General features: G+C 39.5%; 1 protein-coding gene across 1 annotated transcript; it reads left to right on the forward strand.

Annotated features, from left to right (window-relative positions):
- Window positions 1-25647: 25647 nt before the first annotated feature.
- Window positions 25648-32084, forward strand: LOC127128173 (membrane-anchored ubiquitin-fold protein 4). Its single transcript, XM_051057415.1, has 3 exons — window positions 25648-26124; window positions 29933-30103; window positions 31611-32084. Exons 1-3 carry the CDS (start codon window positions 25995-25997, stop codon window positions 31661-31663), a joined length of 354 nt encoding a protein of 117 aa, XP_050913372.1. The 5' UTR covers window positions 25648-25994; the 3' UTR covers window positions 31664-32084.
- Window positions 32085-72089: the final 40005 nt, after the last annotated feature.

Consider the following 72089-nt stretch of genomic DNA (forward strand, 5'->3'; position numbering starts at 1 on the left):
TCCCAGCGGTGCCATTTGTGATTTTATTTTCTTTTCCAGGGCATTTTTGCATGTACATGGTTCGAATCTAGCCTATTGCATTGTGCCAATTTCATTTTCATTTCATTTTATTTCATGATTTTCATTTTATTTCAATATTTTCATCCAACTTTGAAAAAATCATAACAATTAGAAAGTTAATCCAAATCACTTCCAATTTTTTGCTACATGTTAATATGGATGTCTATTATTTTGTGATGCTGATTTCATGATTTTATCATTTCTGGAATTTTAATTGTGTTGGCTCCTTTGGACATGTATGCAAATGTGACATGCTTCATTCATTCTATTGTGAAATGCTCATACATTGGCCAATTGATTTGAAATTTGGTATGCTAATTCCCAACATGTTGCATGATTTTTGAGGCTTGGTTGTGCATTTTTATCATTTTCCATCTCTATTTTAGGCACACGAATGTATGGTGTGACAATGTGTGTCACACAATTTGATGTCATACTTGTTCATTTTCATATACATGTCAATTGATCTCTTCTGATTCCAATTTTTTGCATGATGCTTGTGTTTGACATGTTGTGTGCACATAAAAAGTTTCATGATTGTTTGATTCATTTCTGTTTTAATATGGAATTTTCATTCTTGATGACCAATTGTGCGCTTTGTAATTGCCTTTGCCATATCTTGCTCATGTAATGACTTTGCTTGATGCTTTAGACTTGGTCCTTTTTAGGACATGTTCTCACTTGTTTAAATGAGCTTTATGTTGAATATTGGTTGCTGTTTTGACTTTTTGCTTTGCCTTTGACCCTAGTCTTTGCACTAGTGGTTGGTACTCACCATTTGAGCTTTGCATTTCAGGTTCAAGCAATTAATCTTAATGGATGATGTGATCTCCTTGCTTGAGATGCAATTTACTTTGTTTAACTAACCTTTGTTGTGTTATAGGTCCTTGGGTGGTGAACTCACTTGATTGATTGCCTTTTAGGACTTGCTTTGTGCACATTGGTTGTAACATTGTTGTTATCTGTTGGTTGTTTGTCTGAATATCCTACTAATGGTTTAGCTTTTCATACAGGTACCTTAGCCGCTTAAGCTCATTACTTGAGCTTTGCTTTGCTTGTGGTTGGTTTACCACTTAGGTAACCTCTCTAACTCCATGTAGTCTGGAAGCCCTGTCGTTTCTGTTTGGCAGGCATTTGGCTGAAGTCCTCCTTAAGAGGCAATGTCTGTGATTGTTTATGTTTGTGCCATGTGCTTCAAGTCCTCCTAAGTGAAGAGGCAATTGGCAGATAGAAGGGATTTGCAATCAATCCCCTGCTATTCAGTTGAGTCTTTCATCTTGCTCGCACTACGTGCTGATGCATTTGAATAAATACCCAAAATCTTGTATAGAGTCAGTCATGTGGAATAGAGTTCCTCATTCTGGACTCCCACACCTTCTTTGATTCAAGCTCACCCAGGCCGGGTTAAGAGCTATGAGGTCTAACCCTCATCTCCCATTTCATCTGCTCACCCTGACGATCAATGTCAGTGGTTAAGAGTCTCAACACCCATAACAGTATTGGCTTGTTTGTCAAGGTTGATATAACCCCTTGACTAAATCCCAACCTTGTATGAGCCTCTTGGTTGTGTATAGCGTGTGATAATTGATTGCTTGTTTGCTTATTTGTGCATATTTCATATGTTTGCTTTGCATGCATCTTTGTTTCTTTTGTGGAGTCAGATGTAAGACCATTGATTGGCTATCTGTTTCCTGTTTCTTTTGGGGAGCTGGATATAAGACCATAGATTGGCACTCCATTTCCTATATTGTTTTGTTTGAGGAGTCAGGTATAAGACCATTGATTGGCCATCTATTTCCTGTGTTTGTTCCTTTGTGGAGTTGGATGTAAGACCATTGATTGGCTATCTGTTTCCTATGTTGCTTTGTGGAGTTGGACGTAAGACCATTTATTGGCACTCCGTTTCCCATCTCTTTTTGAAGTTGGACGTAAGACCATTTATTGGCAATCCATTTCCAGTTTTGTTGCTCCTTTGAGCTTGCTTATTTGTCTTGCTTATTGCTTTGTGTTGCCTAATTCCAAAGGAACTTCCTTGGATCACTTTTATGATCTGGAGAAAGCAACTCCTATTTGTGGCTTTGTCCCTTAACCCTTTTGTGCTTAACCTTGAACCATGTTTTTCATCCTTAACCCAAACCAGAAAACTTTTGTGCAAACATTTTCACTCGTTTTCAAAACTAGAAACCTAGGCCTTAGGCCTTTGATTTTCAAACTTCATTTTCACAATACTTCTTCTGAATTGAACATTAATGTCATCTTTGACTATCTTTGTGAATACTTCTAATTGATTAATTTCACCCACTTTATTGCTTTTTGTGGCCCTTGTCCACTTCTTAATCAAGTTTTCATACATTAGCCATAGATCTGAATTATCTTAGTGGTTGATGTAAATCTCACCTTTGTCCTTAGTGATTGAATTGTAAGACTTCCATGCATATTATAGGGCATAATCCCTCACTAGCATGTCGAAGTTGTTCTCACATGGTGGATTGTTGGTTCAGGTCGAGTTTTCTCCCTTTGATAATGAAAGACCTTAGGGCTTTTGTTTAAAATCAACCCACTCACTTTTTGGAAATCTTTTAGCCGAACTACGGCGTTTTGATCCTTATCTTTCATGAAAAGGTACGTAAGCAATGGGTTCATCCATCCAAACACAAAAATAACTAACTTGTACATTCTTCTCTCATCTCTTCAATCAATGTTTGCACAATAAATATTTCATAAACAATAATAATACAACATTTGTGAAAAAAGGTTCCCTAGGAGTACCTAGGATGTTGTGGGTGCCTAACACCTTCCCACAACATAATTACCCCCTTACCCAGATCTCTGACCTTTTATTAGTTTTCTTTGTAAAACTTCTTAGGCTTTTGTTCGCTTTCTAGCCATTCCTTTGGATAAATAGAAGTGCGGTGGCGACTCTATCTTGTATGATTTACCTTGGATCTAGTTAATATTTCCAATGGTGACAAATACACCGCTACACCTAGGAGTACCTAGGACACTTTGGGTGTTAACATCTTCCCTTTGTGTAACCAACCCCCTTACCTGTAATCTATGGCATTTTATGAAAACTTCTTATCTTTGGGTTTTTTTCGTACTTTTCCCTTTTCCTTTGGAAACAATAAAAGTGCAGTGGCGACTCTGGTTTTATTGACGTCAAGTTTATCCATAACTTGATGGTCATGAATTTACCACTACACATCTTCCCACTCTATATTTTATTAAACATCATTTACACCTAAAACATATGAACACAAAAAAGGGCTCCCTAGGAGTACCTAGGACACTTTGGGTGTTAACACCTTCCCTCTGTGTAACCAACTCCCTTACCTGTAATCTGTGGCATTTTATTAGTTTTGATTTGAAAACTTCTTATCTTTAGGTTTTATTAGTACTTTTCCCTTTTCCTTTGGAAACAATAAAAGCGCGGTGACAACTCTGGTTTTACTGATGTCGAGATTATCCATAACTTGATGGTCATGAATTTACCGCTACAAAAATTAAGTGGTAACTCTGCTTGGGAGTAGTCCTCAATGGGTTTAGCCTACTTTTTTATGTGTATATATATGTATATTTAATGTTTGTTTGTATACATTGTTTGAATGATATAATCTGTCTGTTGTGCTTGGTGATCTCTATGAGGTGAGATAAGTTCTAACCCGAACTTGAGTGCAATTAAAATAAGAGGATGGTATAGTCATGTTTGACTTGTGCGGAGTAGTCCTTAACGAGTTGGCTTGAAACCTATCTACTCAGTAGAGACCTCTTTAGAGTTACTGATGTCACACAAGTAATTTGTGGATAGACATTACTTTCTCTAAATCTGGGGTCTGAGAAGCTAAGGACCATAGAACATTTAACCCAACTTGGCCTTTTCAGGACGTAGTGCGGAGACTGTTACACGATACTATACTCAGACGAGTTTCTCTTGAGAATATTATGGGTTGATGAGTCAGTCATCCTGACCTATAATATCGGATAGATGGAATCAAGACTCTGGGAAATTATTAGAACATGATCTACATCTTTTTATCCTTAGTACACTCCTTTGGGATGATTCTTAACCCAACTCCATGATCGTGACTCGCAACAAACCCTTTGATTCTTGGTTGATTCGATCAGTTATCATCAATATCAATGGAACTTGAGTGTTGATAAGGTGAAAGCCATAATCCACCAAAATGTATGATTGGTCTTGATGATGACTTGATCCATCCCTTGACATTTGTTTGTGTTTACCTTGTGTATGATCCCTTGTGTGTGATTGTTGCATTCATGGATACATGCGCATCATAACATTCATCACAGAAGAAAAAAAATTATTCAAGGAAATTAAGGTCTTATTTGCAAATATTTTCAGACCATGGATTGTGGACGAAGGAATACTAAGAAGTACAATTTCATATGTCCTAATTTGAAAGAGCTAAGGAAGTTGTCATCCTTTGTATTAGATCCCTTGGACTTCAAGCAACGTCATGTGAATCTTTTGTTTGTAATATCTACTGATATGGTTGAAGGACTTCTGGGTGTTTTGGTGCAGTTTTATGACCCTCTCTATCACTGCTTCACTTTTCCCGACTATCAGCTTGTGCCCATGTTGGAGGAGTATGCTCATCTCTTGGGTATACCCGTACCCGGTAAGGTACCTTTCAGTGGATTGGTGGAGATTCCCAGATCTCATGTCATAGCTGAAGCTCTTCATCTTAAGAAATATGAGATAGATGCTCACTTGGTGAAGAAATGGGGTATTCTTGGGTTAAATTTTGAGTTCCTCATTGGTAGAGCTACTGTCTTTGCTCAAGCCGGTAGCATGGATGCTTTTGAAGCTATCTTTGTATTGCTCGTCTATGGTTTAGTTATGTTCCCTAGCATTGATGGTTTCATTATTATTAACGCCATTAGAATATTCTTGATTGGTAATTCTAAAGGTGGTGGGACAATTGTGTGTTGTGTTCCTCTTCTATACAAGTCGTTTATTTCGCACTTGCCTCAAAAGCCTGCTTTCATGGAGAACCAACAATGTCTACGGTGGTCTCATAGACTTATGTCTATCACTAATGATGATATTGTTTGGTACGAATCTGCATTGGATAACTTGGACATTATTGACAGTTGTGGTGAGTTCTCTAACGTATCTCTCATTGGTACGCAAGGAGGAATCAATTATAACCCTGCTTCGACCCGTCATCAACTTGGGTTCCCTTTGAGAGATAAGCCCAATAACATTCAGTTAGAGGGTCTATTCTATCAGTAGGTTAAAGATTCCCAACTTTTGAAGAAAAGGATAGTGCATGCTTGGCATAATGTGCATAGGAAAGGAAGATTCGAGCTTGGTCCATGCAACTATGTAGCTTTAGAAGCTTACACTATTTGGCTGAAGATATCATACGCTTGTGAAATACCTATGTCTTTGGTTGTGGTTGAGCCATCAAGTCTCCCTAACTAGGATGTAGAGGAGTTGGAAGACGCGCTTGCCAAGATGAAACAAGAGAAAGACATGTAGGAAGAACGGTTCCCTGCTTTGAGCCAAAAGCATGAGGAGTTGTAGCTTGAGTCGAAAGACAAAGATGCACTAATTGAGATTCTTGAGGAACGTACAGTGAAGAGACAGAGAGAGTCAGAGGATTTATTTTCCTATAGCATGCCTCTGTCTTCCGGTGCTTAGAAGAAGATTGTTGATCAGCTTGTCTTCGAGAAGGCTCAGACGAAGACGTCCTTTGAGTCCAAGATTCTACGCATCGGAAGGAAGTATGCTCCCATATCCAGATCATCGGATGCAGTTGCTAAGGACCCCTAGGATGACATTTTCCTTTTCTCTTGTATTTGTATTTTTTATTTCTAAAATTATACTCAATATAATCGTTCCAAAATTTTATGAATAAAAAGAGATTTTACGGTCAATTGAATTATTATTATTATTGATTATTATTATATTTGCAAATAAGACTTCAGATGTTCATTGAAATTAAAATCAATAAAAAAACATTGCATTTCATGCATCATTTGCATAACAGGTTTCTCCCGCCAGGTGTCTTATCAGTTCTTCTTCTGTGTATCAGCCAAGCTGACTCACCACTATAATACTAGAGCTAACTGATTGAGAAGAATGGAACATCTAGAGCAAGAAAACAGAGAGCTGAAGGATGAGATCTCCATACTTACGGCGCTGATGCAATATGTGATAGCCGTCAGAACCAACCGTCTCCGCCTTCTACAACTCCTCCTCCTTAGAGGACTGTTATCTAAGAGATTGCTTCGCCATTTGTACCTGTTACTGCTGCCAGCCAGTCTGTTCCTACTATGCCTGCTGGGTTCCCTTGGGGAATGCCACCGAACTTTGCACTTGAAGGGTATGCGCCTACTTTTGCTTTTCTACTGACATCCATCCTGGTCCTGTCAGTGCCTCTTCCTATTGTTCATACTCTTCCTCGTGCCGAGGAAACCATTTACCACTCTGAGCCGTCTGAAGGCCCAGATGTTTATGAGAAGATGGATGAGATGAAGGATCAGTTTCTTGAGATACGCAAGGAATTGAAGATTCTAAGAGGGAAGGATTTATTTAGCAAGAGTGTTGTTGAACTGTGCTTAGTTCCCAATGTCAAAATTCTGGTGAAATTCAAGGTCCCAGACTTTGAAAAATACAAAGGGAATACCTGTCCGTTAAGCCATCTTGTTATGTATGCCAGGAAGATGTCTACTCAAACTGATAACTACCAGCTGCTTATTCACTACTTACAGGATAGTCTGACGGGAGCTGCCCTCATATGGTACATGGGCCTGGACAGTGCTAGCATTCGTACTTGCAACGACTTGGGTGAGGCCTTTGTCAAGCAGTACAAGTATAACGTTAATATGGCGCCAAATAGAGATCAGTTGAGGTCTATGTATCAGAAGGACAAGGAGACATTTAAAGAATATGCCCAGAGATGGAGGGAGTTAGCTGCTCAGATTAGCCCGCCTTTAGAAGAAAAGGAGATGACTAAGATTTTCTTGAAGACGCTGAGTTCATTTTACTATGAACGAATGATTGCAAGTGCCCCCAATGATTTTACTAAGATGGTAAACATGGGGATGAAATTAGAGGAAAAAGTCTGGGAAGGGCATCTGTCCAAAGACGAAGCGTCAACAAGTAAGTAGTATGGTGGTAGCTTCTCCAAGAAGAAGGAAGGAGAGACTAATGCAGTATCAGCAAGGAGGCTGAGGAAGCCTCATGTGAGGAAGAGCTCCCAATACCGTCAACATCAGCATCAGGTATCATCAGTGATTCCAATTTTTTCCAACAATTCAACCAATCAATCAGTTCCAATTCAACAACAACTTCAATAATAACCGCAACAACGAACCAACAACAGCAACAACAATCATCAGCAAAATATTGAGAGGAAAAAGGTCTCTTTTGACCCTATTCCTATGATATACGTAGAGCCATATCCATCCTTGGTAATCAAGAATCTTATCCAGCCAAGGAACCCTCCTCAAATTCCTGAGCCACTACCATGATGGTTCAAACCTGATATTCATTGTCCTTTTCACCATGGAGCTCCTTTTCATGATATTGAGAATTGTTATCCGCTGAAATATGAAGTTCAGAAGCTTGTCAAGAGTGGTATGGTGTCCTTTGAGGACAGAGCGCCGAATGTGAAAGTCAACTCGTTGCCTGCTCATGGTAACGCCTCAGTGAACATAGTGGATGGTTATCCTGGGAATTTTAGAGTATATGATGTGTGCCGTATCCGTAGGTTTTGGTGGAGATCCACAAGGATTTGTGCGAGGTGAGCCATTGTGAACATGACCAGGATGGTCGTGTCATTTGTAGTGTGAATCCACGTGATTGTGTAATTGTCAAAAGAGATATTCAGAGATTGATGGATGAGAATGTTATCCAGGTTCAGCAGTCAGGGTATATGGGTAATGATGTGAATGTGGTAGTGCTAGTATTCAATACCCCTGAGCGGGTAGTTATTCAATATGATAGTAGCAACAACAATAATGTCAATAGATCAGTATCGCCATTGGCTATACAGTTAACGGGCCTCGTCGCCTCATCCCCTGCTCATCCGATAAAGTTGTGCCATACTAGTATAATGCCACCATGATAGAGAATGGTCAAGAGGTTCCTCTTCCAGTTGCAGACTCAATGGTGAGTATTGCAGATATAGCAAAGGTGAGCCGTAGTGGTCATGTGTTCAGTCTAGTGTTTCCAAAGACTGTAGAAGATGTTTCTGTAGGGAAGAAGGCAAAGGTTCCTACAGTTGATTCAGCTAGTGCTCTAACATGTCAGTCTGGTGAATCCAGCAAGTTGAAAACTAATGATGATGATGATGAGGTGTTGCGCTTGATCAAGAGAAGTGAATTTAATATTATGGAGCAGCTACTTCAAACATCGTCCAAAATCTCTATGATGTCATTGCTGATGAATTCTGAAGCACACAGAGAAGCATTGCAAGAGTCAGGATACTTATGGGCCTTTCCCAGTAAGTAACACTTCTGCAAGTGCCTTTTGATAAAGGATTCCCCCAGCAAGCTCACTCACTGTGAGTCTTACAAAGAACACATCCAGTAAACCAATCATCTTGAATGATCATTATCGACCAGTGAGCAGGTGTTCATCTCTCACATCCCCAGTTTAGAAACCTATCCCGCACATGGGATAAGTTCCATCGAATATACAAGGTTCCACCAGGGTTTCATCAAACAACGACCGAAAGATCGTCAGAGTCCTACCAAAATTCCAAAACGATCGGATGATCATAGGAATTGCAACGATCGGAGGATCATCAGAGTCTGACCAAAATTCTGTAAAATGATCGGATGATCATAGGAATCATAACGGATGGAGGATCGTCAGAGTCCTATCAAAATTCCATAAAATGATCAGATGATCATAGGAATTATAACGACCGATGGATCGTCAGAGTCCTACTTGATTCCCGTAAAATGATCGGATGATCATAGGAATCGTATAAAATTTTCACCCTGATGGGTTGAAACTAATCAACAGGGTATCACCAGGGTTCCATAAAGGGTATCATCAGGGTTTCATCGAAGGTTGGTTTGGATACCAATAGAGCATCAAAGGTTGTTTAATCCTTGCTCATCCTCATAATCTACTAACTTCGTGATCAAAATTATGGTCCCTACCTGTATTTAGTCATCTCATCCTCGAGAAGATGAAGGCTCATCATCATCATCCTCTCAGTTTGAAGCCGATTAAATAGAGACAGATGTCGTACCCCAAATTTTTACCATTATTCTTTTCATTTTCGGCTAACTTAGGATTTAGATCACTAACATATCCATAGCCCATTAAAGTCATCTGATCAACCTCAATGACCTAAAAAGTCAAATGGAGATCCCATTTGACTTTTATTCTCCCTTAAGGAGTTTGATATTATATTAGGACTTAGTTGCTATATTTGAACCTTTAGGGTATTATTAAAAAAAATTACTAGTTAGGATAACATATTTTTCTTTCTAGGATATCATTTAATTTTTATATAGTTTTATTTAAATAATTTTAGGAGGATATTTGAACTAAATTATTAAAGACATATTTAAAATGGGTCTATTATCATTTAGTGGCTATAAGTATTATTAAGAAGTAAATTATAATTTATTATTAAAATTAAACATTTAAATTGAATTATTAGTTTATTAATTATTATTATCTAATAATTAAATTATATTATTATTGAATGTTGTTATCAAAATTGTCTTTTATTATTTAATAGTTAAATAACTAGGAGTTTAATTAGTAGCCATAAACTAATTACTATTTAGCTATTAATTTATTTTTGTGTAGATTATTGTTTAATGTAGATCCAAATTATTAGAGATATTTATTTTTATGTATCTGGTCAACCTTGTCACCAGATTAAGTCAAAGCCCAAATCCAGAAAGAAATCTTAAGGTGTGCGTAATCTGAAATCGAATAGGATCAAATTAGTGACTGTCATTTCAATCAAAACTTTCTAATTATAAGATACATCATAAGTACGAATTTACAAGTGGAATAGGACCAAATACATCAGATCCTGAGAAATCCCTAAATCTTAACTATTTCCTAAATAAAATTACTATCAAATCTCAAATCAAATCAAATTACAATAACAGTTAGATTCAAAACTTCCTATTACAAACAATCTAATTAAATCACTAAGACCTAAGTTAATCTATAAATACGAAGCTGAAATCAGAATCAATGGAAAAAGAGAAAATTCCTAATAGAATCATTGCTTTTGCAAATCCTAAAACCTTCGCTGAGAGCTCTGATCTTAGAAGTAATTAGGGTTTCACATCGAAACCCCAATTTACTCGAGCTGGGCCACCATAATCACCAGAAATACCTCACACAAGAGAGAAGAAGAAGAAGTTAGAAAGGAGAAGGAGAAGAAGAAGTCAAAGCGTAAAGAGATCAGAGAAGGAGCTTTTACCTTGACCAAAGAACATCACCTCTTCATAGGTTGGTTCTCTGTTTCACTAAATCGTAAATTTATATTATATTTGCAGGCTTGTTTACTGTGATTTTTTTTAACTTAGGGATTTTTGGTAAAGGGTTTGGGTTTGGGTTAAAGGGGGTTTAGAGTTTTTTGAATTTGATTGTTTGGTTTACTATTTGAATGCATGATTAGGGTTTCATAGGTTTTGATCTAGAGTTTATAAGGGTTTTAATATGGATTTGAGTAATGTAAGGTTGGTTTTGGGTTAGATTAGATTAGGGTTAGGGATTGGGTTAGATTATAAGGTTTTGAGGCATTCTCTGAAGCAGTTGAGTCAGCAGATTCTGGATGTTGGCGTTGGCTGTGTCCTGTTGATCCAATCTGGCTCGGACTTCCTTCTGCTCTTTCTGAAGCTCCTCAAGGGTCTTGAGAACCAGAGGGGCAAAAGTAGAGGACTCCCCCTAAGTCAGAGCATTCTGTTCTTCAGCGGCTTTAGCTTCAGCTTCAGCAGCAGCCTTTGCTTCCGCTTCAGCAGCAGCAGCAGCATCAGCTAGAGCTTTGGCTTCAGCTTCCCGTACCCTTTGAAGTTCTTCTTGTCTTGCTCTTTCTTCTTCTTTCCTTCTGGCTTCTTCCTCAGCTTCTCTGGCTAAGCGCTCCTGTAGTCTTGCCTCAGCGTCTCTGATAAAGTCGTTTCTGACTTGCTCAGAGATGTGCTTCAGCTTAAAGGCCTCAGATGTCATCCAACCAATGACTATGTTCCAGTGTGTCCTAACATAGTCAGGATCATCACTGATGCCAGAGTTGATGGTCAGAGACTTGACCTTTTCAACTGATGCTCCTGCAAACAGCATAATTGCTTCCTCTAAGGTTGGCAGAGAGTGTTCTGGTTCAGATGGTTGAGGTGGAGAGTTTGGAGGGCTTAGGTTGAGAGTTGGAGGTTCAGCGGAAGTGTTTGGAGGGGTAATGTCAGAGGTATTGGGGTCAGAGGGTTGAACGTCAGATGAAGTGAAGTTTGGTTGTTCTGTGGGTGGTGAGGTTACTTCAGGTTCAGGTGGAGGTTGTTGTGGTTGTTGTGAATCACGGTTTAGAGTCTGAAGTTGGGCTAGAGTGGGAGAAGCGGGGTCAGAGGGTTCTGTGTTAGAAGAAATGACGAAGTAGGGAGGTGATTCATGGGTTGAGGATGAGGAAGTGGTTTGATTCATTTGTTCAGCTTCAGATATGGGTAAGGAGGTATTGGCAAGGTTGAATTTTGGTAGTGGTTGAGATGTTCTGGTTGTTGAAGGAGGGGTTTCAGATGTGGTGTAGAGGGGTGTTGGTAGAGGAATAGAAGAAGCAAGTTGCTGTACAGAAGGAGCAGGAGAGGCAGACTTACCAGAAGACTCTTGCAGAGGTGCTGGAGGTCTTGATTCAGAGGATTCTCCTAGCTTCGCTTTCTTCGCCTTCGATGTCTTCTCATATGGACCTCTTTTAAACCTCACGAAGTCTGGAGCTGAATCTGGCAGTTCGCTCAATCTGAATTCTGAGATGTCCACTCCTTCATCCTTTAGACGTTGGAGATAGTGGAGAATTGCTTCTTTGGGTTCTTCCTTGTAGAACATACAGAGACCACTGGGAATTTTCCTCTGATCTTTTAAGGCTTCCCATGAGGTGTCCAGAGTAGGTTTAACATTGACCTTCTCCAGAATCCCCATGCTCTTTAGATTCCTAGAGTTTAGAGGCCTTCCAGTTTCTATTGCCATGTCTTCCATGAGCCTGTGTTTTACCAGATGGTCCACGAGACCATTTTCTATCAGTACATCTGAGATAAGTCTTCCCAGAGGAATGTAAGTTCTTGGCTTCATATGATTTCTGGTTTCACGTACAGAATCTCTGAGGTATTTGAATAGAAGTGCAGGGAGGCATAACTTCAGACCTTTGTGAATGCAGTACAGAATGCATTTCTGGTCGGTGTTGATGTAATCTGATGAATTTGACGCTGGGCGATGATGGATTGTACCCAGAATGATTTTGAGCCACACTCGGAGGTTCTGATGCAGTTCCTTGTTCTTTGAGGGGTTGCCTTCTGCGTTGAGTTTGAAGATCGTTGGGTTGATTTCTTGAGCTATGTATTTGGCCCTGGGATTGCTGTTGTAAATTCTTCTTCCTCCAGCTTTCTCCATGTTCAGCAAGGCAGCTATTGACTTTTCAGTTATCACAATCTTTACTCCTAAAACGTAGGAAATGATGAAATGATCGTCAGCATCAGCAAACCTCCAGAATTCCTTAATGAGATTTGGGTAAACTGGACCGTAGAGGCGTTGAAAGTAGTTTCCCCAACCTTGTTTGCGAAGTTCTTCAGTGAGGTCTACGCCATTTCTTCTCATGTTCTCAAAATCCACTAGGGATTCACACAGCACATCCAGTTTTTCAAAAGGTGTTGCAAGGTTAACATGGGGCTCACGGTCAAGAATGTGAGGCTCCTTGTATACTGGTGTTGTAGTTACGCCTGTAACGGTTGGAGTAGGGTTGCTGGTGCTTTGAGCTGGGTTGCTAGAATCCATTTGCTGGGAGAAGTTGAATACAGATTGTTGTTGAGTATCCACGGTGTTGATGAAGAACTGAGATGAAGATGAACTGTTTGCAGAAATGCCTTGAGAGAGAACTGGGGTTAAAAAAAAGTGAGTGAGAGTGAAATGTGTGCAAAGTGAGAAAAGAGTGTTTAAATACCCAAAAGGGCGCATGCAAAACGACACAGAATTCAGAGTTTTAGCATATAAACCAAGTTAGCACGCTTAGAGGGAGAAATGATTATGGCTCATTAATGATGTCTAATCCCAACAGTTCGCACACAACTCGAGGAGATCTCAAGAGTCTGTTCCTTGATTACTGCTGGACAGCTGTCTAGAAGTTCCAAGGTTAGACGCAAGTCACTCCACGTGTTTTTGATTTATCTGATCTTCAGGAATACCAAACGAATGGTTCATGGAGATTTCTAACTTAGATAGCTTCTTAACTAGGTAGAAGTATCAGGGTTAGAGGCAGAATCTATTTGTTTATGTCAGAGTCTCATTTTACAACTTCAGAGGCACATTTTATTCAGGGCAGTTTTGAATGTTCAGATTTTCTAAGATAAAGAGGAATCTATCTTCAGCTAAAGGCTTAGTAAAGATATCAGCCCATTGATGATCTGTATCAATGAACTTCAATGTTACTATCCCTTTCTGAACATAGTCTCTGATAAAATGATGTTTTTTTCAATGTGCTTAGCTCTGAAGTGTAAAATGGGATTCTTACTTAGACAAATGGCAGCAGTATTATCACAAAAGATAGGAATGTTACTCTCGAAGATTTGCAGATCTTCTAACTGATTCTTCATCCAGAGCATCTGAGTCGTGCACAGTGATGCTGAGATATATTCTGCTTCTGCAGTGGACAGAGCGATAGTTGATTGCCTTTTGCTTGCCCAGGATATTAGATTGTTTCCCAGGAGCTGACAATTTCCAGATGTGCTTTTTCGTTCCAATCTATCTCCTGCGTAATCTGCATCACAGTAACCAGAAAGTCTATACTCTGATGTTTTCTCATACATCAGGCCCAGGTTAGGAGTTCCTTTCAGATATTTGAGAATTCTCTTAACTGCAGTTAAGTGAGTTTCTCTAGGATCTGATTGGAATCTGGAACAGAGACAGACACTGAAGAGAATATCAGGTCGAGTAACAGTCAAATAGAGAAGGGAGCCTATCATACCACGATAGAGCTTCTGACAAACCTTTTTACTGACTTCTTCCTTTTCAAGAATGCATATTGGATACATGGGAGTCTTTGTAGAGTTGCATTCAGCCATGTCAAATTTCTTCAGAACATCTTTTATGTATTTACTTTGATGAACGTACGTGACTTCTGAAGTTTGGTTAATTTGAATTCTCAGAAAGAACTTTAGTTCTTGCATTAAGCTCATTTCAAATTCTGCCTGCATTAACTCAAAGAATTCTTGACACACAGAGGCGTTAGCTGAACCAAAAATGATATCATCAACGTATATCTGGCATATCATGAGATCATTGTTAAGGTTTTTACAGAAGAGTGTGGAGTCAACTCTCCCTCTGATAAAATTGTGTTCCAGAAGAAAGTTACTTAAACGTTCATACCAAGCTCTAGGAGCTTGTTTAAGTCCATATAAAGATTTTTTAAGTTTAAAAACATGTTCTGGATAATTTGGATTTTCAAAACTTGGAGGTTGGTTGACATACACTTCTTCTGATATATAACCATTAAGGAATGCGCTCTAGACATCCATTTGATATAATTTAATAGAATGGTTTATAGCGAAAGATGCAAGAAGACGAATAGATTCTAACCTTGCGACTGGAGCAAAGGTTTCATTGTAGTCAATACCTTCTTGTTGACTGTTACCTTGAGCTACCAGTCGAGCTTTGTTTCTGACGACTTCTCCTTTCTCGTTCAGCTTGTTTTTGAATACCCATCTGGTTCCGATAACGTGAGTGCCTCTGGGCTTGGGAACAAGATCCTAGACATCATTCTTTGTGAATTGATCTAACTCTTCTTGCATGGCTAGAACCCAGTCGTTATCTTGAAGTGCTTCATCACAGGACGTAGGCTCGATCAGAGACACTAGTCCCAGAGGAGTCTCTTCAGAGGTCTTGAAGGTATATCTGGTTCTGACAGGTTCGTCCTTGTTGCCCAGAATTAATTCTTCAGATATGTTAAGGCGACTTTTAGCTTTCTTTGGGATTAGTGGAAGATTAATTTCCTCAGGGTTTTGAATGGCAGTTGCTTCTAGAGCCTTGTCAGATCCTGCAAGAGTGATTTCTAAATCTGCAAAATTCTCAACCAGCTTTGACTTTTCAGGGTCAAGCTTATCGTCAAATCTGACATGAATTGATTCCTCCACAGTTTTGGTTTCTGTATTGTATACTCTGTAGCCTTTAGAGCGTTCTGAGTATCCTAACATAATTCCTTTCTGTGCTTTGGAATCAAACTTGTTCAGATGTTCTTTAGTGTTTAAAATAAAACAGGAGCATCCAAAAGGATGAAAATATGAAATGTTTGGTTTTCTTCCTTTACACAGTTCATAGGGAGTCTTTTCCAGAATAGGTCTTATGGAGATTCTATTCTGAATATAACACGCTGTATTTACAGCTTCGGCCCAAAAGTGCTTAGCCACATTCGTTTCATTGATCATGGTTCTGGCCATCTCTTGGAGTGTCCTATTCTTCCTCTCTACAACTCCATTTTGTTGTGGAGTTCTAGGGCAGGAGAAATCATGGGATATTCCATTAGAGTCAAATAATTCCTCAAAAAAATTGTTTTCAAATTCACCACCATGATCACTTCTGACTCTGACAATTTTAGAGTCAAATTCTGTTTGCACTTTGGAGCAGAAACTGGTGAATACAGAGTGAGACTCACTCTTGTGTTTTAGGAATTTAACCCATGTCCAGCGACTGAAATCATCAACAATGACTAGTCCATACTTCTTTCCATTGACTGATGCTGTTTTCACAGGACCAAATAAATCAATGTGAAGAAGTTCCAGAGGCTTAGAGGTAGTAACAATATTTTTCTTTTCAAAAGATGTTTTTGAAAATTTTCCTTTCTAACATGCTTCACATAGAGCATCTGAAGAGAACTTCAGCTTTGGTAGGCCTCTGACTAACTCGAGTTTATTTAGCTGAGATAGTTTTCTCATGCTAATGTGGCCCAAGCGTCTATGCCATACCCATTGCTCTTCGTGAATAGACATCAGGCATTGCACGTTTTGTTCTTTTAAATCAGAAAGATTAATTTTATAGATATTGTTTTTCCTCTTGCCAGTGAATAGGACAAAACCATTGTTTTGATTTATGGCTTTACATGTTTTTTGATAAAAGATTACATCATAACCGTTATCACTTAATTGACTGATTGATAACAGGTTATGCATTAATCCTTCTACATATAAAACATTAGATATAGAGGGAAGAGTACCATTACCAATAGTTCCGGAGCCTCTGATCCTTCCTTTCTGATCACCTCCGAAACCAACGTATCCAACATCTTTAAGTTCCAGGCTTTGGAACATAGACCTTCTTCCCGTCATGTGTCGTGATCATCCAGAGTCCAGGTACCATGACTGGTGTTTGAACTTTGCTGCATAGGATATCTGCAACATAAACAATCTTATCTTTTGGTACCCAGAGTCTCTTGGGTCCTTTATGATTAGTTTTCCCAGAGTTTCTGATTACCTTGGGTTTTCTAGCATTATCAAATTTTTGTTCTTGTGTGTGTGTATAGTGATATGAAAAAGGGGATTTAGGTTGGTCACTAGTAGAAGTTTTATCTTCCTTAGGATCATACCCAATTCCTCTTCTATTGTTCTGACTGACTCCATAAATCATGGATGCCATAACACTCCTTCCTATCCCATTTTTCAGAAACTTTTGAAATGCCTTTTCATATTTATAAATTATCGTGTTTGAAGTTTGTGGAGCTTGAGATAACGCTTCTTCCAGTTTTGAACAATTTTTCTTTGCAGCATTTCTTTCTAAGGTTAAAATTTTGTTTTCATCTTTTAGTTTTGAAATAGTTATCTCAAGTTTGTCACACTCTTCAAACTTATCTTCAAGGCAATCTTTTACAGCTTTAAATTTTTGTTTCAGTTTCTGATATGAGCTAAGAGTTTCAGACAAGCATGATTCTAAGTCAGATCTAGAGAGTTCAGAAAATACCTCTTCTGATTCAGTTTCTTCATCTGAGGTGTTATTGGATGTGGTAGCCATGAACGCTACATTGGCCTGTTCATCAGAGTCAGATTCTGATGAGTCAGACTCGCTATCATCCCAGGTAGCCATTAATCCCTTTTTGGTTCTGAGGGAATTTTTCTTGAAGCTCTCTTTTCTGGAACTGTCTTTCTTTAACTTGGGGCATTCATTCCTGTAGTGACCTGTTTCTTTACATTCATAACAAATAACATCTTTGTTAGTTTTACCTTTAGACGTTGATTCTGATCGATCCCCTCTGGGTCTTGGTCTCCTGAAGTTATTATTCCTCTTCTTCCAGAGTTGTTTAATTCTTCTGGTTAGGAGGGACAATTCTTCTTCATCATCAGAATCTTCCTGTTCAGAGTCATCAGCATCTTCTGTTTCGGCCTGGAATGCTTTGTTTCTGTCAGATTTGCGTCTTTCAGATCTGGACTTTAATGCTACAGACTTGTTCTTCTTCTGAGGCTCATATTCCTCTAGTTCTATCTCATGGCTTCTAAGGGAACTGACAAGCTCTTCAAGACTGATGTTGTTCAGATCCTTTGACAGCTTCAGAGCAGTGACCATGGGTCTCCACTTCTTGGGCAAGCATTTGACTATCTTTTTGACGTGGTCTGCAGTTGTGTATCCTTTGTCTAGAACTTTGAGACCTGCAATAAGAGTTTGGAATCTAGAGAACATTACCTCTATGGCTTCGTCATCCTCCATTTTGAAGGCTTCATACTTCTGGATTAGAGCCAGAGCCTTTGTTTCTTTGACCTGAGAGTTTCCTTCATGAGTCATCTTTAGAGAGTCAAGTATATCTTTAGCTGTTTCCCTGTTGGTGATTTTTTCATACTCATTATAGGATATGGCATTGAGAAGTATCGTTCTGGCTTTGTGATGATTCTTGTATTCGCGTTTCTGATCATCTGTCATCTTACTTCTGGGAACTTCAACTCCAGCATTAGTTACAGGAGGTTTGTATCCATCTGTGACAATGTCCCAGAGATCAGCGTCATAGCCTAGAAAGAAACTTTCAATTCTATCTTTCCAGTAATCGAATTTCTCTCCATCAAAGACAGGAGGCTTAGCATTGTAACTGTCTCTTTCGTTTGTCTGGGCCATAGTTTTTCTCGTTCTGGATCTCTCTACACGGTTAAGTGTTTGATTGGAAAATCAATAACAGAGCCGAAGCTCTGATACCAATTGAAGGTGAGAAAAACAAGAAAGGGGGGGTTTGAATTGTTTTGGAAAGTAAGCGCTTTTTGCAAAATAAAATCACACAGGATTTTATACTGGTTTGCTTATAACACAAAGCTACTCCAGTCCACCCGGCCAAGGTGATTTCGCCTTCAACAAGGACTTAATCCACTAATCTTGAAAGATTCTTACAACCAATGTCTAAGAGAAAGATCTCTTAGTCCTCTCAAGTATACAGACTGCGCAGAGTCACTTGAGGAATTAAAACAATTGAGATAAAAACATAATTTGTAATCTAGAGTGCTTCTAGGATAAAGCAAGTATTACAGCAATTAGAGCAGATAAGAAGTTTCACGTTATGAGCAAAAGCTCGTGAATGATTAGAGAGAGAGTAGAGTAATTCTGTGTGTTCAGGTGTTTCTCTCAATGAGGTTCGCCGTTCTTTATATAGAGGTGAAAAACGACCGTTTGTAGTGATGGCAGATATTTAGTCTTGATGAGAGTTTAATGCCATAACTTCGTTGTTTCTTGCCAGAACAAGTTTGTCTCCGTGAATAACTTCTTTCCAAATATAGTTTCTTTCCATTTGAAGTTGAAGTTACCGTTACTCTTTCTGGATAAGGAAATCCATTATCAGAGTCTGCGTTACTCTGTTAATCTGAGATCTTGAGATGAGGCTTCAGAGCTTCTGATAGTCCTGATCTTTTAGATTTTCAGTGTTGTCTTTGGATGACGTTGAGACTTCTGGAATTCTGATATACCGTTGCTCAGAGTCAGAACTTCTAGAGCGCGCTTCTTCTTCAGATGCTTCTGATATTCTGATATGCTGTTTTGCTCAGAGTCAGAACTTCTAGAGCGCGTTTCTACTTCAGATGCTTCTGATCTTCTGGTAATTTGTATCTGATTTGATTCTGTATCTGATGACGCGATCAGATTCCTTTCTTCTTGTTTAGAGTCTTGCACACTTAGAAACTTTTCGTTAGAGTGCCATTTTTGGTTTCATCCTTTGTTATCATCAAAATCCTGGAATCTGTTGTAGAACTATTTTTGTTCTTACAAGAGCATGATCGTTTTTATGGTATTATATGTAGATGACATATTACTCATTGAAAACGATGTCCCTACCCTACAACAAGTAAAGTCTTGGTTGGGGAAATGCTTTTCTATGAAGGACCTAGGTGAAGCAGCCTATATATTAGGAATAAGAATCTATAGAGATAGATCATAAAAACTGCTTGGCCTAAGTCAGAGTATATGCATAGACAAAGTGTTGAGACGTTTTAATATGCATGATTCCAAGAAAGGATTCATGCCTATGCAACATAACATGTGTCTATTAAAAACACAATCCCCTTCAACTTAGGAAGAAAGGGATCACATGAATAAGATTCCATATGCATCTGCAATAGGATCTATCATGTATGCCATGTTATGTACTCGACCAGATGTATCGTATGCTTTAAGTGCAACGAGTAGGTACCAATCTAATCCTGGTGATGCTCATTGGGTAGCTGTCAAGAATATCCTTAAGTATTTGAGAAGGACTAAAGACTCATTCTTGATTATCGCAACCTGAAAAATGGAATGCGAAAAAAAAAACAATCGGCGAAGAAAGACAGGAGAGTCGCCACCGTGCGTTATTTATCCCAAAGGAGGGAAAGGAAACGCTCGAAGTAAACCTGGGAAAAGGAAAGGACAAGACAGGGTCTCGCAACCAAATCTTGGGTTCGGGAGTCGATTATGCGAAGGGAAGGTATTAGCACCCCTACGCATCCGTAGTACTATACGGGATCCACTTTTGTAGTTCTTGTCTAAAGGGTGTGGGTTTATCTAATGTGTTATTTACTAAAAAAAAGGGTCAAAAGAAAATGACTCGCACAGATGTCGCATCCACTGCATACGTATCTCATCTGAATATGAGAATCAGAGTCTTCGTAGCTCGGCTACCTAGGGGTTAAGGGTAATTGTGCTCGCTAAGACATCGCGTCTTATGCCTACGTATCTCATCTGAAATGAGAATCAGATCAAGCCGTAGTTCGGCTAACTGCGGGGTTATGGATTGGGTTTTGGACGAACGACGTTACTACGCAATCTACCAGATGCTCGACCTTTGGAGACTTACTCGCCTGTAGTAGAAGGAGTTAACGTGTTCTTAGGAGAAGAAAAATCAATGAGTTGGTAGGGTTAGGGATGCTCATGCAAAAGGGAAATCCTAGACGAAGGAACCTGCATAAAGTAAACACACAAAACATTGCCTCCTATCGAGGTCTTCCAGCTAAGAAAGCGGTAAAAATACGGGAAAATGTAAAAGTACCACACGGATAAAGATCCGAAGTAACAGTAATTAACGGAACAAGGAAACCCTGAGATCCTCCCAAGCTAACACCATCAAAGAAAGTGAGTCAGTACAGGTAATCGAAATGAAACCTCCAGGCGGTATCCCACAAATAAAGTGGAACACCAGGCAAACCATCTCTGCAAGAGTCATATGAGCCCTCACAAAACAAAACTCAACAAACAGGTTAGAGAAACAAAATAGGATAACCAAGAGTTGCCCCCAAATCAAAATGTAACCACATGAATCATGCCATTAAAATTCACAAAAAGCTCACAAAAAGCAACCAAGGGTAGGAGGCCTAAACCTCTTGTCAAACACATGCATCAAAAGGGTATCAAATTCACCCATAATACCTCATACATTTAGAGCATTCAAATTAAAGGCATAAAGATGATGGATATAGGGCAAACCTGATTGGAGAGATCGGTTGAAATCAAATGGCACGGCTGGATTTGCAAATCAATGTTAGGGTTTGCTTGAGCTAAAAGTGTGTGAGTCATAATGAACCTTTCAGAGTTGCCTAGAGGTTGCTGCAGATTAATTCTCACTCTCTCTGTCTAGGTTTCTCTTCAGGTTTTGTCCAAGGAAACCTCAGAGTGTTTTGCTTCTCTTCCTTTTTCTGTCTGTTCTCCCTTTTTTATAACCTGATTTTCATGGCTTTGTGGGCTCAAATGAGAGAGGTCCAAGTCTGAGATTTTTTCTTTTATTTATTTATTTATTTATTTATTTTATTTATTTATTTAATTTTTTTTTTGTTTTTGTTTTTGTTTTTTTTTTGTTTTCCGTTTTTTTTTGTTTTTTTTTTGTTTTGTTTTTTTGTTTTTTTTTGTTTTGTATAACACGTGGGCTTCGCCTAGCGAGCATGACAACTCATGAACAAACCTCTGCTCCTTCAAGATTAACGTTTTGACTGACGAATAGACCCCTGTTGGAAGTAACTCAAGTCTTTCCCTTGTGTTGACTGATCATCTAAATAGAACCCACAAAGTGTCCTGGATGATGTTCAAGCTTCTTGGAGCTAATCCCGATTGACATGATGAAATGCAATGTATCTAATGTTAAATGACCTAAAAATGAATGCGTGAATAAGGAGGGCAAATTTTGGGGTGTTACATTGATATATGGAGGTCAGGAAGAACTGGCTATAATTGGATACACCGATGCTAGCTTCCAGACAAATAAGGATGACTTTAGATCACAGTCTGCTTATGTGTTTTGCTTAAACGATGGCGCTGTGAGCTGGAAAAGTTCAAAGCAAGATACAGTTGCTGATTCTACAGCCGAGACCGAGTATATTGTTGCCTCAAGTGCAGCAAAGGAAGCTGTTTAGATCAAAAAGTTCATTAGTGAACTTGGCATGGTTCCTAACATTGTGGATCCTATTGATCTCTATTGTGATAACAATGGTGCTATCGCACAAGCTAAGGAACCTAGATCTCACCAATGATCCAAACACATACTTAGGCGTTATCGCCTCATTCGAGAGATAATAAATAGAGGAGATGTGAAAATATGCAGAGTACATACACTTGACAATATTGCTGACCCACTGACAAAGCCTCTTGCGCAGCAGAAGCATGATGTCCATACTAGATCTATGGGCATTAGGGGTATGTCTGATTGACTCTAGTGCTAGTGGGAGATTGTTGGTGTAAGCCCTAGAGGCCAATACTTTTGGTACTTGTATCGAATTATTTATTAATAATAAAAGGCTTTTTCTTTATTATGTTTGTTTAATAAAGTCCCTAGAATAGTTAGTCCGTTTAATTTATCAAGTGTGACTTAATCATGAGATCACATTAAACATAAGGACACTATTCTTAAAGTATTTGTAGTCGAGCTTTATTGTGAAGTGGGATAACATTAAAGCATAAAGACTATTATGTATATAGACTGATGATCACATCTCATGGATCATGGATAAGGAGTTATCAATTCTTAAACATAGGTGTGAATATTAAGAGTAATATTTATACTGGATTGATCCGCTATGAGAATACTGTATAGAATGTTATGTAAAGTGTCATAAGTTATTCTCATGGTGATAATGGTGTATACCACCCTTTGACCTGAAACCACTATGGACCCTAGATGTAGAGTCGAGTGCCTTGTTGCTGATCAAACGTTATCCGTAACTGGATGACCATAAAGAAAGTTGATGGGTACTCCACGAAGCATGCTAAGGGACATGAGTGACCTAGATGGAATTTGCCCATCCTGCATAACAGGATAAATGTCTATAGGCCCAATATTGAACTGGACAAGGATGACACAGTCTATGCCTTGTGTTCAATATAGACATAAGGGCAAAATGGTAATTATACACATAAGTATTATCACAGAAGGATTTGTCAGATCACATGACATTTTCGTGTCTTGGGTAGCAGTGATGTGTTGCTAGATACCGCTCACTATTTATCATGTTAAATGCGTGATTTAATATAATTGCCAATGCCGTGAAAACCTATAGGGTCACACACAAAAGGACGGATTGATGAGAGATAAAGTAACTAAGGAACATCGTAAGGTATGGTGCACTTAAGTGAATTGTAGAACATTGTAAGGTACGGTGTACTTAAGTAAAATACGAAATATGGTAAGGTACCACGCGCTTAAGTGATTTTGGCATATTATAAGATATGGGCCACATACACTTAAGTGGGCTTTTTAGCTTGCAGCCCACACAAGTGGTTCTATAAATAGAACCCTTGTGCAGAAGCATTTGAGTAGTTGTAATTTTCGTTTCTCTCTCTCTCTCTCACTCAAAGCCTTCATTCGTAGCAGCTAGCACTGAGATTGAAGGAATCCGTTCGTGTTGACTGAGTAAAGGTGTTGTCATCATTCAACGTTTGTGATCGCTCTGTAGATCTGCATTAAAGGTTTCAATCGTCACAAGAGGTAACGATCTATCACTGATCATGCCCATTCGTAAGGATCACTAAAGGAGAAAATTTTAAATATCATTGCGTTTTGGATCGCTATTCTCCTTCAAAAACAACCAACAAATCTGTATTTTCTACCATGAACTACGAAACTCTGATATTCTCATTGCACTATGAGAATACGTAGGCACGAGGGTCTGAATCCTTGGCGAGCACACTGATTTAAAACTTATTTTCCCCTATCACAAGTAACTTTCAGATAGCAACGTCCATCCACGCAAAGAACAATGAAAGCGGTTCCCGTTGAGTACAACGGATATGAGGGTGCTAATATCTTTTCCTTGCATAATCGACTCCCGAATCTACTCTTGGTTGTGAAGACCATTTTTAGAAGTTTTATCGATATTTTCCCTTTCCTTGGAATAAATAAAGTTCGGTGGCGATTCTATATTTTTCGCGACGCGACATGGATGCCAAATAAAATGTAGAAAAAAAATTAGATTATAAAATGGGTAATGTTAAAAATAAATTTATTAGTTTAGTGGCAATGCGTCTTATGGTGTAAGGTGATCAAAGAGATTTTGACATTGAATGATATAGTGTCTAAGACATCTCTTGTAAGTTATACCATGAGCAATTATAATCTATGATCGTCATAGACACACTTTTAATATAAAGGAAACACATGACCATAACAAAGGGAGGTCGAATGGAGACTATCAGGTCCAACTGAATAGAGGTTGGTGTGACTGTGACAAGTTTCAAGCCTTCCGTATGCCTTTCTCCCATGTCATTGGGACATGTTCATATACTCGCTATGACGCTTTCGATGTTTACAAAATTATAAATATTTTCAATGTGTACAACAATAGCTTCCCGGTGGTAGCATTGGAAAATTATTGGCCTACATATCAAGGGAACATGATTTGGCAGAACGAAAAATATGCGCCGGAAGAAAAAGGGTCGCCCCAACAGAGCGAATTAGAACAAAAATGAATATAGCTGATAAAATGGTAAGATTATGTGGTATATGCCGTCAACCCAGACACAATCGGACAAATTATTCCAATGTTGGAGCAAGTTCTACATGATCATTTATTTTTTCTTTAAATTTTTGTAACCTTAACATTTATAATATATATAGCAACTTTTGGTTACAACAAAAATAACATAAACTCCCATAAACACCCCTAAAACAAATAATTTTCGCAAACGCACAATACATGACATAACATACCAATATAAATACGCCCAAAACAACACAAACAACATATAAAAAAGACTTAACACCACAACATGTCTAAGAGATTACAACAATCAAAACAATGTTAGTTGCTGCATACATCATATCCCAAACATCATTGTCATCTTTAACTCGCACCCACATACACTGCGTGACATTATTGTCATATGCAATTGAGATATACGAAACAAACCTCTCGATAGTTCTAATTATTTTCCCATTATTAATCTCTCAATCTAACCAACTTTTCAATCTCCTTTCAAGATGCTCGAAATTTTGGATGTTCCAAAAAAGCATTTTCATTGGAGGTTTCATTGCCGAATAACATACATAACAATCATGATAGAACTAATTAAAAAAGTAAAAGAAGAATTTGAAATTAGATGTGAAGTGAATGAAGTAAATGGTACGAGACATCTCTATTTATACTAAGAAAATTTCATAATATATACTCGTGCCAGATGAATTCACGCCACCTTTGATAAATTATACAGTAACGTCAATTAAATTGACTATATCATATACAATCATCAATTTAAATAGTCTTCATTAAAAAAATTAAGTATTATTGTCGATTGGTCTAGCAAGACCACTTTTGTTCCAATTTTTTTGTTTGAATCTTTTTTAAACCTTATTATTTTGGAAATAAAATTTTAAAAGTGAATTATTTGGATAAAAAATAAAAAATAAATTAAATTTATAAATAATTTCTTAAAGAAAAAATCAATAAATAAAATAGAAAAAAAAGAAAAAGAGAAAGCTTCAAGATCGGAAGATAGATAGGGTTTGTCTGAGTGATGTATCAAATTATAATTTTTATCTTTTTATTAGATTCTCTCACAATTTTCTTACACCTTTAGATTCTCTCTCCCACTCCCTAAATATCTCTCTCATTTCAATTTCAATTCCAATTCCAATTCAACTCTCTCTCTCTCTCTAAAATCACCATGTATAGTTACGAAGAAAACAAAACCAACACTTTCAATTGATCATTCACCACCAAAAACCACCGCAAAACGCTACTAATTGCTCTGAAACAGTGCTATTCTGAGATTGTTAATTTGATTGATTGATTTCGTTTCTTAGTTGTAATTATTGCGATTCGAGATGCCGGAAGAAGAATTGGTGGAGCTCAAGTTCCGTTTATACGATGGATCGGATATTGGACCGTTTCGTTATTCACCAACTTCAACTGTATCTATGCTCAAGGAAAGGATTTTTGCTGAATGGCCTAAAGGTTAATTGATTAAGCACTTTTGATTTTTTTATTTTCGATTTTGTTAATCCGTGCTTTGTTTTGGTTTGATCTTTGTTTAGTGTTTGTTTGGTGTTTGTTTTTAATTTTTGATATTTTGATTGTAATTTCAACTATTAGGACTTTGAGTTCTTTGGCTTGAATGAAGTCAATGATTTAGCTCTTTTGGTGTGAGGTTTCATTGCATTTTTTTCTCATAATAGCTGCATTTTTGTTGTTGTGCAAGTTGTTTTGAGAAAATAAAAGTGATTGCATGTAAACCTGCACTCTGGAGCTTCTTTGTAGCACCGACTCCTTTCGAAGAAAAAAAAGTAAAAAAAGTGTGTATGTGATAGTGTCGGTGTTCAAAACCGCCACAAATGATACTTTTAATTAATTTATTTTTTTAAATCATTATCGGTGTCAACGTGTCGGTTTCGGTGTCGTGTTTCCGGTGTCTGTGCTTCATACCTATGTAGTACAGACAACTCTGAGAAAAGTGTGTCTCTGTCAGTAACCGAAACCGCTATTTGTGAATAGGTTAAATTTCTTTATTTTTTAAAATTATTACCGACTATTGGTATCGTGTTTCCGGTGTCCGTCTTTCATCTGCATCCATCGATGTTGTGTTTGAATTGAATTGTTGGTGCTATTTAGCCGAATTAGGGTTTTCTTATTAAATTTATTTTTATTGTGTTTGATGCTCTTTTTGTGAAGGTGATAATGGATTCTATTTTGAGGATAATGTTTTTTTATGTTTGTTTGTACCCAAATGGGGCAAGTGGTGTGTTAATTTATTTTTGTTTTGCAGTTCTATATATGTACTTTGTTAGAAGTTGGATAAATTTGCTTTGAATAAAAATGCTTTTGGCTTCAATTGGGTGGTTGAATTAGGTGAAGCATAAGATTCTTTTCTTTGATTGGATAAGAAAAATAGTGAATGTGATGTCATAGGTTTAGTTTTCTGGGTGTGTTTTTTTGTTTCTTGTCTTGTTTTTAAAGAGAAGAAAGTTCTGCCTTTTTTGTTTGGAAACACTAATAAATGTTAATATCTGTTGGATCAGTAAGGGGAACTACTTGGTAGATTTTATCTAGAAAAGTCTCAATGGTGTTTTTTTGGCAACCTGCATTTTTAGGTATGTGAATTACAGTTTTGGGAGTTGGATATGCAAAATAAATACAAAAGAAAATGGTGTTCGTAGGTTCGTGTATACATAGTAATTGTTTGGGCGAGCATTTTGGTTATTGTGATTTGAATCAACTTGATTGTGTTAATTGATTTGGTTCAAATTGAGTTTGAAGTGAAGTCATTTATGTGCGAGTGTTTTTACTCTGAAAGCTTGAGATGTTAAGATATTGTCTACAATTCTATTGGCTAAAAAGGGAAAATGTGTATATGCTACATTTTGCTATAAATAAATGATTTGGTTTGGTTGGTAATGGTTATAGAGGTCATTGAGAGGCTTTTATTTGTCATCACTATCTTGTGGTTATTGTGGTCATGCAATTGACTATTTTGGCTCTTTCATTTTAGGTGGCTATGTTTTTAAGCTCAGATAGCATTGCATAATGTTATAGTGGATAGCGGGATAGCCGCCATTAAAAAAGACAAAAAAGTCAATACTCAAAGTAAACATAAATATTTAAAAATAGAAAATACACAAAATTAAAGAGACCATAATACTTAATAGGTAAGAAACCTGAAGTGTAAAACAATAAAACTTAAGCAAAGAAGAAGAACTGGACTAAGCCGTAAAGTAGAAGTAGGAAGAAGAACAAAACAATTGTTTGTGAGCAAGAATACAATGGAATAAAAAACATAATATTACCCTTAAAAATGTTTAGATTGAAATTTATACCGTTACAAAAGATAACGGCTTAAAAAAAAGAATTTGAGGAATTTATCCTTGAAATTCTAACAGCAGAAACCATTACGGTTCAAGGCCGCAATTTTGTGGTAATTAGCAGCCGCAATTTCACGGCAATTAGTTGCTGCCGCAACAACGACTATTGCTGGTGGCAACTCGTAGGCCCAAAGTGTCGGACCAAACCCTCTCACCGCTATGCTATTCCGCTTATTTTGGCCGCCATGCTATTCTGCTTAGCATGCTATTGACAACATAATTAGGTGGTTTAGGCATTTAAGAGACCTGTAGCCTGTAGGGGCACCAGTTACGACACAGAGTTGACCTGAAGTCTCATAGAACAAATTCACAGAACAATTTCAAGAGTTAGTATCGAGATATATACTTTTTTCAGATGATATAGTCCTACTTGAAGAGTCAAAGGAGGTTTTAAATGAGAGGTTGGAGACTTTGAGATGAGCCTTAGAAAGATATGACTTTCGCCTAAGCAAAAGTGGAGTATATGGAATGTACGTTTAACAAAAGGAGAAGTGTTTTTAAGTTCTAACTTAAAGGTGAAAGTTGGAGATCATAATATACCACAAGTCATACAGTTTAAATATCTTGGGTTTGTAATACACAAGAAGAATTAGAAGGGGATGTAAACCATCTAATTCAAGCTGAAGGATTGAAATGGAGGAGAGTCTCAGGAGTTTTATGTGACACAAAAGCATCTCTCAAGCTGGAGGGAATCATTTTTCGAACAATAGTAAAACTTGCGATGTCATACAAGACTGAATGTTTAGTGGTTAAGAATCAACACTGGAATAAAATAAGTGTAACGGAGATGAAGATGTTGCGTTGAATGTGTGGTAAGATTAAACTAAATAAAATTAGAAATGATAATATTAGAGAGTGTTGAGGTAACACCTATAGTAGAATAGATGGTGGAAAATAAATTTAGGTGGTTTGAGCATGTAGAGAGAAGACTTGTAGATTCTGTTGTAAGGGGAGTAAATAAGATGGAGAGGAGTCAAATAACTAAATATAGAAGAAGACTTAGAAAAACTATAAAAGAAACTATTAAGGAAGATCTTGAGATTAACTGATTGGATTGCATATAGCCAACCCTTAGTGAGATAAGACTTGGTTGTTGTTGTTGAAAAAGGTACTCCTAGATAAAGATTTATGATTTTTAGTAAGACATAGACTCTGCATCAGAGTTAATTGAGTTAAGTATTTAATTCCAGCTGATTGGCAACTTGTAATTATGGTTTGGTATATCCTCCTTTGTTAAATTTCACTTATAATAATAATGCAGATTTTGTATCATGATATTCTGGTTTGATCAAAACGATTAACTAGACAACAGTTCCAGTTACTAAAATCTCTTTTAGACATACAAATGTGCAACATATGAAGTAGTAACTTCGTATTCTCTTCTAAATGTTTATCGTTTAGGAACCAATTATATTTGATTGAATACTTCCAGTGGATGTTGCCATCCGCGAAGTCATACTCCACTTTGTATTAGTGATGGACGTGGGACATAGCTCCTGTGATTTTTCCCTTGGGCTATGTTGGATTAATGGAAATGAATGATTGAATCATCATTTAATGTGGCATTGTTTGAATAGTTTGAAATAGGATGGAATAAAATGGAGTATGATGGAATGATTCTATCCCATTCCATCAAATTTCCACTATTTCTTCAATTTTGGTGGAGGGGATGGAATGAGTTTTTTCTCAGACAATGGAATGCTGAGTGTATTCCCTCTCATTCTTTTCTGTTTCATTATATTTCGTTTCATTCCATTTCATTCTATTATGCTCCACTCTTTATTTAGTACCCAACGATAATTTGTGTTGCTTTAGTACTATATTCTTGTCCTTTACTTTTGAACAGTTCTTTTTCTAACCCTTTTATTTTATTTTAAAATTTGTCTTTTGTTCTGGTTTGTCCATAGACAAGAAAATCATACCAAAGGCAGCAAATGATATAAAACTCATAAATGCTGGTAAAATTTTGGAGAACAACAAAACGGTTGGCCAGTGTAGAGTGCCTTTTGGTGAGCTTCCTAAGGGGGTCATCACCATGCACGTTGTCGTCCAGCCATCTTTGGCAAAAGCAAAATCAGGTAGATTTTACTCCCAAATCCAAAGTAAATTGTGTGATTATTTATTACTGTTTTGATAATCAATTAGTTAGTTCCAGAAGTTAATGCATTTATACTTGTATGCCGCCGTTGAAATAATAGAGATTTGAATAAGGGAGGAGGAGAAGAAAAAAACTCAAAATAATCCAATTATATTGATTGTGAGGGATTTGATGCTAAGGCCAAAGTACTAACCCATGATTGTGTTTATTACCATCCTTATTGAGAAACATATCTTCAAATATGAAAGCAACTCTTGAGATATTAATAGTATCTCTAAGATATTATAGAATGATGATATTATGAGATATTTTGTAGATATTCTAAAAGGTACTAGCTTATTAAATGAGGCCTAGTTAATTAATTTTTCTCTGTTTACATATGTTCTGTTCTGCTATTTAGTTACACTTTAATTTTAGGGCCATTTCTTGATTTTGAATATTTGAATTCTAGTTTATTAGTTCCATCCAGTTCTTGTGTCAGTCTCACCAGTAACAACCCAAAACAGAAAACTATTCTCATTATAATGGTTGCTTTTAGGGATTAAGGCACCCCAAGGTTTTCTTATCAAGTAAGCAACCAATTTGGTCCCTGAAGCTGTTAAGAGTGTATCAACCTAGTCTCCAAATTTTCATTATTCCAAAATGATCCATAGAATTGGAAATCATAATTAGGTTTGTTCCTCGGTCTGGATCTGTTATCTAATGCATCCCTAACATTACTCACTCACTGTCATTATAATCCCTCCATATTTGAATTGAGTGACGGCCGTGATTAAATATTTGCAATTTCAATTATCATTTTAGATCATTAATAGTGGGAGTTTTAAGTTCTAAGTCTTACAATTTTAGGACCAAATTAGGTATTTATGGTTTTGTTATCATAACTCCTAGGCACATTTTTTTTATAGCTATATAGCACTGATAATTGTACAGGTGTAGAAATGTATATAATTTGAATCATTTTAGAATCCTTAGTTAGGCAGCCCTTGCCTGCAGCGATATTTTTAATGTGTTCTCAATAGACTTGATAGCATTTGTGTTTGTTACAGCAATGTCTCAAAGAGACAGCTCAATGTTGGTTGTAAGCTATTAGGTCTGAGTATTGTGACCTATGTAGCACCAATACTTCTTATCGAAAGCGTGTCTGACACATGTCAGTGTTTGGCCCTAACACATTATATTTCCTTAATTAATACTACCTCCGGTCCTTTTCACAAGAGATTATTTACTTTTTAGATTAATTAGATAATCAATGTATCTGATCTTATATAGTTCAAATATATTAATTATTTAATGCATCTGATCTTATATAGTTCAAATATATTAATTATTTAATGCATTTATAAAGTGAATCCTTTTCTTATAAAAAGGAGGAGGGAGTATAAATGTTGATGTTTTTGTATCAGTTGCCTGTTTGATGTCTGTCTCAGTGTCGGTGTTTTATGGATTATGACCGAATGTTAAAATTTTTGTGTTGACATGAACAGACAAAGTTGATGATACACCCAGAAAACATTTTTGTGGGTGTACAATATTGTGAAAACCCATTAGCATGGATAATAAGCTGCTGATCTGAAGTTATGGAAATGTGTAGCTGTGAAGGCAATAATCTGTTGGACAGTCCCATCCCCCTCAGATGAATGTTGCTGGAGAGCAATCTGTTCAGCATTGATTATTTTCTCATGTTTTATAAAATGTATGTTTAATGTATGTTAGTAAATGCAGTCTATATTACAACATCAAATATATTTTATAGAAAGAAAGGTTTTGAACAATATTCCCTGCTGGAATCATCATATACCCGTTTCTTGTGCATTGGTGACAACAGAAATACTTTTCAAGCGTTTGGTGTGAAATACCTTAACAATATTATTGTCTCTTTATTTCTTATCATCATTGTCTTGTACAATAGAAAGAGACATTTTGTCATTTGTATAGATGAGATTCCATATTTTTCATTATTTATCGATCCAATTGCAAGATAATGTCGGAGTATCTAAGGAAAATTTATATCTTCATAATACCATCTATTTTCCTATATTCATGATTGGGTTGGAGACATCGTCATGGAATGAATACTCCTGGACGTATTATAGTCCTTCAGTAGTCTAATGGCCATTGTCATTAAAAAATGTCTAATGGCCATTGATCAATAGTGTTAAATATTATTTATGATGAATTTTTTAGAGCATTTCATTAATACAAGTAAGAATATTAATAAAAAGATGAAGGGTGGTGTTCACTACACTTCATGTAGTGATCCCACATTCTATTGTAATTGGATCTCAAATTGTCCTTCATATATTTTGGATGGTTGAGGCACTACAAGTTTGGCAAAAAAAAAACTGGTAAGTATCCAATCTACTTGTCATACATCCGGATTTTAATATTAAATGGAATTTGACATTTTTTAATATCTAGTTGACAATGTTTCTCACCATTTGATAATAAATTAAATGGAATTTGACAATTTTTTATAAACATGAATTATAAATTTATAAATCAATCTAAGTAAGTGATGCTTTAGGAGTTACTATCCCACGTATAATTTTTATGGGTATTTTTTATTGCATCCTATCTTTTTTTAGTCACTACGCAAAAAATATAATTGTCATCAGTTTTCAGAGATGTATCTTAGGACGCATCAAAGACTCAATTAATGTTAAAATATTTCAGAGGTGTATCTTTGAAATACATTGGAGGTTAAATCACGCTAGATTCTTCCTTAGTCTCATTTTTTTAAAATCAACTTCAAACACTCTCAACTTTTTTCTCATCACCAACTCAAAAATCAATCAACGAAGTTCAAGGAAATTTTAATCAATATCATCCAACATTGAAGGAAAGTTGAAATTTGTAAGTTTTTTGAGTTTTTGATAAGTCTTTGAGTTTTTGTGTTAATGAGTAGAAATTGATGATTAAGGTTAGAAATGAGTAGAAATTGCATGTATGATAGTTAAGACATAGTGTATTACATGTTTGTTGGCTGAAATGAGTGATCAAAATATCTTTTTGGGATTGCATGTATGATAGTTAAGACATAGTGTATTACATGTTTGTTGGCTGAAATGAGTGATCAAAATATCTTTTTGGGATTGCATGGGTACATTCCGCTATTGACGCAACTGTTGAGTTGCAGAAATTTTTAGAGATGCATCTCAATAATTTTTTAACGTTTTAGTTTTTCCAGATTCCGGAGATGCTTCTACGGAGCAAGTATTATTTTTTTTTTAATTTTCTTGCTTGTGGTATTTTTGCTTACATTAATTGTCTAATTTACTTTAACTTACATGTATAATGGTTGATAGAGTCAACAGGTTTCGAAGACTCCTGGTCCCTCTGGCCATGCAAAGCCATCTATTTATAAGGCTCGTGCTTCTCCTCATGTTACTCCATCTTCTTCTTTCCGTAGGAGACAAATTTATCTACTAGCGCATCACCCCCTCCATCCTCCCGCAGGCGTCAGGTTTTCGCTATGCAGGTGTCAGAGGTACCCGATTCACTAGTGCCACCTCATACTGTAGATGCTTATGAGTTCATGTCATCTCATACTGTTGATGCTGCTAATCTAGTGCCACTTCCGGAGGATGAGGCTGCTGTGGATGTGAGCCAGAGGCATTTGGAGGAGGTCATGTAGATTTGTCATTACTGTCTCTGTACCCAGACCATACTGCCAGACATATTTGAAATAGAGACGTATCATTAGTTGGATTTATACTTTTTTATTTACGTTAATTTTAATTGATAAATGTATGACATTGCTTTTTTTTTCAGGAGCATGATTCGCAAAAATTTATTAACCACAGGCGAAAGATTACTTGCCAGCCTCAACTGATTGAGGATTGGTTTAAGCGGTTTTTATCCTTATCTGGCTTGAAGGGATTGTGCATGACCGATTATACTACGGTTAACCACGAGATGCTTAATGCATTCATGGAGATATAACACTCAGAGACCTCGTCATTTCATCTCCCGCTTGGTGAGATGTTTATCACACTCGACGATGTCTCATGTTTGCTACATCTTGCGATCATAGGGAGACTCCTAGATCATGAGAGGATTACCAAAGATGATACACTCGAGATGATGGTAGATTATCTAGGGGCTGACCCAGGGGAGGCGAAAAAGGAGTTAGATAGGACCAGAGGGGCTCATGATAGATATTAGTACCTGAAAAAGGTATATACATATGAGCTATAAAGAGAACATCAGGCCACGAGTGATGAAGAGCGGGTGGGCCTCCACATAGTGCATGCTATGAGAGCATATCTACTATATTTAGTTGGCACTACAATTTTTGTGTATAAAAGTGCCACTTATACAGATGTCGTCTACCTAAGATACTTCCAGGATTTCGAGCGGATCTATGAATACAACTGGGAGGCCGCTTATTTGGTTTACATATACTCGAAGTTGAGAGAGGGCTGTATGTGGAAGATGAAGTAGTGTCACAGGCAACGCCACACTACTGACTGTAATAATTATTGGTATTTTAATATTTCTTTGCCATTTTCATTTCATCTTTGCAAAGCCATTATTGATGATTCATGTGATCCAGACTTTTCATTTCAGGCTTAGGTCATTCAGCACTTCCCGTGCATCTCTGGCTAGGCGAGTGTTGAGACTTACACTAAGGATATGTCGCGTGCTACTGCTTTTTCCCCGCTCAGAGGGAACCAGGCGACTGTGCCTTTCAGAGTGTATCTTGACGTTGCCGATGACATGCACTTCAAAAGCTATGTCGATCACCGTCAAACCCAACCATTTGATGAGATAATGTTATACTCTGGATGGATGGCCTATGGATCACTTCTCACAGCTCCTCATCTGCCCGAGCGTGTCATGCGACAATTTGGATACACCCAGACCATTCCTAAGCACCCTATTGTCTCTAATCCTACTACTTTGAGACATATAAAAATATATGGCATGTTTGATGATTATGAGAGTCATCTGTGTAATACCCCGTATTTTCTTAAATACCTAAATTTCTATTAATTGAGGTCAATTGAGTTCCTATGTGCTCTAAAAATTGTCAATTGGGATAAATAGAGTAAATAATGAGTTCAGGTTGACTTAATTAATATTAATTGAGACTGGTCTTTTATTAATCGGGACATTTTGGTAACACTAATAATGGGTCAATTGCTTTGGTAGAACAAATATTATGGTTAATACCACTTAAGATATTTGTTTCTACCACTTATTAACCACACAAATGCTCACGGCCACTTGCAAATAACCTTTGACTCACTCACCACCACATGTTATTATCTCTTACCAACTACCCACATGTGTCATTTCATTTGCTCTATGTATCAGAAATCTAGAGAGATAGAAGAAGAGGAAGCAAGCTAGTGAAGAATAAGAAAAAGAACCTTGGAGAAATCAAGAGCTTGGAACCAACACCATCATCTTCAATAACTTCTCCTCTTCTATTTCTTGAGATGGGTTCTAGTTAGAAACCCTAGGATTTCTAGAAGATTAGGGTTGTAGAATCATAGATAAATCATGAAAATCCATGCTATATGATGGATATTTATCTTGATGTTGTTGTTTTTATGAACATGTGCTTTGATGTGTTCTTATGATTGTTATTGATTACATGATTGTTGTGGTTGTGGGTAAGTGATTGGTTGTGGTTATGAACATGGAATCCTTGATATATATGTGTATATGAGCATGTAGTATGATGGGTTTGTTGGAAGAAGGAGTGGGTGTTATGTTGGAAATGGATTAACAGAGGATATGCTGTTTTGTGAATTGAAAATGTGGAAATGTGTGAGGACCCATCGATTGGTCCCTGCAACCAATCGATTGCACAACCCTTTTGTTTTGCAGAAAATGTAATTTTAGCAAGACCAATCGATTGACAGTGTATTACAATCGATTGCACAAACTTTCTGTTTATGAACAGTGGAAAATTTTAGTGAACCAATCGATTGACACTCAGGATCAATCGATTGATCCTCTGCAAACTTTGAAAAACAGAAATGTGAGAGGAACCAATCGATTGGGCCTCCCCAACCAATCGATTGAATTATGTTAAAAACTTCAAAATCCATTTGTTAAGTGTTTCTAAGTGCATTCTTCCATCCATTAATCAATCGTGATGCTATGCTTGTGTTGAATACATGCTAATGGTGAAAATTACATGACGAATCTAGTAAGTTAACCTAGGATTGGTATTAGGCCATGAGTTAGGTTTATAACTTAGATAACATTGGATGACGATATTCATTCGTATGACGCTTATGTGGAGGTCATGGACGAATTGTTTCCATGATTGAGAATGAGACGCATTGTATGGAACACGCCATGTTATTGTTTTTACATTGTGGTGAATGAAGTCACTTGTAAGTGATGAACCTTGTTATGGTTTGTGGAATCGATCATGTATTCATAATGTGTGTTTTTATGTGATGGTGCACATCTCTATTTTGGTATGCTTAGATAAGTAAGCATTGGGATGTGAGACCGATGATTCGAGCCTCAATTGGGTTTGAGTCCCAACCACGGCGGACATGGGGTAAAGGTGGACACCTAAGTGGGTTAGATTCCCATACGGTGAAAGAGACCCTAAGTGGGTTATATTCCCATACGGTGAAAGAGACCCTAAGTGGGTTAGATTCCCATACGGGTGACGGTCGCTTGAATTGGGGATTAAGCCTCATAGAGGACCCGATATCCACCGTGAAAGTCGAATCATACGAGCATGCATGAACTGGACCCGGCTTAGACGTAAGTCCGTTCGAGAATTGATGTTTCGTGATCTGAATAATGATCGTGGTTGAGTTGTGAGAACTCAGGTGCATATTGCCATACATTGCGAGTTAGTTTCCCCATCGCTTAAGTCTCCGTTCCCTTGTTGAGTTGAGTTGAATATTGATTAGAAAACCCTGTAGAGCCGAGTGTCGCTCCCCAGATTTCCCGAATCCAAGTACAAACGCGAAAAAAGTGGCGAGGAAAAAGAGTAGAGTCGCCAGCTATGTACTTTTATCCCATGAGGAGGGAAAGGTAGTACTGCATAACCAAGAGGGAACGAATAAAACAAAGTCTCGAACCAAAGAAAACTGAGTAAGGGGGCCGGTTACGTGAAGGGAAGGTTATCGCACCCCTTCACGTCTGTGGTACTCCACAGGATCCACGCTTGCCATTTATGTCTAAAGTGTGCGTGTAAAAAGTCCTATACGCGATACGAAAGAGAGAAAATCAAAGTAGGGAAAAGAAAGAGTTATTGCTCGCACAGGCCCTACCCTGCTGCATACGTATCTCAAGAAGGATTGAGAATCCGAGCACCGTAGCTCGACTAACCTATTTTTGTTTGTTTTGTGTTTTTTAGATGAACGACGTTACTACGCAATCTACCGGATGCTCGACCTTTGGAGACTTACTCACCTGTAGTAGAAGGAGTTAACGTGTTCTTAAGAAAAGAAAATCAAAGAGTTTGTTTGTGTTTTAGGAATGCTCATGCAAAAAGGAAGTCCTAGACGAAGGAACCGTGCTACCTTAATTGACATGCAAACGTGAGACTATACGAAGCCTAGCAATCCTATGGGGAGACGATCACACCACACAAAAACATATAGCATAAAGTAAACACACCAACAAGGGGGCTCAAACATACATGGGTAGGGCTTTAGTCAAGAGGGGTCATATCAACCTCGACAAACAAGCCATGGAAAGGTAATCAAATGGGCTCTTAACGACTAACATTGAACGTCAGGGTGAGCAGATCAAAAGGGTAATGAGGATAAGACCTCATAGCTCTTAACCCTGGACAGGGTGAGCTCATGACAAAGCGTGGGGGTTCAGAAAGATGGAACCCTCTACACTGACTGACCGGACAAAAGATCTCGGGCTTTTATTCTGAAGCATCGACACGAAATGCGAGCATATAGAACGACACACTGAATAATGGGGGATTGACTGCTGATCCCTTTTATCCGTCAATTGCCTCTTCATGGAGGTCTTTAGCACTGGTGCCTCCTCTTGGAGGTCTTTGGGCACAAAAGTAAACACACAAAAACATTGCCTCCTATCGAGGTCTTCCAGCTAAGAAAGCGGTAAAATGCGGGAAAGATGTAAAAGGGATCAAGAGATCTACCACACGGATAAAGATCCGAAGTAACAATAACTAAAGAATCAAGAAACCCAGAGATCTCTCAGGCTAGCACCATCAAAGAAAGCAAGTCAGCAAAGCAATCAAAATAAATCTCCAAATGGCATCCCACAAATAAAGTGGAATACCAAGCAAGCTATCTCTTTAAGAGTCATGTGAGCCCTCACAAAAACTCAACAAACAAGTTAGAAAAACAAGATGGGGTGCAATCAAGAGTTGCACCAAACAAGAGAATCATAACAACAACAACGTCAGGTAAACAGTGCACGAATGCAATAGGGAACATGTCACAACAAACACAAAACAGATTAGAGAGCAAACAGAAAAACCAACTACTGTCATGATCGCTACTGCTTCGCTTAGCGAAGACTTAGCGAAGCTTCGCTACAGGTTCGCCTAGCGAGGTGCTAGCGAATGCCTGCGGGTTCTGGGTTCTTCCTTGATAACAGTCCAATTTCAGAAAACCCTAAATCCTATGGTATCCATTTCAGAAACTAAGTGATTAAACATTCAAGGCATTGTTCTACACATTCATGCACATCTTAACCCACATGCAAAACCTAATGATACCCACTCTCCCAAATTCACCCGTAATGTCTCATACTTCAAAAATTTCAAATTGAAAGAATAAAGTAATGGAAATAGAGCAAACCTGATTGGAGAGATCGATTGAAATTGAAATGCACGGTTGGATTTACAAAGCAATGTTAGGGTTCATGTGAGATGGAATTGATAGAGGTGGTTTTGTGCAAGTGAGTTTTTAGTGTGTATGGAGGCTGCACGAAAATTAGGGTTTTGCTCAAATGAACTTTTAGAATTTATACTCTGATTTTTGTGGCTTGGTGGGCTCAGAATGAAGGCAATCCAAGTCCAAGACTTTTCGTTATTTTTGTAAGCTCCCTAGGCGAGCGAGGTAGCGAAGGGTTCGCTAGGCGAGCACTCAGCGAGGTTCCAGCGAACACTCCCAGACTTGGATAAAAACATAGCTAGCACTTACTCACTAGGCGAGTGTCCAGCGAGCAGGTAGCGAGCAATTCCAGTAGCAACATCGTCAGGGTTCGCTGGAGCGAAGGGGGAAGCGTGGGCTTCGCCTAGCAAAGGATTGCTCGCCTAGCGAGCATGACAGTTCAGGAAGTTCTTCTGGGCGCAGGTGACTCCGGTGGCTAATTTTGGGACTCGCTAGGCGAACCATTCTGCTCGCCTAGCGAGCATGACAGCTCAGGAACATCTTTCCAAATTTAGTAACCGGTGCACTGGACCTTTGTTCCTTCGAGATTAATGTTTTGAATGATGAATATACCCCATTTGAACATGTTGGAAGTATCTCAAGTCATTCCCTAGCCATTTGACCCTCAGTTGACCAACAGTTGACTTTTGACTTCACAGTTGAATACAAACTTCCTTGAGTGTTGACTGATCATTCAGATAGAACCCATAAAGTGACTCGGATGATATCTAAGCTTCTTGGAAGACAAACTCTTGGAGCTAATTCTGATTGACATGATGAAATGCAATATGAAATGTTAAATGACCTAAAAATGAATGCATGAATGAGGGTGACAAATTTGAGGTGCTACGGCTGCCCCTATTCAATCAAGTGTGAACCTGAACGGATGAAAGCAGCTGCTATCAGACTTTCAAGGTAAACAGGGATTGAATACAAAAAAAACCGGAGAATTTGCACTCTGTAGGTGATGAATTAAGGAAAGCGGGGCCATTTACCGATGGCGGCTTCAAAACAAATTGATATTTACCGATATCAAGGAAAGCGAGGCCATTTACCGATGGCGGCTTCAAAACAAATTTGATATTTACCGATATCAAAGAAAGCGAGGCCATTTACCGATGGCGGCTTCAAAACAAATTTGATATTTACCGATATCAAAGAAAGCGCTACACAACCAGACATTTACCGATGATTGGGAAGGAACTCGATGTTTACCGACATCGAACAAAGATGTTTGTAAGTGAAACAGGACCAGACATTTACCGATGACTGGGAAGGAAATCGATGTTTACCGACATCGAACAATGATGTTTATAAGTGAAACAAGACCAGACATTTACCGATGACTGGGAAGGAACTCGATGTTTACCGACATCGAACAATGATGTTTATAAGTGAAACAAGACCAGACATTTACCGATGACTGGGAAGAAACTCGATGTTTACCGACATCGAACAAAGATGTTTATAGACACCAAGGAAAGAATACATTTATGAAACGAAACCATTTACCGATGGCGAAAATGAAATACTTGATATTAACGGATAGAGAAAACACACAGTTATTTAAACGACAAAACCATTTACCAATGGTTAACAAGCGGATGATGTTTACTGACATCGAATCAATGATGTTTACAGACACCAAAAAAGGAAAGGACACACACGGGTGTTGACATAACGATTTTTTTGTAGACACCATGAGAGATATGCCATTTACTGATGGCCAACGATTTGAATTCGACGTTTATCGACATCGGAAGATGATGTTTGCCGACATCAAAGAAAAGCACAGACATTTACGGGGATCAACACGACACTTACCGATATCGCAAGGATGATATTTACATATGTCAAAATAAGGAAGACACTTACTGGTGACTAAATCGGAAGAGAATCAAGCTTTCCTTTCACGGACTGGTGAGAAAATAAATCTCACTGGGATTATCAATTCTGAATGTTGCTAAGAGCAACTGCTGCAAATGCGCTACACTGATGTTGAAAAATGATCCGTCTCTTCCGGAGATATGATCCAACCTGGTTTAATACATGTATGCATATGTTTGAGTTTTCCATGGCGTAATGCTCCATACTGAATGGAAATGCTACGCGATTTGAGAATGCGAAAGCAAATGATGATTACTACATGCGAGATGCAAAGGGAGGAAAACTCCTGCTGGGAAAGTAAATGATCACTTTGTTGAGCACACAATTTCTGATTCGATCTTCCAACTTTGTGGGGACACGCAAAAATTCTGCTGAGGATACTTACTGATCTGACATTCTCGGAACGGTAGAGAAACCAACTCAACTGGGGAGTCACTTGTTGGGAAAACACCAACCTCTCGACCATGCTGGGGAAATAAATTCTGAACTCGACTTAGACGACCCAACTTCTTACATGACTGGACAGTGTTGAAACAACGGGGTTTTCCTTTGAATAAACTTTGGCTCATCTGCTTTAGCCATCAATCAAAGATAGTAACCTGCAAAACGGCAAGACATACATGCCCCAGGGGATCGTGTGGACAAAATATACTCAAGTGTACTCAACATTCAAAATGATTTTCAGATGTTTTATCTTTCCGTACGTCATTGTCTAGCCTTCAGGTTTTTTAGATGCAATGTTTATCAAAAATTCGGACGTTTTTTGCAAACAAAACAGTAGAGATAAAAAACAAGAGAGCAATTTGACTGAATAACGACTTTTATTGATTGAAAATGGCCTATAAAGGCAAATACATCAGGAAGCAATTCCTAGGAATAGGTAATTGCACCAAAAGAGAAAATAAACTATCCTATTGGCAATGTGAACGGCATTCCACTATTTTCCAATTCTGTTATGACTCATAGATCTTCACTTTCCCCCAAATTCTTTGCTTTCTGAGAAGAGTGATTGGACCGATCGTATCCTTCAAGATGGTAGACACTGAAACGCGATGAAGTACAGATAACTCAGACTGTAGTCTTCGCTTTAATCCCTCTTTTGCCTGGACCGCCTTTTCAGGTTTTCAATCCACCGGGATACCCATTTTTTGCCTAAGCCGCCTTTGCAGGTTTTCGACTTACCGGGTGTACATATTATTTTTATTCTTTATCCCTAACTTTTGCCCGAACCTTTTTCTTTTTTTTTCTCTTGGTTCGCCGGGATGCCCTTTTTTGCTTGGACTTTCTTTTTTTGTCCAGCGGGTCAGTTTATGCGAAGTATTTTTTGACTACATCTGAATTCACAAGAGACGAAAAATCTTCACCATCCATAGATGTAAGCATCAAGGCTCCACCAGAAAAGACCTTTTTAACAACATATGGACCTTTATAATTCGGAGTCCACTTGCCCCTGTTATCTGTACCGGGAGGAAGGATCCTCTTCAAAACTAAGTCACCTATCTGATAGCTTCGAGGACGCACTTTCTGATCAAAGGCCTTCTTCATCCTTCTCTGATATAGTTGTCCATGGCACACAGCTGCTAATCGCTTCTCCTCAATTAAATTTAACTCATCAAACCTGGCTTGAACCCACTCAGCCTCGTCAAGTTTTACATCCATCATCACCCTCAAAGAAGGGATTTTAACTTCTACTTGCAAGACTGCCTCCATGCCATACACAAGTGAAAACGGAGTTTCCCCGGTTGACGTACGCACTGAGGTACGATACCCATGCAAAGCGAAAGGCAACATCTCATGCCAATCCTTGTACGTCACAACCATCTTTTGCACAATCTTCTTAATGTTCTTGTTTGCCGCCTCTACAGCACCATTCATCTTTGGTCTGTAAGGAGAAGAATTATGGTGTTCGATCTTAAAGTCTTTGCAAAGCTCTTTCATCATCTTGTTATTGAGATTCAAACCATTATCAGTGATGATTCTCTCAGGAACCCCATAACGACAGATAATTTCTTTCTTAATGAATCGAGCAACCACTTGTCTGGTAACATTGGCATAGGAAACTGCTTCCACCCACTTGGTAAAGTAATCAATCGCGACTAGGATGAAGCGATGTCCATTAGAAGCAGTAGGTTCAATCTTTCCAATCATATCGATGCCCCACATCGCGAATGGCCAAGGAGAATTCATAATATTCAGAGGGTTTGGTGGTACATGCACTTTATCTGCATAGATCTGACATTTGTGGCACTTCCGAGCGTATTTGAAACAATCAGATTCCTTGGTTATCCAGTAATAACCGACTCTTAACAACTTCTTGGCCATTGCATGACCACCAGCATGGGTACCAAAAGATCCCTCGTGTACTTCCTGTATTAACATGTCTGCTTCGTGTCTAACCACGCATCTGAGCAGAACTATGTCAAAGTTCCTCTTGTACAACACATCATCCTTGTTCAAGTAAAAGCTTCCAGCTAGCCTTCTTAGTGTCTTCCTGTCATTCTTTGACGCTCCTTCAGGATACTCTTGGCTTTTGAGGAAATTCTTAATATCATAAAACCACAGCTTCTCATCAATAACAGACTCGGCTGCAAACACATACGCAGGCCTCTCGAGTCGATTCACAGCAACGTGTGGCACATGATTCTGCCAATGAACTTTAATCATGGAAGACAATATGGCTAAGGCATCAGCCATTTGATTTTCATCTCGGGGTACATGATACAACTTTACTGTCTTGAAGAAAGTCAGGATCCTTCTGGTGTAATCTCTATAAGGAATCAAATGCGGCTGATGAGTATTCTAGTCTCCATTGACTTGGTTAATCACTAGAGCAGAATCTCCATAGATGTCCATAGTTTTGATCCTTAGATCGATGGCTTCCTTAATCCCTATGATATAGGCCTCGTACTCAGCTTCGTTGGTTGTTACTTCAAAAGTCAATCTGGCGGAAAAAGGTATGTGTGCACCTTTAGGATTAATGAGTACTGCCCCAACACCATTTCCATTCACATTTACCGCCCCATCAAACATCAGTGTCCACTTGTCATCGGGATCCGGTCCTTCCTCGACAAGAGGCTCTTCACAATCTTTCATCTTTAAGTACATGATATCTTCATCGGGGAATTCAAACATCATCGGCTGATAGTCATCAATTGGTTGCTCAGCAAGGTAATCAGACAGAATACTACCCTTGATGGCCTTTTGCGATGTTGACTGGATATCATACTCTGTCAAAATCATCTGCCAACGAGCCACTCGTCCGGTAAGAGCCGGATTTTCAAAGATATACTTTACTGGGGCCATCTTAGAAATTAACAAGGTAGTATGGTTCAACATATACTGTCTTAGTCGGCGAGCAGCCCATGCCAAAGCGCAACAAGTTTTCTCGAGCAGCGAAATACTTGTTTCACAGTCGGTAAACTTTTTACTAAGGTAGTATATTGCATGCTCTTTTCGACCAGACTCGTCATGCTGTCCCAATACACACCCCATCGAATTCTCTGTTACTGAAAGGTACATTATCAGAGGCCTCCCAGGAACTGGAGGTATAAGAATTAGAGGTTTCTGCAAATATTCTTTTATCTTATCAAAAGCTTTTTGACAATCATTATTCCACCTGATTGCTTGATCTTTTCTTAGCAATTTAAATATCGGTTCGCACGTAGCTGTTAGGTGAGATATGAACCGTGCAATGTAGTTCAGTCTCCCTAAAAACCCACGAACCTGCTTTTCCGTTCTTGGTTCAGGCATTTCTTGAATAGCTTTTACTTTCGCTGGATCAACCTCAATCCTTTTCTCACTGACAATGAAACCTAACAGCTTTCCAGATCTCACTCCAAATGTACACTTGTTTGGATTCAACCTCAGTTTGAACTTTCTCAATCTTTCAAACAACTTTTGCAAGTTTACCAAGTGCTCCTCTTCTGTCTGAGACTTCGCAATCATATCATCCACGTACACTTCAATTTCTTTGTGCATCATGTCATGAAAGAGAGTCGTCATAGCTTTTTGGTAGGTAGCACCAATGTTCTTCAACCCAAATGGCATTACCTTATAACAGAACATGCCCCAAGGTGTAATGAATGTCGTCTTCTCCATGTCTTCTGGCGTCATCTTGATCTGATTATAGCCAGAAAATCCATCCATGAAAGAGAAAACCGAGGACTGAGCAGTGTTATCGACCAATACAACAATGTGAGGTAATGGGAAGTCATCTTTCGGATTGACTCTGTTTAAATCTCGGTAATCGACGCACATCCTGACTTTACCATCCTTCTTCGGCACGGGTACGATGTTGGCCACCCAAGGGGGATAATTGGTAACTGCTAGAAAACCTGCATCCAACTGTTTCTGAACCTCTTCTTTGATCTTGACAGCCATATCAGGACTAGTTCTGCGAAGCTTCTGCTTTACCGAAGGACAATCTTCTCTGAGAGGTAGCCTGTGCACCACAATATCTGTATCCAAACCAGGCATATCTTGATACGACCATGCGAATACGTCCACATATTTGTCGCAACCTGAAAAATACAGTGCGCGAAAAAACAACCGGCGAAAGAAAAAGACAGGAGAGTCGCCACCGTGCGTTATTCATCCCAAAGGAGGGAAAGGAAACGCTCGACGTAAACCTGAAAAAGGAAAGGACAAGACGGGGTCTCGCAACCAAATCTTGGGTTCGGGAGTCGGTTATGCGAAGGGAAGGTATTAGCACCCCTACGCATCCGTAGTACTCTATGGGATCCACTTTTGTGGTTTTCGTCTAAAGGGTGTGGGTTTACCTAATGTGTTTATTTACTAAAAAGGTTAAGAGAAATGACTCGCGCGGATGTCGCATCAACTGCATACGTATCTCATCTGAATATGAGAATCAGAGTCTTCGTAGCTCGGCTGACCTATGGGTTAGGGGATGTGTGCTCGCTAAGACATCACGTCTTATGCCTACGTATCTCATCTGGAATGAGAATCAGAGCAAGCCGTAGTTCGGCTAACTACGGGGTTATGGAGTGGGTTTTGGATGAACGACGTTACTACGCAATCTACCGGATGCTCGACCTTTGGAGACTTACTCACTTGTAGTAGAAGGAGTAAACGTGTGTTATGGAGAAGAAAAATCAATGAAGGGTTTGTTTGCATTGTAGGAACGCGCATGCAAAAGGGTAATGAGGATAAGACCTCGTAGCTCTTAACTCTGGACAAAGGAACCTGCATAAAGTAAACACAAAAACATTGCCTCCTATCGAGGTCTTCCAGCTAGGAAAGCAGTAAAATGCGGGAAAAATGTAAAAATACCACGCGGATAAAGATCCGAAGTAACAGCAATTAGAGGAATGGGAAACCCTGAGATCCTTCCAAGCTAACATCATCAAAGAAAGTGGGTCAATACAGGTAATCGGAATGAACCTCCAGGGGTTATCCCACAAATAAAGTGGGAAACCATGCAAGTTATCCCTGTAAAAGTCATGTGCCTTCACAAAAACTCAACAAAAGGGTTAGTGAAACAAGATAGGGTAACCAAGAGTTGCCCCCAAATCAAAATGTAACCACATGAATAATTCCATCAAAATTCACAAAAAGCTCACAAAAAGCAACCAAGGGTAGGAGGCCTAAACCTCTTGTCAAACTCATGCATCAAAAGGGTATCAAATTCACCCATAATACCTCATACATCTAGAGCATTCAAATTAAAGGCATAAAGATGATGGATATAGGGCAAACCTGATTGGAGAGCTTGATTGAAATTGAGTTGCACCCGTGAGGTTTACAAAACAATCTTTAGGGTTTATGTGAGGCAGAGGTGATTCTGTGCAGTTGAGTTCCCTTCAGGGTTTGGAGGCTGCTCTGAACTCTGTTAGTTCTTCTCTCACTATCTTTTTCCTCAGGGTTTTGTTCCAAGGAAACCTCAGAGTATTTTGCTTCCCTTCTTTTCTCAAGTGAAGCCTTGGTATTTATAGACTGAATTCCATGGCTTTGTGGGCTCAAATGAGAGGGACCCAAGTCCAAAATTTTTTTGTTATATTTTATTTATTTATTTAATTAATTTTATTTATTTATTTATTTTTAACTTTTTTTTTTTTCGTTTTTTTTTTTTTAAAGTTTCTTGGATCTAATTCTGATTGACATGATGAAATGCAATGTATCTAATGTTAAATGACCTAAAAATGAATGCATGCATGAGGTGTAAAGCGTATGCTTCCAGGAAAAATGAAGGGTAAATTTTGGGGTATTACAGCTGCCCCTATTCAATCAACTGGAGACCCGGAAAGAAGATGGCAGCTGCTTTCGTACTTTCGAGGTATCAAGGGATTGAATACAATAAAAGCCCAAAAATTTGCACTGAAGTGAAGTGAAGTGACAATGCCTATCAGAATCGGCAAAGAGGTGGCCTTGAAAGAAGAATCCGTCTGGTACGGTGAGAGTCAGTCTGAATATCGAAAAAGAATGTTAAACTGGATACCAAAATAAATGGTAACACATAAATAACCATGGCCTGAATGCCGCTCATCAGTCTGAATACTAGAAATGACTTCGATCTGAACATCGGGAGATATGAGATTATTAATATCGGTCTGAACACCGAGAGGTTGGCCTGAATGCCACAAGTTGCGTCGACCTGAACGTCGGAAACTTCTTCGATCTGAACATCGGAAAATTGGCCTGAACGCCACAAGTTGCATCGACCTGAACGTCGGAAACTTCTTCGATCTGAACATCGGATAATTGACCTGAATGCCACAAGTTGCATCGACCTGAACGTCGGAAACTTCTTCGATCTGGACATCGGAAAACTGGCCTGAACGCCACTTCGGTCTGAATACCAGAAACTGGCCTGAACACCACTTCGATCTGAATATCGGAAATTGGCCTGAACGCCACTTCGATCTGAATATCGGAAATTGGCCTGAACGCCACTTCGATCTGAATATCGGGAAAACTGGCCTGAATGCCACTTCGATCTGAATATCGGAACACTGGCCTGAATGCCACTTCGGTCTGGATACCGGAAAACTGGCTTGAATGCCACTTCGGTCTGGATACCGGAAAACTGGCCTGAATGCCACTTCGGTCTGGATACCGGAAAACTGGCCTGAATGCCACTTCGGTCTGGATACCGGAAAACTTCATGCCTGTCAACATTGGCAGAAATAGGGAAAGATAATAGAGGCGGCGCATGGGCCAATGACACTTGCTGGGGATAACCAAGGTGGGTCATGAACAATCTTCAGTCTGAGTACTGGAAACAACTTCTAGCTTATCACTTGGGATACCGAGAATGTTTTATGCTTACATGCGTATGTTTGAATCTTTCAATGGCGTAATGCTCCATGAAAATGGAAATGCTACGCGATTTGGGAGGATGCAATGCAATATGATTCTACATGCAGGGATGCGAAATGCTGGGTAGAATGCCAAGCTGAGGCAAGGGGATCTACTGGGGAAATGATCACCATCTTCTGGACCCTGGCAAGGCTGTTGGAGATGCACAACGCAAAGAATTCTGTGGGGAAATGACCCGCCACACGGTGTTCTAGCAATGACGAAATACCGAGATTCTGACTAGGGAGAGAACGACACTGAACACCTGCTGTTGGGGAAAGCGATAGTGGTTCTGGCAACCACGATCTGCGAGAGATGACTCAACAGGGGAAGCAAACACTGATACGGTACCGAGGTTCTGCTTCAAGGAAAGAAACCATGGATCTGGCATTGGGGTAATCGATCTGGCCTCGAACTCTAAGGAGCAGCCACTTCTGCTGGGAAGATACAATCTGGCACTGTCAACTCCGCTGGGGGTATACAATCTGGCACTGTCAACTCTACTGGGGAGTGTATATTCTGAAACAACCGCTTGGGGAAGTACGATGGTGAGAAACTGCTGGGGATTGAAGAATCCAACACTCTGATCAGCTCTGCAGGGATAAGATACCGAATTCGTCTGTTGGTGACTTCACTGGGGAAGATATTCACGGTCATCTGAAGGGGATTTTAAGGAAATGCCCCGAGGGTATCTGTTCTGAATAGACGATCCAAAGCACTTAAAATTTACAACAATTTTAAATGTTTATTAAGCATGTACCTGTAAAGCCCTTATGTGTCATGATGCAATGTTTATCAAAAATTCGGACGTCATTTTTGCAAACAAAACAGTAAAATGAAAATGAAAACAGAGATATACTGAATAACATGATTTTATTGATTGAATGGCCTTTGAATAGGCATTTACATCAGGAAGCAATCCCTGGAAAGAGGTAATCGCACAAAAGATAAAAACAGAAATTAATCTAATGGCAATGTGAAATGGATTACTATTGGGTTCCAATTCTGCTATGACTTGCCCGTCTTCAAGATCCTCCAGATGATCAGCCTTTTGAAAAGGTGATTGGACTGTTTCCTACCTTTCAAAAATTTCCAGTCATCGACATGAGATGAGATTCAGAACTAACTCAGAACGCAGTCTTTCGCTTAATCCCTAACTTTTGCCTGGATCGCCCTTTTCGGGTTTTCAATCCACCGGGATACCCATTTTTGCCTAAGTTTCCTTTTCAGGTTTTCAACTTACCGGGTGTACGATCTTTTCATTTTTAATCCCTAATTTTTGCCCGAACCTTTTCATTTTCTTGATTCGTCGGGATGCCCATTTTTGCCTGGACTATTCTTTTTACTGTCCAGCGGGTCTATTTTATGCGAAGTATTTTTTAACTGCGTCTGAGTTCACAGGGGAAGTGAAGTTTTCACCATCCATAGTTGCAAGCATTAAGGCCCCACCATCAAAAACCTTGGTGACAATATACGGTCCATCATAGTTAGGAGTCCACTTGCCCCTGTGATCTGTCTGAGGAGGAAGGATCCTTTTCAACACTAAATCTCCGACTTGGAAACAACGAGGACGCACTTTCTGATCAAAGGCTCTCTTCATCCGACTCTGATACAACTGCCCATGACAAATGGCTGCCATTCGCTTCTCTTCGATAAGACTCAACTCATTGAACCTTGTCCGAATCCATTCGGCTTCGTCTAACTTGACATCCAACAAGACTCTTAGAGAAGGAATCTCCACTTCAACAGGTAGGACTGCTTCCATACCATACACCAGGGAGTAAGGGGTTGCCCCGGTCGACGTACGTACTGAAGTGCGGTACCCATGCAAGGCGAAAGGTAGCATCTCATGCCAATCTCTGTACGTGACGACCATCTTCTGCACAATCTTCTTTATATTCTTATTTGCCGCCTCAACAGCGCCGTTCATCTTAGGGCGGTAAGGGGAAGAATTGTGATGCTGAATGTTGAAGTTCCGACACAACTCCTTCATCATTTTGTTGTCGAGATTAGAACCATTATCAGTAATGATTCTTTCGGGAATCCCATAGCGACAAATGATTTCTTTCTTGATGAAACGGGCAACCACATGTCTGGTGACATTCGCGAACGACGCTGCCTCGACCCACTTGGTGAAATAGTCGATGGCAACAAGGATGAAGCGATGCCCATTGGAAGCAGTCGGCTCAATCTTTCCAATCATGTCAATGCCCTACATAGAAAACGGCCACGGCGAAGACATCACATTCAGAGGATTTGGCGGTACATGCACCTTATCAGCATAAATCTGGCATTTATGACACTTCTGAGCATATTTGAAGCAATCTGACTCCATGGTCATCCAATAATAACCCGCTCTCAACAATTTCTTAGCCATTGCATGTCCGCCGGCATGAGTACCGAAGGAACCTTCATGAACTTCCGGCATTTACATGTCTGCCTCGTGTCTGCCCACGCATCTGAGCAAAACCATGTCGAAGTTCCTCTTATACAGCACATCGTCTTTGTTCAAGAAGAAACTACCTGCCAATCTTCTCAAAGTCTTTCTGTCATTGTTGGATGCCCCTGCAGGGTACTCTTGATTCTTCAGAAAGCACTTGATATCGTGATACCAGGGCTTGTCATCGACTACCAGTTCAGCAGCAAACACATATGCGGCCCTGTCAAGGCGCATCACACCGATCCTGGGAGCATGGTTCCAACGAATTACCTTGATCATGGAGGATAAAGTAGCAAGTGCGTCTGCCATCTGGTTCTCATCACGAGGTATATGATACAATTTTACTGTTGTGAAGAAAGTCAACAGTCTTCTCGTGTAATCTTTGTAGGGGACCAGAGTGGGCTGGAGAGTATTCCAATCACCATTCACTTGATTGATCACCAGAGCCGAATCTCCAAAGATGTCCAGAGTCTTGATTCTCAGATCAATGGCTTGCTCAATACCCAAAATACAAGCCTCGTACTCAGCTTCATTATTTGTGCACTCAAAAGTCAAACGAGCGGTGAAAGGTATGTGGGCACCTTTCGGAGTTGTAATGACAACACCAATTCCACTTCCTCTAGCATTGACAGCCCCATCAAACAACAAAGTCCACTTTTCGTTTGGATCAGGTCCCTCCTCAACAACTGGCTCTTCACAGTCTTTCATCTTGAGGAACATGATGTCTTCATCAGGGAATTCAAACTTCATCGGCTCATAATCATCAATCGGCTGCTCGGCAAGGTAGTCTGACAGAATACTACCTTTGATGGCCTTCTGTGACGTGTACTAAATATCATACTCTGTTAAAATCATTTGCCAACGAGCGACCCTTCCGGTGAGAGCTGGCTTCTCGAATATGTATTTCACTGGATCCATCTTAGAAATCAACAAGGTAGTATGGTTCAGCATATACTGCCTCAGTCGGCGAGCAGCCCAGGCCAAAGCACAACAAGTTTTCTCAAGCTGCGAATATTTGACTTCACAGTCGGTAAACTTTTTGCTAAGGTAGTATATGGCATGCTCTTTTCGACCAGACTCGTCATGCTGTCCCAATACACACCCCATCGAGTTCTCAGTCACTGATAGGTACATTATCAGAGGTCTCCCAGGAACTGGAGGTATAAGGATCGGAGGTTTCTGTAGATACTCTTTTATCTTCTCGAAAGCCCTTTGACAATCTTCATTCCACCTGATAGCCTGATCTTTCCTCAGCAATTTGAAAATTGGCTCACACGTGGTTGTTAGGTGAGAGATGAACCTTGCAATGTAGTTCAACCTCCCTAAGAAACTACGGACTTGCTTCTCTGTTCTTGGCTCAGGCATTTCCTGTATCACTTTTACTTTGTCGGGATCCACCTCAATCCCTTTTCCGCTAACGATAAAACCCAACAATTTTCCCGATCTCACCCCGAAAGTGCACTTGTTCGGGTTAAGTCTCAGTTTAAATTTCCTCAAACGCTCAAACAGTTTCTGCAAATTCACCAAATGTTCTTCTTCTGTCTGAGATTTGGCAATCATATCGTTCACATAAACCTCGATTTCATGATGAATCATATCATGGAACAGAGTTACCATAGCTCGTTGATATGTTGCTCCGGTATTTTTCAGACCAAACGCCATCACCTTGTAGCAGAAGGTGCCCCATGGGGTTATGAAAGTTGTCTTTTCCATGCCTTCTGGTGCCATCTTGATTTGGTTATAGCCAGAAAAGCCATCCATGAAGGAGAATACCGAGAACTGAGCTGTATTATCCACCAAAACGTCGATGTGAGGTAATGGGAAATCATCTTTAGGGCTAGCTCTGTTCAGATCCCGGTAGTCGACACACATCCGTACCTTTCCATCCTTCTTAGATACTGGGACGATGTTTGCAACCCATGGCGGATAATTGGTGACTGCTAGAAACCCTGCATCCAACTGCTTTTGCACTTCTTCCTTTATCTTGACAGCTATCTCTGGTCTTGTTCTTCTGAGCTTCTGCTTGACCGGAGGACAACCTTCTTTGAGAGGCAAGCGGTGTACCACGATGTCTGTGTCCAGCCCAGGCATGTCCTGATAAGACCAGGCGAAGATGTCAACGTATTCTTGCAGCAATTCAATCAGCCCTTTCTTCACATTATCTTCTAAAGCAGCCCCTATCTTGATTTCTCTCTTGGCGTCCTCGGTGCCGAGATTAATCACTTCAACAGACACTTGATGCGGTTGAATAACCCTTTCCTCTTGTTTTAATAACCTGGTAAGCTCTTCAGGGAGTTCACAGTCTTCATCACCCTCTTCTTCAGCTTGAAAGATTGGATTTTCAAAGTCAAAGCGAGCCATAGCAGAACCGTTATCAATAGGATCCGGTGATGTGCATCTGCATGAGTGATGGTATGTGCTTATGAGTGTGAACAAGAAGTGAAAACTAAACTAAACATTGCCATTTTTTTTATTTTGAAAAACTGCAAAAATAGAAAGACAGAGAACGAAATATTTGAATGCAAAAATACGTCCTTTATTTATGATAAAAATGCAAGTGTCACATAGACAGGCCCTACAATGAGTCATTACGCCCTAGGCGGAACGTAAGACTTGGATATGCATGAATAAACAAAGAAAATTACTCCTTCAGAAAAGTGACTTGGACAATCTCCTCAGAAGACCAATTGTTGATGACTTCACCCGGGATCCTCAGACGCACCCAGTTGTCGATGTCGCAATCACTATCCCCATCTTCATCATTGACCGTAGAGACCTGGCCATATTGGATGACACCCGCACTGGAGAAAGTAATCGGCCCCTGACGAGTCTGAGGCGTTGAAGTACACACATCCGAAACATCGGAATCAAGTTCAGCAAGTACATCAGAATCAAACGCCATGTTTGGAATATTAGCGGCAACATCATCATGGATCACAGAATCAGTAGGAACAACATCTGCAAATTCATCAGTAGCATCTTCAAACACTTCTTTCTCAACCCCTTCCACAGACTCTTGGATAGACAAATCTTCAACCTGGAGGATACCTTTGTCGAGCAAGGCCTGGATACCCCGCTGTAGCTTCAAACAACCTCCACTCTGAGTGGCACAATCCAAACAATCCTTCCCACAACCGGGAAAAACATCGGCCTTCAGCAAGCATCCTTTGATATCCAACAATGAAGTCTTCAACTTCAACACATCCTTAATGGGCTTGGCTTTTCCTTCCATCATATTAATGTTTGCACCACCATGCTGCGGCATGGGATTGTTGACGACATTAGGAGCCGGTGCAAGGTTGATGGCTTTTGAATCTATGAGGTCCTGAACTACGTGCTTAAAAGCTTTGCAGTTCTCAATGTTGTGGCCAGGTGCCCCAGAGTGGAAGCTACACCTAGCGTTGGCGTCGTAACCCACCGGAAGTCTACCAACAGGAGGAGCCAGAGTGCGCAACTGCACAAGTTGTAGTTGTTGAAGACTAGAAAGCAACTGAGCGTACGACATTGGAAGGGTGTCGAAACGCCGGTCCATCATCCTTTGCCTCTGTTGATAAGCGGGTCTGTTACCCGGTTGCTGCTGCTGTTGATACTGAGCTGGTTGACGTTGTGATTGTTGTTGTTGTAGTGGCGCTGCAGCTGGAATGGTCACAGCCGCAACATACGGTTGCTGATGATAATTCTGAAAATTATTCCTCCGGTTATCGCTGTTCTGATAAGAAGATATGGCATTTGCATCCCCTGTCCCCTCTTCTGTCCCTGAATGAACGGCTTCTTCACCCCTGATGAGGATCCACCTCCACTCTGGCTCTTATAGGTCTTTAGGTAATTCTCCACCCTTTCTCCAGTAGAGACCACATCAACAAAGTTGGAAGCATTGCAACCTACCAGACGCTCCAAGTAAGGTCCAGGCAGCGTATTCATGAACATGTTGGCCATTTCCTTTTCCAACATAGGAGGCTGAACACGGGAAGCTGTATCCCTCCAGCGTTGAGCGTATTCCCTGAAGCACTCATTGCTTTTAAGAGACAGATTCTGAAGTTGAGTTCTGTCCGGAGCCATGTCTGCATTATACTAATACTGCTTCACGAAAGCCTCTGCCAAATCCCTCCAGCAACGAATGTGGGCTCTGTCCAGCCTCATATACCATTCCAAGGATGCCCCAGCTAGGCTATCCTGGAAGAAGTACATAAGTAGCTTCTCGTCATCAGAGTATGCAACCATTTTACGGAAATAGGCTTGCACGTGAGTTTTGGGGCAAGAGCTGCCATGGTATTTGTCAAATATCGGGACCTTGAATTTCGGTGGCACCCTCACACCTGGGACCAGCCCCAAGTCAGCAACATCTACTCCCAGAGGATTCTGTCCTTCCACTGCTTTCAACCTCTCTTCCAATCTTCTAAACATGGGGTCCATGCCAAAGTCTTCCTGAAGCAAGGGAAACTGATCATCCTGACCATCCTGAATGGGTTGTTGATCTAGGTTGACATGTGGGATCGGGATAGGCCCCGGTACATTGGGACCATTAGCCTCTCCAGCTGGAGGATCCGCCAACGTCTCTGGTTGAGTAATAGGGGGATCCCTCTGTACCAACAATCTAAGCTCCTGCTGTCCTTGAGCCACCCCTTGAACCAAATCCATGAATTGATTCATGCGAATCTTCATCTCGGCGAGCTCTGCTTGTAGGCTCTCCATCGCTCTCTATTGATTCCTTCGGGTACCGTATCGGTGAATGCCTGTGTCAGCTATCCTACTAGTGGGACACCAAACAATATGAGAACACTGCAGCGGTACCTGTTATGCAAGATATGACAATGAATATGTAAATGCAATGCCATGTTTATCAAATCCAAAAGGTATCCTACCCCCTTGATTCTAGTCTCACATCAGGCGAATAGTGCAAGAAGACTGAGTCATGGATAAACTTCTGAGATCAAGATGCAACAAAGGGAAACCAACATACAAATGAGTTCCAGGAAAGGGGCCTTAGCCAAAAGTACATCAAAAGAGGATCCCCACAACAAGCCTGTGGATTATCACTACACAGCAACGAAACAAAAAGTAAAGGGAGGAACATAAACCAGGGATCAGCCTCCTGTATACAACCCATAAGGACTGCTCCTCACTTTATCCAGTAATGCCACCGTGTCGGGATGATCTGGAGATTCTGTCAACTGCCGGATAAACAGATTCCTCTTGTGAATGATCCCATCCAGTTTGTTGATGTGCTCTCTGTAGTAATTCCCATCATCTTCTCCGAATACCTCTTCAAGTCTGGATTTCTTCAAACCTGCCAACAGCTTGAGTTCTTCAATCTGTCCTCGAGCCTCATGGAGTTGATCTGTGATGTAGCCATTAGTAGAACGGGTGCACAGAAGCTCATTGTTTTTCCCCTTCAACAAAGTCGTCAATTTCTCTATCTGACCAGTCAGTTCGGCTACTGTCTCCTCCTCCTTTGCCTTCCGAGAAGTTGAAAATGCATCCCATTGCTTCTGCCACCCAACTAATTTACCATGAGCATCTACTAACTGCTGCTTGACTCGCCTCAACTCAGAACTGGATGATCTCAAGGCTTCGTCTGTCTTCCTGAAGAAGTCCGCCTCCACAGCAAATCTCCTCTCTGCTTCCTTTTGCACTCTGACGGCTTCCCCCTTCTGATATTCTGCCTTTTGGAATTGATGCATACAGTCTTGCAACTTCTCACTTAACTCTGAGTTCTTGGTTTGAAGTCCCTCCATGGCACTCTTCAACTTGTCGTACTCCTCTCGGCTCACCATTGTTGACTGCTCAGGAGTAGGTGGATACAAAGGTTCTTCAATAGGGAACGACAGACCAAACTCTTCGACTCTTCCTTGAAGCCACTCTTCATACCGAGGGTAAGTTCTACAATCTCCTTTTCCAAGGACGGTTCTTCCTCTCTTGATCACCTTGAGCCAGGCCTCAGCTGCCTTACGGGATACCGTCAAATCAGGCGAAGAATGGAAAAACAGAGATTCTTCCACATCCTTTTCCCAAAGGCGGAGTTCTTAAAGCATATCCAAACTGTCTAACTGCTAGAGAAGGATTATAGTTGATTCCTCCTCTTCTTCCTACCAACGGAACATTTGGGAAGTTCCCACAACTATGAATAATATCTGCCCGAAGCAAGCTCCGGTCGAACCACCAAGAAATATCTTCAGCTCTCAACCCCATCAATCTCTTCGACCAACTCAACGAGTCCTTGACATTAGCGAACACTCCTGATTTGGGTAGGTGAGAACTGAACCACCTATAAAACAAAGGCACACAATAATTCAACAATCCCCCTTTTCTATTCTTATTTCTGTGGTGCACTGAATGAAAGAAATCTCCTAGCAAGGTCGGTACTGGATTTCTCAACACGAAGAGGCGTATTGCGTCCATGTCCACAAATTTGGCGACATTAGGGAACAAGACAATCCCATACACGCAAAGAGCCAACACAGCATTGAAACCCCTCTGGTTACCGTCTTCCAGCTTCTTCTTTGCTTCTCCCAGTAAGAAACTCAGATGAAAACCACTAACTTCTCCCTTCTGACACATATTAGCCTTCCAGACTGATTCCTCCAAATATGCGGCTGAAGCAACCATGCTGAGATCGGGCAGAAACTCAGAACTGTAGAACAATAATTGTGACCTGATAGGAACTCTGAGAAAACTGGCAATCTCCTCCAGAGTAGGGACCAAGATATAATCCGAGAATGTGAAACACCTCAATGGAGGGTCATAGAACTGTAGCAGTTGAAGGTGAGAAAAACAAGAAAGGGGGGGGGGGGGGTTTGAATTGTTTTGAAAAATAAGCGCTTTTCAAAATGAAAAATCACACAAGGATTTTATACTGGTTCGCTTATAACACAAAGCTACTCCAGTCCACCCGGCCAAGGTGATTTCGCCTTCAACAAGGACTTAATCCACTAATCTTGAAAGATTACAAACAACACCTAAGAGAGAAGAGAATCTCTTAGTCTTCTCAAGTCTACAGACCACACAAAGTCACTTGAGGAAATCAAACAAATAAAAGATACAAGATATGTAATCTAGAGTGCTTCTAAGAAAGCAAGTATTACAAACTTAAGAACAGATTTTTCACTTAATAAGCAAAAGCTTAGTGAAATTCTTTGAGAGCAAAGATGATTTTCTTGAGCGTGAAATAATTCAGTATAGTTTTGGCTAGTTGATTTCTTGTTACTGAATGTTGATTGCAGCTCTATTTATATATGAGTTGAAGTAGTGGTTGAACTGGTGGATATTAGAAGGAGTTTACTCCATTTCATAAATAGCTTCTGCAGTTTAACTTTTCATCTTTGAAGTGACTACTTACCACAAGTAGTATTTTTCTTATTGGAATTGAAGATTAACGTCTCTTTCTCTGTTTAGGAAATCTATTTGAAAATCTTTACTTGACTTGAACGTTACTTTTTCATGATTAGCAAATCCATAATCAGAGTATTTGTGTTTCTGGAGAATCTTGGAATCTTGCTTCTGATGTTGATCTCTTGAGAGTTCAGATGGCGCTGATAACTTTCAGAATATACAGATAACGTTTCTCCAGAATCAGAGCTTCTAGACTTTACTTCATGTTCAGATGCTTCTGATACTTTGCAGTTTTGTCCAGAGTCAGAGCTTCTAGACTTTCTTGAACGTGCTTCCACTTCAGATGCTCCTAATACTCTAGAATTTGTATCTGATCTTGTTGTGCATCTGATGACATCATCAGATTCATTTCTTCTTTCTTTAGAACCCTGCACACTTAGAAACTTTTCGTTAGGGTGCCATTTTTGGTTTCATCCTTTCTCGTTCAGCTTGCAAAACGACACCTCAGAATGCGTTAAACACAACACTCAAAATAGCACGCTTGGGGGAAAAATGATTACAGCTAATAAATGAATGTCTAATCCCAACAGTACGCACACTGCTCTAGGAGATTTCAAACGTTCTGACCTTTGATTTCTATTGACAGCTGTCTAGAAGTTCTAGGGTTAGACGTTTAACGCTCCACGTGTTGATGTATCTGATCTTCAGGAATACCAAAGGATTGGTTTCTGAAGATTTCTAACTCAGATATCTTCTTAACTTGTAGAAGTATCAGAGTCAGAGGCAGAAGTGTATTTGTTTTTATCAGAGTCTCATTTTACATGTTCAGAGCCAAATTTTACTCAGGGCAATTTTTAATGTTCAGATTTTCTAATATAAAAAGAAATCTATCTTCAGCTAGAGGCTTAGTAAAGATATCTGCCCATTGATGTTCTGTATCAATGAACTTCAATGTTACTATCCCTTTCTGAACATAGTCTCTGATAAAATGATGTTTTATTTCTATGTGTTTGGCTCTGGAATGTAGAATGGGATTCTTACTTAAACAAATAGCAGCAGTATTATCACAAAAGATAGGAATGTTACTCTCAAATATCTGAAGATCTTCTAGCTGATGTTTCATCCAGAGCATCTGAGTTGTGCACAGTGATGCTGAGATGTATTCTGCTTCTGCAGTTGATAGAGCAATTGTTGACTGTCTTTTGCTAGCCCAGGAGATTAGATTGTTTCCCAGAAGCTGGCAATTTCCAGATGTGCTTTTTCGTTCTATTCTATCTCCTGCGTAGTCTGCATCACAGTAACCAGAAAGTCTATACTCTGATGTTTTCTCATACATCAGGCCCAGGTTAGGAGTTCCTTTCAGATACTTAAGAATTCTCTTAACAGCTGTTAAATGAGATTCTCTAGGATCTGATTGGAATCTGGCACAAAGACAGACACTAAAGAGAATATCAGGACGAGTAGCAGTCAGATAGAGAAGAGAGCCTATCATACCTCGATAGAGCTTCTGACAAACTTTGTTGCTTACCTCTTCCTTCTCCAGAATGCAAGTTGGGTGCATGGGAGTCTTTGCAGAGTTGCATTCAGTGATGTCAAACTTCTTCAGAACGTCTTTAATATATTTACTTTGATGGACGTACGTGACTTCTGGAGTTTGATTAATTTGAATTCCCAGAAAGAACTTTAGTTCTTGCATTAGACTCATTTCAAATTCTGCCTGCATTAACTTAGAAAATTCTTGGCAAACAGAGATATTAGCAGAACCAAAAATAATATCATCAACATAAATTTGGCATATCATGAGATCATTATTAAGGTTTTTACAGAAGAGTGTAGAATCAACTTTCCCTCTGATAAAATTTTGTTCCAGAAGAAAATTGCTTAAGCGTTCATACCAAGCTCTGGGAGCTTGTTTAAGTCCATATAAGGATTTCTTAAGTTTAAAAACATGTTCTGGAAAGTTTGAATTTTCAAAACCTGGAGGTTGATTGACATACACTTCTTCTGAAATATAACCATTAAGAAATGCACTCTTGACATCCATTTGGTATAATTTGATAGAATGATTAATAGCAAAAGATACAAGAAGACGAATAGATTCTAACCTCGCGACTGGAGCAAAAGTTTCATTATAATCAATACCTTCTTGTTGACTATAACCTTGAGCTACCAGTCGAGCCTTGTTTCTGACAACTTCTCCTTTCTCGTTCAGCTTGTTTCTGAAAACCCATCTGGTTCCAATGACATGAGTGCCTCTGGGTTTAGGAACGAGATCCCAGACATCATTCTTGGAGAATTGATCTAACTCTTCTTGCATAGCTGCCACCCAATCGTTATCTTGAAGAGCTTCATCACAGGACGTAGGCTCAATCAGAGACACTAGTCCCAGAGGAATATCTTCAGAAGTTCTGAAGGTAGATCTGGTTCTAACAGGTTCATCTTTGTTTCCCAAAATCAAATCTTCAGATACGTTAATACGACTTTTAACTTTCCTTGGAATTTCTGGAGATTTAATTTCTTCAGAGTCTAGAGTGACAGTTGCTTCTGGAGTTTTCTCAGATTCTACAAGAGTGATTTCCAAATCTGCAAACTTTTCAACTAGCTTTGACTTTTCAGGGTCAAGCTTATCATCAAATCTGACATGAATTGATTCCTCCACAATTTTGGTTTCTGTGTTGTATACTCTATAGCCTTTAGAGCGTTCTGAGTATCCTAACATAATACCTTTCTGTGCTTTGGAATCAAACTTGTTCAGATGCTCTTTAGTATTTAATATAAAGCAAGAGCATCCAAAAGGATGAAAATATGAGATGTTGGGTTTTCTTCCTTTACACAATTCATAGGGAGTCTTTTCTAGAATAGGTCTTATAGAGATTCTATTCTGAATGTAACACGCTGTATTTACAGCTTCTGCCCAAAAGTGCTTTGCTACATTTGTTTCATTGATCATGGTTCTGGCCATCTCTTGGAGTGTCCTATTCTTCCTCTCTACAACTCCATTTTGTTGTGGAGTTCTAGGGCAGGAGAAATCATGGGATATTCCATTAGAATCAAATAATTCTTCAAAATCTTTATTTTCAAATTCTCCACCATGATCACTTCTGACTCTAACAATTTTGGAGTCAAATTCTTTTTGCACTTTGGAACAGAAACTGGTGAATACAGAGTGAGACTCACTCTTGTGCTTTAGGAATTTTACCCATGTCCAGCGGCTGTAATCATCAACGATTACTAGTCCATACTTCTTTCCATTGACTGATGCTGTTTTCACAGGGCCAAATAAGTCAATGTGAAGAAGCTCCAGAGGCTTAGAGGTAGAAACAACATTTTTCTTTTTAAAAGATGTTTTTGAAAACTTTCCTTTCTGACAAGCTTCACACAGAGCATCTGAAGAAAACTTCAGTTTAGGTAAGCCTCTGACTAACTCAAGTTTAGTTAGCTGAGAAAGTTTTCTCATGCTAATGTGGCCTAAGCGTCTATGCCATACCCATTGCTCTTCGTGAACTGACATTAAACATTTAACATTTTGATCTTTTAAATCAGAAAGATTTATTTTATAAATGTTGTTTTTCCTCTTGCCTGTGAAAAGGACAGAGCCATCGTTCTGATTAATGGCTTTACATGTTTTTTGATTAAAGATTACATCATAACCGTTATCACTTAATTGACTTATGGATAACAAGTTATGCATTAATCCTTCTACATAAAGAACATCAGATATAGAGGGAAGAGTACCATTACCAATAGTTCCGGAGCCTCTGATCCTTCCTTTCTGATCTCCTCCGAAGCCTACAAATCCAGCGTCTTTAAGTTCCAGGCTTTGGAACATAGACTTTCTTCCCGTCATATGTCGCGAGCATCCAGAGTCCAGGTACCATGACTGGTGTCTGAACTTTGCTGCATAGGATATCTGCAACATAGATAATCTTATCTTTCGGTACCCAGAATCTCTTGGGTCCTTTCAGATTAGTTTTCCCAGAGTTTCTTACAACTTTGGGTCTTCTAGCATTTTTAAATTTGTGTTCTTGTGTGTGTGTGTAGTGATATGAAAAAGGCGATTTAATTTGGTTACTGGTAGAGGTTTCATCTTCCTTAGGATCATACCCAATTCCCCTTTTATTATTCTGACTTACTCCATAAATCATGGATGCCATAATACTCCTATCTATTCCATTCTTCAGAAATTTTTGAAAGGCTTCTTCATATTTATAAATAATTTCATTTGAAGTTTGTGGTGCTTGAGACAACGCTTCTTCTAATTCTAAGCTTTTTGTTTTAGCTCCATCTCTTTCCAACGTTAAAGATCTGATTGTATCTTCACGTGCTAGAATTGTTGTCTCAAGTTTACTACATTCTTCAGATTTTGCTTTAAGAAGGCCTTTAATGTTTTTAATTTTTTGTTTTAATTTCTGATAAGAAGTAAGAGTTTCTGACAAACATGATTCTAAGTCAGATCTAGAAAGTTCAGAAAATACCTCTTCAGATTCTTCGTCTGAGCAGCTGGATGTGGTAGCCATAAGTGCTACGTTAGCCTGTTCATCAGAGTCAGATTCTGATGATCCAGATTCACTGTCATCCCAGGTAGCCATCAGTCCTTTCTTTGTTCTGAAGGTGTTTTTCTTGAAGCTTTCTTTTCTAGGGTTGTCTTTCTTCAGCTTGGGGCATTCATTTCTGTAATGACCTGTTTCTTTACATTCATAACAGGTAATATCTTTGTTAGCTTTACCTTTTGAAGTTGACTCTGATCTATCCCCTCTGGGTCTTGGTCTTCTGAAGTTGTTGTTCCTCTTTTTCCAGAGTTGCTTGACTCTTCTGGTTAGTAGGGACAACTCTTCTTCGTCATCAGAGTCTTCTGGTTCAGAATCGTCAGTATCTTCAGTTTCTGCCTGGAGAGCTTTGGTTCTGTCAGGCTTCCGTCTTTCAGATCTGGACTTAAGCGCTACAGACTTGTTCCTTTTCTGAGGCTCATCCTCCTCTAGTTCTATCTCATGGCTTCTGAGAGAACTAACAAGTTCTTCAAGGCTGATATTGTTCAGATCCTTTGACAGCTTTAGAGCAGTAACCATAGGTCTCCATTTCTTTGGCAGACTTCTGACAATCTTCTTAACATTATCTGCAGTCGTGTATCCTTTGTCTAGCACTTTAAGACCTGCAATAAGAGTTTGGAATCTGGAAAACATAGCTTCTATAGCTTCGTCATCTTCCATTTTGAAGGCTTCATACTTCTGGATAAGAGCCAGAGCCTTCGTCTCTTTGACTTGGGAGTTTCCTTCATGAGTCATCTTCAGAGAGTCAAGAATATCTTTGGCTGTCTCTCTATTGGTGATCTTTTCATATTCGTTGTATGATATAACATTTAGAAGTATTGTTCTGGCCTTGTGGTGATTTTTGAAGACACGTTTCTGATCTTCTGACATCTTACTTCTGGGAACTTCAGCTCCATTTAAGACTGGAGGTTTGTATCCATCTGTGACAATGTCCCAGAGGTCAGCATCATAACCCAGAAAGAAACTTTCGATTCTGTCTTTCCAGTAATCAAATTTTTCTCCATCAAAAACAGGAGGCTTGGCATTGTAAGAATCTCTTTCATTTGAGTGGGCCATTGTTTTTCTCGTACTGGATCTCTCTACACGGTTAAGTGTTTGATTAGAAAATCAATAACAGAGCCGGAGCTCTGATACCAATTGAAGGTGAGAAAAACAAGAAAGGGGGGGGGGGGGGTTTGAATTGTTTTGAAAAATAAGCGCTTTTCAAAATGAAAAATCACACAAGGATTTTATACTGGTTCGCTTATAACACAAAGCTACTCCAGTCCACCCGGCCAAGGTGATTTCGCCTTCAACAAGGACTTAATCCACTAATCTTGAAAGATTACAAACAACACCTAAGAGAGAAGAGAATCTCTTAGTCTTCTCAAGTCTACAGACCACACAAAGTCACTTGAGGAAATCAAACAAATAAAAGATACAAGATATGTAATCTAGAGTGCTTCTAAGAAAGCAAGTATTACAAACTTAAGAACAGATTTTTCACTTAATAAGCAAAAGCTTAGTGAAATTCTTTGAGAGCAAAGATGATTTTCTTGAGCGTGAAATAATTCAGTATAGTTTTGGCTAGTTGATTTCTTGTTACTGAATGTTGATTGCAGCTCTATTTATATATGAGTTGAAGTAGTGGTTGAACTGGTGGATATTAGAAGGAGTTTACTCCATTTCATAAATAGCTTCTGCAGTTTAACTTTTCATCTTTGAAGTGACTACTTACCACAAGTAGTATTTTTCTTATTGGAATTGAAGATTAACGTCTCTTTCTCTGTTTAGGAAATCTATTTGAAAATCTTTACTTGACTTGAACGTTACTTTTTCATGATTAGCAAATCCATAATCAGAGTATTTGTGTTTCTGGAGAATCTTGGAATCTTGCTTCTGATGTTGATCTCTTGAGAGTTCAGATGGCGCTGATAACTTTCAGAATATACAGATAACGTTTCTCCAGAATCAGAGCTTCTAGACTTTACTTCATGTTCAGATGCTTCTGATACTTTGCAGTTTTGTCCAGAGTCAGAGCTTCTAGACTTTCTTGAACGTGCTTCCACTTCAGATGCTCCTAATACTCTAGAATTTGTATCTGATCTTGTTGTGCATCTGATGACATCATCAGATTCATTTCTTCTTTCTTTAGAACCCTGCACACTTAGAAACTTTTCGTTAGGGTGCCATTTTTGGTTTCATCCTTTGTTATCATCAAAATCAAGGAATCTGTTGTAGAACAATTTTTGTTCTTACAGCAGTGTGAATGGGGCGTCATGTTGATCTTTGGAAAGAACCGTGACGAAACTTAGAATCAGACCGTAATCCTCTCAGAATCCTCCTAGAGAACCAGGATCCATTAACTGCATCAACTGTTGGATGGGCTCCAGACAGACCACCGGAAACTTGTAGGCGACAAGTCTCTTTCTGCCAATATCCATCTTAAGAGAACCAGAAAAACTCCGACTGGAATCAAGAAGAAGATCTAAACCCCCTTGAAATGGATAAACATGTGTTAAATGATATGAATGCAAATGATGTGATGATGTGAATGCAATGCAGTGGTATGTCAATCAGGATTGCTGTATCTGCTTGAACATCTGTCGGGTTACACTGTCTGAAGAGAAAACCACTGAGGAATATAATACAAGATCAAAGCTCTGCTCCAGAAAACCGGGTTGGTTGGAGGTTAAGGTTTCCTGAATTTAGCCCGCCCCTCACTGGTAGGTTCTAAGAACAGAAGTTCGTCAACTTCAGCCCTTCAGTCGCGAATAATACGTTTACCACTGAAGGTTTGACATTATTACGGGATAAAAGACCTCCACTGACTCCCCTCAACAGGACATCCTAAAGCAAGTTCCCAGTCTCGGGGTCCTCGGATTGATCAGCGAGAATGCGCCCACCAGAGTTAACATAATCACGTCTCGGAGGAGAGGCCTGGACTAAGTTCTCGGGAAATGGTCACCAGAGTCGATGATTTCTAAAGGAACATCATGTCATTACGGAACATCCGTAGGACATAATATATCCAAAAGAAACCTCGTCTGGGTATGGTTCTTCATGAACGACTTAACGTAGCAACATGCCACGCAAGCCTCATGATCATCCACTCTAAAACCTGTGTGTACACTCAAGCCTGGGTAATGGGCTTATCTCTCGTAGAACATCCCATCCCAACAAACAAACAACAGCTCCAACAGATACAACAGATGAATGCAAGTAAGTAAGTAAATAAATGTACAAAAGCATGAACACCTAATGAACAAGAAATCACACGAGCTAGGAGGGACTCGCTTAGGGAAGATGGACTAGTAAGAGGTCAACTTCTCATGGTCCCCAGCAGAGTCGCCAGCTGTCGCAACCTGAAAAATACAGTGCGCGAAAAAACAACCTGTGAAAGAAAAAGACAGGAGAGTCGCCACCGTGCGTTATTCATCCCAAAGGAGGGAAAGGAAACGCTCGAAACCTGAAAAAGGAAAGGACAAGACGGGGTCTCGCAACCAAATCTTGGGTTCGGGAGTCGGTTATGCGAAGGGAAGGTATTAGCACCCCTACGCATCCGTAGTACTCTACGGGATCCACTTTTGTGGTTTTCGTCTAAAGGGTGTGGGTTTACCTAATGTGTTTATTTACTAAAAAGGTTAAGAGAAATGACTCGCGCGGATGTCGCATCCACTGCATACGTATCTCATTTGAATATGAGAATCAGAGTCTTCGTAGCTCGGCTGACCTATGGGTTGGGGGATGTGTGCTCGCTAAGACATCGCGTCTTATGCCTACGTATCTCATCTGGAATGAGAATCAGAGCAAGCCGTAGTTCGGCTAACTACGGGGTTATGGAGTGGGTTCTGGATGAACGACGTTACTACGCAATCTACCGAATGCTCGACCTTTGGAGACTTACTCACCTGTAGTAGAAGGAGTAAACGTGTGTTATGGAGAAGAAAAATCAATGAAGGGTTTGTTTGCATTGTAGGAACGCGCATGCAAAAGGGTAATGAGGATAAGACCTCATAGCTCTTAACTCTGGACAAAGGAACCTGCATAAAGTAAACACAAAAACATTGCCTCCTATCGAGGTCTTCCAGCTAGGAAAGCAGTAAAATGTGGGAAAAATGTAAAAGTACCACGCGGATAAAGATCCAAAGTAACAACAATTAGAGGAATGGGAAACCCTGAGATCCTTCCAAGCTAACATCATCAAAGAAAGTGGGTCAGTACAGGTAATCGGAATGAACCTCCAGGGGTTATCCCACAAATAAAGTGGGAAACCACGCAAGTTATCCCTGCAAAAGTCATGTGCCTTCACAAAAACACAACAAAAGGGTTAGTGAAACAAGATAAGGTAACCAAGAGTTGCCCCCAAATCAAAATGTAACCACATGAATAATTCCATCAAAATTCACAAAAAGCTCACAAAAAGCAACCAAGGGTAGGAGGCCTAAACCTCTTGTCAAACTCATGCATCAAAAGGGTATCAAATTCACCCATAATACCTCATACATTTAGAGCATTCAAATTAAAGGCATAAAGATGATGGATATAGGGCAAACCTGATTGGAGAGCTTGATTGAAATTGAGTTGCACCCGTGAGGTTTACAAAACAATCTTTAGGGTTTATGTGAGGCAGAGGTGATTCTGTGCAGTTGAGTTCCCTTCAGGGTTTGGAGGCTGCTCTGAACTCTGTTAGTTCTTCTCTCACTATCTTTTTCCTCAGGGTTTTGTTCCAAGGAAACCTCAGAGTATTTTGCTTCCCTTCTTTTCTCAAGTGAAGCCTTAGTATTTATAGACTGAATTCCATGGCTTTGTGGGCTCAAATGAGAGGGACCCAAGTCCAAAATTTTTTTGTTATATTTTATTTATTTATTTAATTAATTTTATTTATTTATTTATTTTTAACTTTTTTTTTTTTCGTTTTCTTTTTCGTTTTTTTTTTTTGTTTTTTTGTTTTTTTTTTTTAAGTTTCTTGGATCTAATTCTGATTGACATGATGAAATGCAATGTATCTAATGTTAAATGACCTAAAAATGAATGCATGCATGAGGTGTAAAGCGTATGCTTCCAGGAAAAATGAAGGGTAAATTTTGGGGTATTACAATATTCTTGCAGCATTTCAATCAGCCCTCTCTTGACCTTTTCCTCTAAAGCAACCCCTATCTTGATCTCTTTCTTTGCGTCCTCAGTACCAAGGTTAATGACTTCCAACTCTTCCTGATGAGGTTGAATGACCCTTTCCTCCTGTTTCAATAGTCTGGCCAACTCTCTGGGGAGTTCACAATCTTCTTCACTCTCCTCTTCGGCTTGGTAAATGGGATTATCGAAGTCATACTGAGCCATAATAGAACTGTTTTTAATGGAATCCGCAAGATCAATTCTGCACGAACGGTGTTTCATGCTTTATTTTAGAAAAGAGTTCAAGGAAGTCACAGGAAAACAAAAAAACATTGCCATTTTTATTGTTTTGAAAATGAAAGTAATAAAAACAGAAAGACAATGAACACAAATTTGATTGCAAAACATCCTTTATTGATGATAATCATTGAAAATTCAAAACATGATGTGGCCCTACAATGAACCACTACGCCTTGGGCAGAGCGTAGGGCTTTCATGCAAAATGGAAAACAGAAGAAAATTACTCTGTCTGAAGAGTAACTTGGACTATTTCTTCAGCAGTCCAGTTGTTGATCTTCTCCCCTGGAGCGCACGGGCGCACCCAATTATCCATATCACAATCACTGTCACCATCTTCATTGTCTGTTGCAAAGACATCCCCGTGATTCATCAATCCAACACTAGTGAAAATACACGACCCTTTCTGATTCTGGAACGGGAACAAGGATGAGAAATCCTCTTCAAGAACACCTGTGATGATGCAAGAATGATATGTGTATGATGCGTATGCTATGTTTTATCATGAATAAACCGGAAAAATGATATGCATATGCGGGTTAACCCCTTTTTTTTCTTTTTTTATGCATTATTTTTTTGAAAATGAACATGCTATGATGCAAAAATGATGAAACAATGGCTGGTTGGCTGTGTATCACAAGGCACAGGATCAGAACTTCAGCATGAATTCGGAACCGGGAACCATAAAACACATTCATCAACTTAGAACCCATACTTCAGAACCAACGGTCACCAACAAGAACCAAACAGAAGTCACCAACAAGACACAATCATCAACAGAACAAGTCACCATCAGAACAAGTCACCACCAGTACCTGTAAATGATTCATTCACGCCCCACTCACGGGTGTAATCTAGGCCAGGGTAAGGTCAAGAGAAACGCAGGATAAACAATCCTTTCAAGAATATCATCATATGCACACCAGGTGTATGCAACGATAATACCCCATCAGAATCTGAACTGCTCGTGATACCATGTTCCGCTAAGTGGCGCCATACCACCCGCTTCCCATGAATCACTCTATTCCTAGGTGTCCTAAAGTTCACTCATAGCCTGTGTATTGGGCCTTTTACCTCTTGTGACTCCCACCCAACAGCGAAACAGATACACAACCAGCACAGTATGCATGAAACAGTAAAGCGCACATAGGATGCAATGCAAGCAAATAAGTATACAAAGCAATAAATAAATGACACACAATAGACAATAAACAAACAAACGCTAGGAAAGGCCCACTAGGGAAAATAAGTCCCCAGCAGAGTCGCCAGCTGTCGCTCCCCGGATTTCCCGAATCCAAGTACAAACGCGAAAAGGGGTGGCGAGGAAAAAGAGTAGAGTCGCCAGCTATGTACTTTTATCCCATGAGAAGGGAAAGGTAGTACTGCATAATCAAGAGGGAACGGATAAAGCAAAGTCTCGAACCAAAGAAAACTGAGTAAGGGGGCCGGTTACGTGAAGGGAAGGTTATCGCACCCCTTCACGTCTGTGGTACTCCACAGGATCCACGCTTGCTATTTATGTCTAAAGTGTGTGTGTAAAAAGTCCTATATGCGATGCGAAAGAGAGAAAATCAAAGTAGGGAAAAGAAAGAGTTATTGCTTGCACATGCCCTACCCTGCTGCATACGTATCTCAAGAAGGATTGAGAATCAAAGCACCGTAGCTCGGCTAACCTATTTTTGTTTGTTTTGTGTTTTTTAGATGAACAACGTTACTACGCAATCTACCGGATGCTCGACCTTTGGAGACTTACTCACCTATAGTAGAAGGAGTTAACGTGTTCTTAAGAAAAGAAAATCAAAGAGTTTGTTTGTGTTTTAGGAATGCTCATGCAAAAAGGAAGTCCTAGACGAAGGAACCGTGCTATCTTAATTGACATGCAAACGTGAGACTATACGAAGCCTAGCAATCCTATGGGGAGACAATCACACCACACAAAAACATATAGCATAAAGTAAACACACCAACAAGGGGGCTCAAACATACATGGGTAGGGCTTTAGTCAAGAGGGGTCATATCAACCTCGACAAACAAGCCATGGAAAGGTAATCAAATGGGCTCTTAACCACTGACATTGAACATCAGGGTGAGCAGATCAAAAGGGTAATGAGGATAAGACCTCATAGCTCTTAACCCTGGACAGGGTGAGCTCATGACAAAGCGTGGGGGTTCAGAAAGATGGAACCCTCTCCACTGACTGACCGAACAAAAGATCTTGGGCTTTTGTTCTAAAGCATCGACACGAAATGCGAGCATATAGAACGACACACTGAATAATAGGGGATTGACTGCTGATCCCTTTTATCCGTCAATTGCCTCTTCATGGAGGTCTTTAGCACCGGTGCCTCCTCTTGGAGGTCTTTGGGCACAAAAGTAAACACACAAAAACATTGCCTCCTATCGAGGTCTTCCAGCCAAGAAAGCGGTAAAATGCGGGAAAGATGTAAAAGGGATCAAGAGATCTACCACACGGATAAAGATCCGAAGTAACAGTAACTAAAGAATCAAGAAACCCAGAGATCTCTCAGGCTAGCACCATCAAAGAAAGCAAGTCAGCAAACAATCAGAATAAATCTCCAAATGGTATCCCACAAATAAAGTGGAATACCAAGCAAGCTATCTCTTTAAGAGTCATGTGAGCCCTCACAAAAACTCAACAAACAAGTTAGAAAAACAAGATGGGGTGCAATCAAGAGTTGCACCAAACAAGAGAATCATAACAATAACAACGTCAGGTAAACAGTGCACGAATGCAATAGGGAACATGTCACAACAAACAAAAAACAGATTAGAGAGCAAATAGAAAAACCAACTACTGTCACGATTGCTACTGCTTCGCTTAGCGAAGACTTAGCGAAGCTTCGCTACAGGTTCGCCTAGCGAGGTGCTAGTGAATGCCTGCGGGTTCTGGGTTCTTCCTTGATAACAGTCCAATTTCAGAAAACCCTAAATCCTATGGTATCCATTTCAGAAACTAAGTGATTAAACATTCAAGGCATTGTTCTACACATTCATGCACATCTAAACCCACATGCAAAACCTTATGATACCCACTCTCCCAAATTCACCCGTAATGTCTCATACTTCAAAAATTTCAAATTGAAAGAATAAAGTAATGGAAATAGAGTAAACCTAATTGGAGAGATCGATTGAAATTGAAATGCACGGTTGGGTTTACAAAGCAATGTTAGGGTTCATGTGAGATGGAATTGATAGAGGTGGTTTTGTGCAAGTGAGTTTTTAGTGTGTATGGAGGCTGCACGAAAATTAGGGTTATGCTCAAATGAACTTTTAGAATTTATACTCTGATTTTTGTGGCTTGGTGGGCTCAGAATGAAGGCAATCCAAGTCCAATATTTTTCGTTATTTTTGTAAGCTCGCTAGGCGAGCGAGGTAGCGAAGGGTTCGTTAGGCGAGCACTCAGCGAGGTTCCAGCGAACACTCCCAGACTTGGATAAAAACATAGCTAGCACTTACTCGCTAGGCGAGTGTCCAACGAGCAGGTAGCGAGCAATTCCAGTAGCAACATCGTCAGGGTTCGCTGGAGCGAAAGGGAAAGCGTAGGCTTCGCCTAGCGAAGGATTGCTTGCCTAGCGAGCATGACAGTTCAGGAAGTTCTTCTGGGCGCAGGTGACTCCGGTGGCTAATTTTGGGACTCGCTAGGCGAACCATTCTGCTCGCCTAACGAGCATGACAACTCAGGAACATCTTTCCAAATTTGGTAACCGGTGCACTGGACCTTTGTTCCTTCGAGATTAATGTTTTGAATGATGAATAGACCCCATTTGAACATGTTGGAAGTATCTCAAGTCATTCCCTAGCCATTTGACCCTCAGTTGACCAACAATTGACTTTTGACTTCACAGTTGAATACAAACTTCCTTGAGTGTTGACTGATCATTCAGATAGAACCCACAAAGTGACTCGGATGATATCCAAGCTTCTTGGAAGACAAACTCTTGGAGCTAATTCTGATTGACATGATGAAATGCAATATGAAATGTTAAATGACCTAAAAATGAATGCATGAATGAGGGGGGCAAATTTGAGGTGCTACACCGAGTGAACCCATAAGATAGGGAACCCACTGAGATTATCATCTCACCCCATGTTGTCGAGTATTTTTTTCCAGGTGGTTCTGAGCAGGCAAAGTGTAAGGGTAAGATAGAGTGATGCCTTGCTTACCTAATGACTGGATGACTTTTCCGC

Source organism: Lathyrus oleraceus, chromosome 3, assembly GCF_024323335.1.
Source record: "Lathyrus oleraceus cultivar Zhongwan6 chromosome 3, CAAS_Psat_ZW6_1.0, whole genome shotgun sequence".
NCBI lineage: Eukaryota > Viridiplantae > Streptophyta > Magnoliopsida > Fabales > Fabaceae > Lathyrus > Lathyrus oleraceus.

Excerpts from the sequence above, each read along its gene's own strand:
- LOC127128173 (XM_051057415.1), top strand. The coding sequence starts at position 25,995 with ATGCCGGAAGAAGAATTGGTGGAGCTCAAGTTCCGTTTATACGATGGA. Across the intron at positions 26,125-29,932 it reads TTTTGCTGAATGGCCTAAAG|ACAAGAAAATCATACCAAAG; the intron begins GTTAATTGATTA and ends GTTTGTCCATAG. Across the intron at positions 30,104-31,610 it reads TTTGGCAAAAGCAAAATCAG|ACAAAGTTGATGATACACCC; the intron begins GTAGATTTTACT and ends TGACATGAACAG.